The 72089-nt window shown below is 34.0% G+C and overlaps 1 protein-coding gene and 3 non-coding genes across 4 annotated transcripts; 1 reads left to right on the top strand and 3 right to left on the bottom strand.

Annotated features, from left to right (window-relative positions):
- Nucleotides 1-22635: 22635 nt before the first annotated feature.
- LOC115724226 (small nucleolar RNA R71) lies at nucleotides 22636-22742 on the bottom strand. The gene has a single exon (XR_004013028.1). It is a non-coding gene; the product is annotated as a small nucleolar RNA R71 (small nucleolar RNA).
- A 7254-nt stretch (nucleotides 22743-29996) lies between these two features.
- LOC115724290 (small nucleolar RNA R71) lies at nucleotides 29997-30103 on the bottom strand. The gene has a single exon (XR_004013088.2). It is a non-coding gene; the product is annotated as a small nucleolar RNA R71 (small nucleolar RNA).
- Nucleotides 30104-33264: 3161 nt separating this feature from the next.
- Nucleotides 33265-37071, top strand: LOC115722717 (expansin-B3). The gene is made up of 4 exons (XM_030652002.2): nucleotides 33265-33679; nucleotides 34159-34465; nucleotides 35481-35610; nucleotides 36450-37071. Exons 1-4 carry the CDS (start codon nucleotides 33508-33510, stop codon nucleotides 36642-36644), a joined length of 804 nt encoding a protein of 267 aa, XP_030507862.2. The 5' UTR covers nucleotides 33265-33507; the 3' UTR covers nucleotides 36645-37071.
- A 546-nt stretch (nucleotides 37072-37617) lies between these two features.
- On the bottom strand, nucleotides 37618-37690 carry TRNAK-UUU (transfer RNA lysine (anticodon UUU)). The gene has a single exon. It is a non-coding gene; the product is annotated as a tRNA-Lys (tRNA).
- Nucleotides 37691-72089: the final 34399 nt, after the last annotated feature.

Here is a 72089-nt window from a genome sequence, read left to right as displayed (position 1 = left end):
CATATATTGTCCATCTTGAGGGGGAGTGTTAAGTTGTTAGATTCATTGTAGGAATTGAGAGTTAGTTATAACAGATGTAACTAACATCTGCTACTATTAGTAGCAAGATTGTATCTGTATTCACTTCTTGAGCATTGAATAACAAATTCAGTTTTCTCCTCTGTTTCTTATTCTTTCTTAGTTATGGATTTGTGATAATAATCAATATATTTGATATAATAGAATCAAAATTTAGTGCTTTGTGATATATTTTTTTTCCTTTAGAAAAAGATTATATATAGTGATGTATATATGAGTCTTAGATGTGTGTAAGTTTATTTGATAATATATTTTTTTCATATTGGAGGCCAAATTTGATTATATGGTTGAGAGATTACAATCATTCATAAAAATTCTAGAAAGACTCCAAATGTAAAATATTCGCAATAAGCAATTATTAAAATTGTTATTGAAGCGAATAGAAATGAAAAAACTAAAAGTAGATGCGAATAATATTGAAGCAAAGAAATCTTAAGGAGATAAATCAAATATCAAGAAATTAAATCTATGCATACTGAATAATATGGTTTTTAAAATTTTAAATTCACTAAATCTTTCACGAGCTCTGAGAAAAGTTTTTTGAAATTTATCTTTGCCAAATATGAAGAACTTAATTAAACTTTATTGTATTTTTTTATTTTTTATTTTAATATGTATTTATTATTATTGTTATTATTATAAGTGAATTTGAGTTTATATATATTTCATAAAGATAAAATATTTAATAGTCATCATATACTTTTAAAGCGTTTGAATATGTGGTTCTTAGCTTTGAAAAGAAAGCTTGAAACTAGAATTTTAGAAACTGTTTCCAGCATATAGATCAAATGGTAGTTTAAAATATTGTAAGAGAACGAATACAAAATAAAGATTATTTAAAGCTATCCACTATAGTAACATTTTAATGGGGTTTGCTACAAGAAATTTATAATTTTTTTAATAATCAATATGGATAATAGAGAGATTATGGATGAGTTTATGTAAGTGCATAGATTAAAAAATTTTGACATGTGGAATAACACATCATAGGATATTGTATTGTTTATTAGTGCTGCTTTACAAAAATTGGGTCCTAATAAAAATTTAAAAAATTTGAGCAATTATTCTAGGGATTTTTACACTATAAGTCAAATTTGGTATCTTTTTTACATTTTTATTTATGTTTGGTTTTTTAAACTTTTTTATAAATTTTATTTTTCAATTTTACTTTTCAAAAAGTTCTTTAATTACAAAAATACCTTTATTGCTTATATTTAGTTTCTTTTACATGTTAACTCCCTTTCTCTTCTTTTTGTTTTTCATTTTCTTTTTTTTTTCTCTTCATTTTTCTCTCTCTTTAAATTAAAAAAATCAATTGTAATATTAATTAAATAAGAGATATTTACCCAATTCAACAAAAAATCACATATTATTACTTTCTTATTAGTGAGGAGCATTTTGAATAAGTTTAACATTGATTTTTTAATACATTTTTAAAAGTTTAAAAATTTAAAAATTACTGCTTACACATTAATGTTGATATAATGTATTTTTTCAATTTTTATATGTTAGACATGATTTTCTCCCTCTCTCTCGTCACTCAAATACTCATTTTTTTTTGTTCTACCCTTTTATATTCATCACATTTCTCTCTCTCATTTTTTTTTAAATAGAACTTCTCCAGTACACATGTTTTCCCATTCCACTCATTTTTTAGTTGTGAAACTATTTTTTTTAATTCATAAATTCATAATTTACTATGGTCTTTTTTTAAAAAAAAAAAAAACAGAAAGAGAGAGTAACAAGACTATGGCTATTTCTAAAGCTTCTTCATCCTTTCTTCTAATTCTAGATCTTAAAAATGTTACTAAATAATCATAAAAACCCAAAATACAAACTAAAATGGGTAAACGCTATTGCAATGGAGGATGACTCTATTTCTCAACCTATTCCAGAAGCATCAACTTCAAAGAAAAGGCCATTGCCATATAAGGTTGAAAATGAAAAAGTAAAAAAAAAAAAAAAGTGAAAATAATCAAATGCTAGTGTAAGTAATGTCATGTATAAATACCCTATTTTTATGTTTTATTTATAATTTTACGGCCTAAAATTTTTATTTACAAAAATACGGTTTTAAAATTACAAAAATACTCTTTTCTCAACAAAAAGTAAGAAAATAACTAAAAAAACAACGTGAAATTAACATCATGACAACTATGAAACAATCATAAAAAACTACAAAACAACCAAAAATATCCAAAATAAATAACATTGTGGCAGCTACAATACAAGTTTAAATAAACTATAAAACAACAAAAAAAATAATTTATTATTTTTACTGAAGTACGTATTTTTGTAAATAAAAAATTTCAAAGCGTAAAAATAAAAAAGCATTAGTGTTAATGTATTTTTGTAATTTTTTTTTTAATTTTTGGTCTATTATGCGAAAAATTCTTTTGTTTATGTTTTGCATTGTTGTTTTCCTTTCTTTTTTATAGTTGTAAAAGAATTCTTGTATGTCTTTGTGGTTATAGAATGTTGATCCTCATTTCGTTCATATTTTCATTTTGTTTCTACTTAGCCATTTATCATTTTTTGTTGTTGTTCAGTTTTATTTTATCACTAAGCAAATGTATTTTTTGAGGTGTTTTTTCGTTGTTTTTCAGTTTTTAATGTTCTGTTCTAAGTATGATATCTTGAGTTTCTTTGGTTGGGTTTTAGAGTTTCTGTAAGGTTTTTCAACATTATGATGGCCAATTTCATCATGTTTGATTTATAGGGGTTTTTTCCTGTAACATTTGTGTATTAGAAAAGGTGTTAATGTTTGATTAAGGATTTTAGTAGTAATTTTTTAGATGCTATATAGTTATTTTCAGTTGTTCTTATCTATATACTAGTGTCATTTTACATTTGATTTTTGGTTGTTACAAAATGTTTATTTAGGTTTAGTTGTTTTATGGTTTTGAATCACATTTTTCGTTATATTTGTGTTATTTTTGCATTTCTTTGTATAATTTTTCTTTCAAACTCATGGACAACAACGTAAAACAAACATGACAACAACGTAAAAACAACATATTGTTTATATTAAAATTCTAATACATTATATTCATTATAGTACCCAAAAATTCACTTGAGTTGTTTTTATTCTAATTTTTCGAAAATTATCAGAATGCACTAAAATTATATAAAAAAAATCTACTGGCTAATATATGTGAATCAAGAAAAACAACTATAATGAATGAAGAAAATAATTACAGTAAACACACTAAACAACTTAAAAACAACTATACAAAAATATAAAAACAACCTTGGTTATTCCAATATCAGTAATTAGACATCATCATGTTATTAGATCCTAAATTTATAAATTGAACATAAAATTCATATTTATAATGTAGCTGCTGATCTAACATTTTTAATTTTATTGATCATATTCAGAATCTCTTCCTATCAACATAATGTTTATTGTCATCCTATTTCTCCAAATCATGTATCAAGATTGGTATAAGTTTTATTCCTTAGAATTAAGGGATGATATGTGTTTTTGTTTTGAATCGTAAAACTCTATATTTTTTACATATTGAAAAAACAGAGTGTAAACAACTCGTAATAAACTATACAACAACATAGAAATTAATAATTTTATTTTACCAAATATTTTATAGTTGAATATAAATTGTTACAAAAACAACATAAAAGAAACTTAATTAATAACAACATGAAAATAACTTTTTATTTTTCTTAAAAAAAATTGTGATTTATGTTTAGTTATTTTTAAACTTTTTTCAATTATTCGTTAAATAATAACAAAATGTATACAATATTAATAAATATGATAATGGACCTTCATACTAGCTACCTATCTATTGAGTCCATATGATGAATGATGGTCACTGATTTCTACGTTATATTATGTATAGAAATAGGTGGCAGTGGAGTTTATATATGTTAGTAGTAAGTGGGGTCATTTAGAGGTAGTGAGCAACGTGTATATGCGGATTATTTAGTCAGTCCGTATTTTTGAAAAAAAAAAGTTTTGTATTTTCTTTTTTGTTTAATTATCTTAATAAAATAAAAATGTAAAATTTAGACCTAAAATGCCTATTATAGAAAAAGTCCCTAAATAAAAAAGTGCTGGTTATATATTGCTATTCTATTTTTTTTTTTCTTTATTTCTTGTGATTAACACCTCTTGATTAAGAGGATGTTCGTATATTTGAAAAAAAAGAATCTCCTTTTGTATAAAAGTTTAAATATGCGTGTATCCCTATAAATGTAAATATGAGGTCTTTTTTGTATATTTGAGAAAAAATCCCATTATTCTAATAAACTAATTTTGATTTCCTTCTTTGGAGTATTTTAAACAAATTTTGAGGTTAAGATAGAGTGGCTCTTAATTAAACTATATTTGCATCGGACCATACGATTGCAAACTTAGTTTAAATAACCATGCATCGACTATTCAATAACTTGCGCGAAGTTGGTGCTAAAACAAATTAAAAGGGGTATACAATTATGAGGAGTGTTGGTATGGTTGCGTTCTCACTAATGTCAATTCATTATGATTTAATTAGACTATAACAAATTAACAATACTATTTAGTTTGGAAAAATGGAAACGTTCACCAGACCAATGTGAAATGCTAATAACTTTGGTTTGAAATATGCATCCTTCCTCACATGGGCTACCTATCATTTCATATAAATAAAAGAAGTAGAATGATGACAACATACATAACTCCCAAGAATATTAATATTGAAGTCAAAAATAAAATCGCAAGAATGATAGGGTTGTGCTATTATTGTATATATGTTTCCAATTTCATGAATAATAATAAAGTTTAATTGAAAATGTACTTGAGGAGATTGCGGGGTCTCTAAAGATATGAATTATTGGCATGTACATGTATATGCGTGGTGGGCCACATTTTGTCTACGCTTATCTTTCCACTACAGTGGACCAGCGGCAAGGTAGACCCTAGACCACCCAACACTTTCATCTATAAATATATTATTATTATAAATCCACAAACTGGCTACATATTCAGATTTTAGGATAGCTTTTTCCACAGAAGATTTTATTGGCTATTATCCCACTAACTTACAATTTAGTTGATTTATACCAATTACAGTTTCGTTCATGAACTGGAATTAATGTAAATTTATTTCTTGTTACAGTTCGTTTGTTTCCATGGAAAGTGATGCTGTGGAATGGATTCAGTGGGAGTGATCCAATGAACACAACACACCAATTTCAGGGGAGAGGGAAACAAAAAGATGCTGCTAATTACATAATTATAGGCGAAGGACATCCTTACCAGTTTTTCCAAAGTTTTGTTGTCTCCACCATATATTTAACTTATTTAACATGTCCTTCCCCAAAAAAACAAACCGTATTGAACATGTGATTTAATAGTATGTTTTAACTATTTTTTTATTAAAATATTGAAATTAAATTTTATTTCCAACCAAAAAGGTTTATTTGGTGTTGTACTAACACTAAATATATAATTAATTTATAATAATTTTAATTAAATATATTTATAAATTTAGATAATTGTCTTTTAAATATTAATAAATATTACATAATGAGTATGTATTATCAATAATAATCAACTACTTATCATGTTCATATTATTTTTTGATAGTTTTGATGCTTTTTACGGTTTTTGTGCATTTTATGATTTTTGTGTCATTTATTATGGTTTGTCCCTATTTATTCAGGGTAATTTTATGTAAGGTCATTGGGTAAGAGAATTAATCTATTATATGCTCATAATTTCTACTTCAACCAATTTTTTTTTTTTACTTTTAACAGATAAGTATTTCAAATCTTTTTAAGTCCTTTTCTTTAATATTGATTGATTTACCATCATTTTTCACTTTATATTTGTTTTTCATTATATTGTGTTGTAATTGAGTTTTATTTTATTATTTTGTAGGTTGTTTTGTGGAGGGCCTACAATTACATAAAATTTACCGATAAGTTTAAGTTTAAGTTTAATTTAATTGTTTTTATTTTCAGCAGTTTCAAATAGGGTGCTAGTAGGTTGTTATTAGCCAAAGGATAATACCTTTGGCTAGTTACACTTTGAAATTTTGCTGATTTTTTAGTTTTTTAGTAATTTTGAGTTAGTGTTATGGGTTGTGGGTCACATTCTAAGTTTGTATATTAATTTTTATATTATAAATTATCATTCTAATATAATTCTATTTTTTGGTTTGGTGTTGTGATATTTTTTCAGTTTCGCTAGCTTTGGTGATAACTATTATTAATTGGAAGGTGTTTTTCAAGAGATGCATGGGGGACTAGCTATTTGAAGACGTTATAGCTTTATTGTCTAAATTTTCGGGGGCAGTTTTGTCACATGTGGCTTGCGATATGTTTTCTGCAGCTCATGATTTGGCAAAACATGCCCTTCGGTTAGACAATAAACTACCCTGGTTCGAAGAGGTTCCACCGCCAATCGTAGTTAATCATATGTGACTCAGTTCACCACGTCAAAAAAAATATATATGTATAATTTAACTATTATAATTAATATATCAACCAAATACCAAATGTAACACAAAAAATATATATTATTATTATTATATTTTTTAACTAAATAAAATGTTTTTTTAGAAACTTAAATAACATAGGATATTTGAGGAGTAAATTTCATAAAAGTTCATTAAATTTTCTATCTATTTTTGGTATTAAAAAAATTAGTCTATTTTTTTTATAATCACGTACACTATAACTATTTAGGATCATTAGTAAATTTTTAGAAAATCTACATAGTTCACAGTACCAAAAATTAAACTTAAACAGTTACTTACCACGTGTATAAAAAAAATAGTCGTGTGAGCAATAATATATGTAAATTTAATTTTCGATATTGTAAATTACTAGAAATTTTTTAAAAATTTACAACTGGTCCTAAATAACTATAACGTACACGATTATAAAAAAAAAAATTACTAAAAAATTCTATTATATACTGAAATATATAGTGGATTTATCGAAACATCTCTTTAAAAAGTATACTAATTAACATATATGTAAGATTATAAAATATTAAAATAATATATTTTTTTAACAAAAAATGCCATAGTGTAACCGTGCATAGTGCACATGACAATATGTTGTGCACACGGGAAAAGTGCAGAATATATAGTGCACAACAATAACATTTATATTATCTCACACTCCATAGAAATTATCCCATAATAGGTGTGCTTTCTTCATCCTTGTTTCTTGTAAAAAAATTACCCAAATTTCATCTTACCTTCCAGTCTATTTGGGGAACAATGGCGGCGACTGATGTTCAAGCGAATAATGTTTAAGCGGTGGAAGAATTGATAAATGAGACTGAAAATTTCTGTATGGATGACTTCTCTATCCAGGTGACCTTGATCTTGTCTCTACTAAGAATACTTTGAAAATAACTCTAGTTGGGAGGATTATCTCCAAGAAGGTGGTATCAAATGGCACCATGAGGAAGGCGCTTAATGGTATGTGGAAGTTGCATCTTGGGTGAAGACTCCAGGTCCCAGCACCTAAATCGTGTATCTTTTGTAAAGACTGCTTAACTTTAATTTGGAAATTAGCATATAAGTAGGGTTTATTTATGAAACTTGCATGTTATTTATGAATTATTATTTTACGGAGATTTATTTGAATTCAGAATGCATTTTATATGTTATATATGGAATTTCATATTTTTGCATGTTTTATGCCCAGCAACATAGGAACGTGGTGTTTGACTATTAGAATCACATCTTAGTATCTTTAGTATAGCGAGGCAATATAATTAGACATTGAGAATGTCGGGGATAGTCGGGATTCTAGAATTGACTAAAATACCCCTATGTGTTTTATGACTTTTAGTGCGGGCAAGGGCATTTTGGTCTTTTTGCCCTAAGTTGGTTTTGTCTTCTAGTGAGATTATAGTTAGGTTTAATAATCTGAATTTTTATTTTATTAGGTTGATATTAATTAATAAAAACCATTTATTCATTTCATTTTACATAAAAAAAAATTAGAAAAAGAAAGAAAACTCTCTCTCTTTCACTCTTTCTCTCTCGAAACCCTTAGAACAGCTAGGGTTTGGTGTTCTTCAGCAATTCTAAGTAGTTTGCAGCAGATCATAGTGGCTTCAAGTTCAAGGTGAGTTCCTAGTACTTCCCTTGTTGGTTTCTTGAGTTTTAAGTTAAGGAATTGTGCATGTTTTGTGAGTTTTGCTACTGTAGTTGCTGTTGATGTTTGAATTGTGTTTTCGAAGTTAAATTAAGGTTAGATATGTTGTTTTGAGTTGGTTTTGGTGGCTATGGTGTTGATTGAGCAAGCTTTGAGTTTTAGAACTCAAGCTTGGCTCTTTAATGGTGATTTTTGTTATTGAGCATAATATGTTGTTCTGTTCCTTGGGAAATGTCTATTGGGGTATAATATGCCGGTCTGGAAGGCTTGGTAAGCTTTGGAGTTGATTTGGTTAGGGTTTCGAATTTTTTGGGGTTTTCTGGTGTAAACTGGTTAACCGGATCAGCTACTGGGTTTCCTGAAATTTTTCGTGTTGTCGATTCGTGTTAGTTTCAGAGCTTTGGTTGGTTAATTCCCTGTTAGTTTAAAGTATTTCCATGTTAACTTTCAGTGGGTAGATTTTTGGTTAAAACCTAAGTCCCCGGTTGTGATTTAGCGTGTCACTTATCCATGTTATGAACGATGTGATTTAGGGGCCTGTAATTCGCCCAGCAGTTGTTCCACTCAGGTTGGTCGGCACACCTGAATTCGGAAACAAGGTAAAATTAGTGTAATGTTATGCATATATATTTACATGTTTAACATACATGTCGTTTATGCCTGTTAGAGTACATTGATAGCAGTAATAGTATACATAGGGCCCGTTTGGTACGCAAGACTGGATTGGATTAGACAGGCTAATTTGTCCAATCCAGTGTTTGGGCATGTTACAAGTCTGGATAACTAATCCAGTTAACCTCATCTGTCTGGGATTATTTATCCCATCCAGCAGGGTGGGATAAATAATCCCATGCAGGTGAGATTTTTTTTTTTATTGTTTTTTTAATTTAAATTTTATTAATATATTTTAAATTTAATAAGAATTTAAAGGAAATAATTATCACACATTTATTTATACATTTTTTTATCAAAAACTTATTCATTAAAATTAGTGAAAAATGTATAATTTTGAATTATTATACATAAGTTTTTAAAATTTATAATATTATTAATTAAATAATAGTTACTTAAATTGATTCTAAGAAAAAAATATGACAATAAAATTATATATTATTTTTAAATTACTAAAAAATTTATATAAATATTTTAAAAAATTAATATTTATATTAAATTAGTGTTTAAGATAAACAATTTTATATTATTCAAGTATTTTTATTTTACTATTTTAATTATTTATTAAATAAAAAATATGACAAAATATTTTATTATATATTTATGATATATTATTTTTTTTGCTACGAATTATTTATTTATATTTATATATTTTAATTTTAATTTATTATTATATATTTTTATTTAATTTAAGTTTTTTTTTTTCTAAAAGGAAATAAATAAAATAGTCCAGTCCATTCTAAAACCAAACACAGGATTACTTTCAGCATAATCCAATCTTGTCCAGTCCAGTCCAATCCTTTTCAGTCCAATCCAGTCCAATCCTGCGTTCCAAACGGGCCCATAGAGTTATACTATTTACTGATAAATGTATGTTGGCTGAAGTATTGATCGATGATGTCACATCAATATGGCTAGAGTATGACTGACGTATTGAGTATAGGCTGACATTATGGTCGATAGTATTGTCGTATGAACGTTCTAGACCAGTACCGTGTGGGACACGGGGATAGGGTTATGGTTGGATGTATGGGCGCCCGATTATAACCCGGGATGTTATTATATTTTATGTTATGCTTTTCTTACTGAGTCTGTTGACTCACAATTGCTATTTCCATGTGTAGGTAAGGGAAAGGCTAAGGCTGAGCAGCCGTGAGAGCGAGCAGATGGAGATTGTACATGTCGGGGCGGTTAGGCCTGGAGCGTACGATCTTTGGGACATCAGGGCTTTATTGTATAGTCGCTAGGCGACAGACTTTTGTATATGTATAGTTAAACTTTTGTAAATATTTTTGTAAACGGGATCCCGGAATTTTATATGTAGGCTATTTTATGTTTTTAATTAAATAAGAAAATTTTTAATTAATCACGATTTTTTATAACCTCGTTGATTAGCAACGAGCTACACAGTAAGTTAAAAATCACGCTAACATGCCTTAAATAGTTAGGGTGTTACATCTTTCGTCTGAACAACTCCAAAGAGGTGAAGTTTGTCCTTAGAAATAGACCTTGGAATCCTTGTGGCGGAGTTATGATGGTGGCTCCTCTCTCGGAGGATGGGAAATGGGAATCAACTGATCTTATGACGATTGATATTTGGGTTGAGACTATGGGAATGCCTCCCCCTTTTCTAACAAAGAAGTGCATCGAGCAAATGGCAAAGCGTATGGGTACCCTCATTCAGGCTAATGAGGTTAGGAAGAATGGAGTGGTTGTGAATCACTATCTACATTTTCATGTGAGATTGAAACTGGTTGTTCCCCTCCTAGCTAGAGTCTCTTTGCTATATTATTAGCAAAGGAAGGTTTGGAGCTATTTCAAATACAAATGCCTCCCTATTTTTTGTTTCAAGTGTGGTGTTATCAGGCATATGGAACAGGACTATTCTGGACGGAAGAGAGTGGTCTCGACTCATGATGGGAGGTCTATTGGGAATATTTACTAGGATCTAGATTTATTAACAAGTATGTTGATTAACATCCTAAATATGAATTCTCCAAAATAATGAAAATAAACACATAAGGGTTTAAGAAAACCTTACATTGATTGCAGCGGAATATAATGACTCCTTCTTTTCAAGATCTATAGTCGTTGATTCGTTTCTGTAGCAGAGCATTATCAAGATCTGAACCTAGATCTCTTTCTCTCCTTCGGGTTTGGTTACCACCGTCTTACTCACTATGATTGAGTACTTGACTTGCTATGTGTGGGCACGACACTCATTCACTATAGGTTCGAATATGGAAGAACAATAAAGGAGGCTTGTTAGGTTATTTTTAGTATTAAATTTAGGTTAATTTTAGCACATTTTTCTGTTTAGTTTAAATTATGTTTGGAGCATTTTTACGCTTTTATCTTTTAATTTTATAGATTTAAAATAGATAAAGAGTTGGAAAATATCAGCAGAAAAAGGATAAAATATCACATGAAAATATCCCGGTGGAAAATATCAGAATCAAATTTGGAAAAAGGATACAAACGTATGGAATTGAGAGCAGAGGAAGACATAGGCCGCGACATGGTATTAGCATACCACGGCCCGCCTACCTGAAGAAGTCAACGGAAACACCCCACATGGCCACACAAGCCGCGACATGGGTTTAGGATGCCGCGGCCCGCCTCTTTGTCAACAGAGTAAAAATCTGGCGTGAGGCTTCCCGAAAATTCAAATCCGAATGGAATTTAAACATGTGCGGTTTTCCACCTTTTTAGGGACCTAGAGGCCTATATAAAGAGGAGAAGAGAGTTGATTTTAGCAAGCAATTTCAGAGAGAAAAAAAGTGAGAGTTCAGATACAGAGTAGAGAGATCAACTGCAATACTGGAGACATACTGCTCAGGGTTTTCAGCATTCTTCTTTTCTTCTCTTCTCTATTTTTCATCTCTTTTCTATCAGTTAATATGTGTATTTGTGCTTCAATGAACAAGAGTAACTAAACATTTTATTAGGGTTAGATGGATATTGTTTAACATTGTTTTATGGTATTAATATGATTTCTTTTCCCCCTAATTTCTATGTATTCTATTTTATTTGTGCTTAATTACTTTTAATTGTCTGGCCACCAATTAACTGTTTATGATTTTGATGCGAGATCTCAGAAGTGAGTGTCAAATATGCTATAGTAGAGTAGAACTGAATTTCGATATAGGACGAGAGTACCTATATGGTTTAGATAGTGTAACACCCTAACTAACTCAGGCGTATTACGTGATTTTTAAACGTACTGTGCAGCTCGTTGCTAATCAACGAGGTTTATGGAAAAACGTGATTAATTAAAATTTTGCTTTTTAATTAAACTTATAAACCATATTACAAAAGTCTCGGGATCCCGATTTATAAAACCATTTACAAAAGTTTTAACTGTTTAACTATTACATAAAATTAAAAGTCGTCTAACGACCAGTTACAAAAATTCAGCCTTGCTGTCCCGAGGATCGTACGCTCCAGGCCTAACCGCCCCGACATGTACAATCTCATAAGCTCGCTCACGGTCCATCAGCTACAGCCTTGCCTTTACCTACACATGAACATAAACTGTGAGTCGACAGACTCAGTAAGAAAAGCATAATAATATCATACATAATACTAACTGCCGTGTCCAACACGATACTGAGTCCCGCTACTGCCATGTCCAACATGGTACTGAGCCACTACTGCCATGTCCAACATGGTACTGAGTTTTGAACGTTCATAGGGACGGTACTATTGACAAGTATCCTCCTGATCGGTCGAACCGGTCATACTCCGGCTGCTGGTCATACTCCAGCCTGTACCGACGGGATAGGTCAATAGCACTGAACCACCAACCAAATGTCAGCCTGATCGGTCGAACCGGTCATACTCCGGCTGCTGGTCATACTCCAGCCTGTACCGACGTGACAGGGTTGGATGGTTCGAAGCCTATATACATAACTAATGTAATCTAGCAGGCTTCCTACATGCACGCTAAACATGTAATCTACATATGCATACTGTTATACTAATATTACCTGGATTCCGATTTCAGGTGTGCTCGTCAACCCGACCGGAACCGAAGCCGAGCGGCGGACATCGGCTCCTAAACCATAAAAATCACAACGCTATAAGTGACACGCTAAATCACTTCCCGGGGACTAAAACTAAGAACTAAAAGTTTCCCTATCGATAAAAAGCATGGCAATACCCCCTAAAACATAAAAACGAGGAAAACTAGGGTCCCTGAATTTTCCCCAACCGGTAGACCGGTTGCCCAACCAGAATTCCGGTTCTGGAAAATTCAGAACCCTCATCCGGAATTCCGGATGTGCAACCGGAATTCCGGTTCCTCGCAGGCAGCCAACTAAAATTTTCATAACTCGACCAATTCAACCCCAATTGGTACCAAACTTTCCAGACCTGCTCTATATGCCCCAAATAACCATTTAAAGGCAACCAATTCACCCAGAACTCACAGAGACAAAATTCACCATTAAAGACCAAGCTTTGAGTTCCAAAACTCAAACTTGGTTAAATCCACTAACATGCATCCAAACCTAGTTAATTCTACTCAAATAAGCTTGAAATAGCTTCTGAAAACACACAAGAACATCCAGCAACTTCACAGAAACAAAATGAACCATTTCACTCAAAAATTCATAACTTTTTCACATAAACATTTAACCAACTAGAACAAGGATTCAAGCATGCAATTCCATCACATTAAACCTACTGAATTCAACACTTTAATCACAGAAACAACAACAATAATATCCAGCAGCAACAACACCAAAACACCATGCATGCATCACCATTTTTCATCATTTTTTTCAAGAAAACAAAGTAAGAAACTAAAGCCAAGAAATACCTCAATGAAAATCACTTTGATCTTGCTAAAATAACTTGAATTCAACAATGAAATCCAGCCCTAGCTGCTCCCCAAGCTTGGCCGAAAATGAGAGGAAAAGAGAGAGAGTTTTCTTTTGAAATTTCTATTTTTTCTAACTTAGCATATTTTTGTGAAAAATGAAAATGAGATAATTAACCAAGCATTATTCATTTCAGCCAAAATAAACAATTAAAATAAACATTTAATCCATTTAATAAATCACATAAGACAAAATACTAATGGGGCAAAAAGACCCTTTTGCCCCTCCACCTTAAAACCACACAAATCATACTAAAGGGGTATTTTTGGGAAATCTAAATTCCCGGCCATTCCCGACATTCCCAATGTCTAAAACCCGTCCCCAAACTACTAACATACTAAGTTGTGATTTCTACTGAGCCAAACGCCGAGTTCCAAAATACCGGGCACCGGAAATGCAAAATATAAAAAAAACTACTGATAACATAATCATGCATTTCTGAATTCCATAAATAACAGCAATAAATTATTTAAATAGCTATAAATAATTTCATAATTAACATAAACAACTGCTAATTTCCAAATTAACTAAGCGGGCTTTACAACTATTCCCCCCTTAAAAGGATTTCGTCCCCGAAATCTAACCTGAATAACTCTGGATATTGAACTCTCATATCTGACTCTAGCTCCCAGGTGGCTTCTTCCACCTTACTGTTTCTCCAGAGAACCTTGACCAATGCTATGGTCTTATTCCGAAGGACTTTATCCTTTCTATCCAGGATCTGCACTGGTTGTTCCTCATAAGTCATATCTGGCTGAAGCTGAAGACTCTCATAACTGAGTATATGAGAGGGGTCTGAAACGTATTTTCTCAACATTGAGACATGGAATACGTTGTGCACTGCTGATAAGGTTGGAGGCAATGCTAACCGATATGCCACTTGACCTATCTTCTCGAGAATCTCGAAAGGTCCTGTAAATCTAGGGCATAACTTGCCTCTTTTCCCGAAACGTTTGATCCCCTTCATCGGAGATACCCGTAAAAATACATGTTCCCCTACTCGGAACTCAACATCTCTGCGTTTCGGATCTGCGTAACTCTTCTGTCTGCTCTGTGAGGCAAGCATTCTAGCTTTTATCTTTTCTATTGCCTCATTGGTCCGCTGAACTGACTCTGGACCTAGGTATTTCCTCTCCCCTGTCTCATCCCAGTGGATAGGGGATCTACATTTCCTACCGTACAACAGTTCATAGGGAGCCATCCCTATCGTACTCTGATAACTGTTGTTGTACGAAAATTCTATCAACGGTAGATACTTACTCCATGAGCCTTCAAAGTCCATAACACAGGCTCTCAACATATCCTCCAATATCTGAATTGTCCTTTCGGACTGACCATCTGTCTGAGGATGAAATGCTGTACTGAATTTCAGCTTCGTACCCATTGCCCGTTGCAAACTTTGCAAAAATTTGGAGGTGAACTTCGGATCCCTGTCCGAAACTATAGACTTCGGTACCCCGTGAAGTCTCACTATCTCTCTGACGTACAGTTCTGCCAACTGATCCACTGAAAATGTTGTTCTAACCGGCAGAAAATGAGCAGATTTCGTAAATCGATCCACCACTACCCAGATGGAATCATACAAACCCGTGGTCCTAGGTAACCCGACCACAAAATCCATCGTAATATCCTCCCATTTCCATTCCGGTAGGGTTAGAGGCCGCAACAACCCTGTGGTCTCCGATGTTCGGCCTTAATCTGGCGACAAGTGAGGCATCTCGATACGAATTCTACCAAATTCTTCTTCATACCGCTCCACCAGAAGTACGGTTTCAAATCTTGGTACATTTTGGTGGTGCCGGGATGCAGAGAATATGGAGTAGAATGAGCCTCCTCAAAGATCTCATTTCTAAGTTCCACACTGTTCGGAACACAAACCCTGGCTTTATACAAAAGCATCCCACTGTCTGACACTGAAAAGTCTTTGGCTTGACCAGCCAATACCTCATCTCGGATCTTCACTAACTCCGGATCTGTCATCTGAGCGACTTTTATTCTTTCTAACAGATCAGATTGCAGCGTCAAGTTGTGAAGCTGACCTACCACAAACTCAATGCTGGATCTAACCATATCCTCAGCTAGCTGAGGTGAGATCTGAACCATGCTAGCTACTTGCCCGGGACCCTTTCTACTCAGGGCATCAGCCACTACATTGGCTTTTCCGGGATGATAGAGGATCTCACAATCGTAATCCTTCACTAATTCCAACCAACGCCTTTGTCTCATGTTCAAATCTTTCTGAGTAAAGAAATACTTGAGACTTTTATGGTCGGTATAGATCTCGCACTTCTCCCCATAAAGGTAATGCCGCCAAATCTTCAGTGCAAAAACCACTGCGGCCAATTCTAAATCATGAGTCGGGTATCGCTGTTCATAATCCTTTAACTGACGTGAGGCATAAGCGATAACCCGATCGGCTTGCATCAATACGCACCCCAAACCCTGTTTGGATGCGTCACAGTAGACTACGAACTTCTCCTTGTCCGAAGGCAAAGCTAGCACCGGAGCAGTAATCAATCTCTGCTTTAGCTCCTGAAAGCTAGCTTCGCACTTATCTGACCAAATAAACCTCTGATTTTTCTTTGTAAGCTCGGTTAGGGGCATTGAAATTTTGGAGAACCCCTCCACGAACCTACGGTAGTACCCAGCTAAACCCAAGAAGCTTCTGATCTCTGTCACTGTCTTCGGTCTCGGCCAATCTCTGACGGATTCAATCTTCCCGGGATCCACCTTGATCCCATCTTTACTCACAATGTGCCCTAGGAAGGACACCTGAGACAACCAGAACTCACATTTCTTGAACTTGGCATAGAGCTTATGTTCTCGAAGTCGTTGCAGTACCATCTGAAGATGTAACTCATGCTCCTCTTCTGATTGAGAGTACACGAGGATGTCGTCGATAAACACAATCACACAGATATCGAGGAAATCCTTGAATACTCTATTCATCAGGTCCATGAATGCTGCAGGAGCATTGGTTAGTCCGAATGACATAACCAGAAACTCGTAATGTCCATACCTAGTGCGGAAAGCCGTCTTTGGAATGTCCTCCTCTCGGATTCTCAACTGATGATAACCCGAACAGAGATCAATCTTAGAAAAGACCGTCTTCCCCTGAAGCTGATCGAACAAGTCATCGATCCTAGGTAATGGATATTTATTCTTCACCGTCAGCTTGTTCAATTCCCTGTAGTCGATGCACATCCTCATAGATCCATCCTTCTTCTTGACGAACAAAACCGGGCTCCCCAGGGTGACACACTGGGCCGAATGAACCCTATGTCAAGCAACCCTTGGAGCTGAATCTTTAATTCCTTAAGTTCAGCTGGAGCCATTCTATATGGGGCTTTGGAAACCGGATCCACCCCTGGTGCCAAGTCAATCACGAAATCAATCTCCCGCTGAGGTGGTAACCCTGGAAGTTCTTCGGGAAAAACGTCCAAAAATTCCCGAACCACTCTGATGTCCTCTGGCCGAATGGTATCTGGCCGAGTGGTGTCCACCACCACGGCCAGAAACCCTAAGCACCCGCCGTGCAACAATTCTCTCGCTGACATAGCCGAGATCACCGGGATCCGAGATCCCTGAACTGAACCCACAAATACAAACGGTTCTTCACTTTCCGGTTGAAAGACCACCATCTTCCTTTTACAATCAATGCTCGCCGAATATTTAGATAGGAAATCCATTCCTAAAATAATATCAAATTCGACTAAGCTCATCTCTATCAGATCAGCGCTTAACTCTCTACCATCTATCCTGATCGGCATAGACCTAATCCACCTATTGGAGATAACCAATTCTCCGCTGTGTAACGGGGTTCCAAACCCTGATTCATATCTATCAAAGGGTCTACCCAATTTACTAAAGACTCTGGCTGCCACATAAGAATGTGTAGCCCCAGAATCAAACAAAGACCGAATAAAGCGAGTTGTTAATAAAAAGCTGACCTGTGACAACTGATGGGCTGGCATCTGCATCAGCCTGCGTGATAGCGAACACCCTGGCTGGAGTGGGTATCGCTGGAGCTCGCGGTGCCTCTGGTCGAAGCTGGGGACATTCCCTCTTGAAGTGTCCGGGCATGCCACAATGAAAGCATCCCTGACCTTTGCACTCGCCCCGATGGTGCCTCTTGCAGCTAGGGCACTCGGGATAGGAGAATCGGGTCTCAGTACCACCAGGACGACTCCCTCTGTTCTGGTTCCCCCGGAACCTCTTGTTCTGACTCGAGCCACCGGAAGCAGTGGGTGCCCTCTTCCTCTGATCAATGGCCGAACCACTACTCCCCCTGCTATAGCCTGATGCAGGAGGGGTAGGAGCCCGCCCACTAACCGGAGTACTCGCTGATTCTGACATGCACCCCACTGCGCCCTCAGCTCGCAGTGCCTTCTCCACCATCTGAGCATAGGTGGTGCTGTCGTCGGTGGTGATCATCAGGTCATGCCTGATCTTGGGATTCAACCCGTCTAGATACTTCTCCTTCTTACTGAAGTCGGTCGGCACAATTCCCGAGGCTAACCTCGCCAACCGATCAAACTGAGTAGTATACTCAGTGACGCTCATGTTCTCCCGCTGGGTCAGGTGAACGAACTCTTTCCTCTTGGCGCTTCTGACCGCCTCATTGTAGTATTTCGCATTAAAGAGTTCCTGGAACCTTTCCCAGGTCATGGTGGTGACGTCATGGATCTGAGACACCATGTCCCACCATACCAGGGCGTCCTCCTGGAACTGAAACGTGGCGCACACCACTCTGTCGTTACCGGTGACACCCATGAAATTCAGGATTCTGGTAATCACCGTCAGCCACTGCTCGGCTTTCATTACATCCGGACCTCCCAGGAATACCGGAGGTGCTTGCTTCCGGAACCGCTCATACAGAGGTTCCAATCTATGGGCCGCCACCACTATCTCGGCCTGGGCAGCAGGGGCAGGTGCCACTGGAACTATGGGCACAGGAACTGCAGGAGCACCCTGCTGTCTCAACCTCTGAATCTCGAGGTCTTGTTCTTCGATCCGGGCTTGCATCTCCGCAAACCGTAACTCCCAGTTCGGGGCTCCCTGATCGGCTGGGGGAGCCTGGGCAGCCTGTGGCGGGTTCTCATCACCCCGGCCACGAGCCCTGCCTCGGGGACCTCTACCTCGGCCCCTGGCAGGTGGGGGAAACTGGGCTCCCTGTCCTTGATTCGACCCTACGGAGTTGCCCTGACTCCTGGTAGTCCGCCTGGCGTCCATCTAGTTAGAACCGCCTGCGAAACCAAGAGTTGGCATATCAGGTCGTATTCAAGGCGAGCTTACTAATGCCGCTTAATTTGGAAATTAGAAACGAAACATGCGCCTATTCTACTATCAGGCTACTAACATGCTTCCTAACAGGCTTTTCTTTTTCATAACTGAATAAAATAAACTACTAAAGCAATAAAGGCTTACTGAACCGTGAACCGAGCTAACTGCTGATGATGATTGTACATGTCGTGACGATCTTCGGAAGACAACCTGGCGGCTCTGATACCAAATTGTAACACCCTAACTAACTCAAACGTATTACGTGATTTTTAAACGTACTGTGCAGCTCGTTGCTAATCAACGAGGTTTATGGAAAAACGTGATTAATTAAAATTTTGCTTTTTAATTAAACTCATAAACCATATTACAAAAGTCTCGGGATCCCGATTTATAAAACCATTTACAAAAGTTTTAACTGTTTAACTATTACATAAAATTAAAAGTCGTCTAACGACCAGCTACAAAAATTCAGCCTTGCTGTCCCGAGGATCGTACGCTCCAGGCCTAACCGCCCCGACATGTACAATCTCATAAGCTCGCTCACGGTCCATCAGCTACAGCCTTGCCTTTACCTACACATGAACATAAACTGTGAGTCGACAGACTCAGTAAGAAAAGCATAATAATATCATACATAATACTAACTGTCGTGTCCAACACGATACTGAGTCCCGCTACTGCCATGTCCAACATGGTACTGAGCCACTACTGCCATGTCCAACATGGTACTGAGTTTTGAACGTTCATAGGGACGGTACTATTGACAAGTATCCTCCTGATCGGTCGAACCGGTCATACTCCGCCGCTGGTCATACTCCACTGTACCGACGGATAGGTCAATAGCACCGAACCACCAACCAAATGTCGGCTGATCGGTCGAACCGGTCATACTCCGCCGCCGGTCATACTCCAGCCTGTACCGACGTGACAGGGTTGGATGGTTCGAAGCCTATATACATAACTAATGTAATCTAGCAGGCTTCCTACATGCACGCTAAACATGTAATCTACATATGCATACTGTTATACTAATCTTACCTGGATTCCGATTTCAGGTGTGCCGGTCAACCTGACTGGAACTGAAGCTGAGCGGCGGATTACTGGCTCCTAAACCATAAAAATCACAACGCTATAAGTGACACGCTAAATCACTTCCCGGGGACTAAAACTAAGAACTAAAAGTTTCCCTATCGATAAAAAGCATGGCAATACCCCCTAAAACATAAAAACGAGGAAAACTAGGGTCCCTGAATTTTCCCCAACCGGTAGACCGGTTGCCCAACCAGAATTCCGGTTCTGGAAAATTCAGAACCCTCATCCGAAATTCCGGATGTGCAACCGGAATTCCGGTTCCTCGCAGGCAGCCAACTAAAATTTTCATAACTCGACCAATTCAACCCCAATTGGTACCAAACTTTCCAGACCTGCTCTATATGCCCCAAATAACCATTTAAAGGCAATCAATTCACCCAGAACTCACAGAGACAAAATTCACCATTAAAGACCAAGCTTTGAGTTCCAAAACTCAAACTTGGTTAAATCCACTAACATGCATCCAAACCTAGTTAATTCTACTCAAATAAGCTTGAAATAGCTTCTGAAAACACACAAGAACATCCAGCAACTTCACAGAAACAAAATGAACCATTTCACTCAAAAATTCATAACTTTTTCACATAAACATTTAACCAACTAGAACAAGGATTCAAGCATGCAATTCCATCACATTAAACCTACTGAATTCAACACTTTAATCACAGAAACAACAACAATAATATCCAGCAGCAACAACACCAAAACACCATGCATGCATCACCATTTTTCATCATTTTTTCAAGAAAACAAAGTAAGAAACTAAAGCCAAGAAATACCTCAATGAAAATCACTTTGATCTTGCTAAAATAACTTGAATTCAACAATGAAATCCAGCCCTAGCTGCTCCCCAAGCTTGGCCGAAAATGAGAGGAAAAGAGAGAGAGTTTTCTTTTGAAATTTCTATTTTTTCTAACTTAGCATATTTTTGTGAAAAATGAAAATGAGATAATTAACCAAGCATTATTCATTTCAGCCAAAATAAACAATTAAAATAAACATTTAATCCATTTAATAAATCACATAAGACAAAATACTAATGGGGCAAAAAGACCCTTTTGCCCCTCCACCTTAAAACCACACAAATCATACTAAAGGGGTATTTTTGGGAAATCTAAATTCCCGGCCATTCCCGACATTCCCAATGTCTAAAACCCGTCCCCAAACTACTAACATACTAAGTTGTGATTTCTACTGAGCCAAACGCCGAGTTCCAAAATACCGGGCACCGGAAATGCAAAATATAAAAAAAACTACTGATAACATAATCATGCATTTCTGAATTCCATAAATAACAGCAATAAATTATTTAAATAGCTATAAATAATTTCATAATTAACATAAACAACTGCTAATTTCCAAATTAACTAAGCGGGCTTTACAGATAGCTTATAGGGTTTCTGTGTTTAATGCTTGTTGCATGTTCAATTTATCACGAGAGTAGAAAGTTTACATGTAATTGAGGTTTATATATCTGATAAGACTATAAATTACCTTAGTAAACCTGCTATTGCATAGGAATTAATATTAGGAAAATAATCATATTTGACCATATTCAATAAAAACAATTGAAATCGACACCCTAGTTTATTAACTATCAATTTTCTCGAATCGTTGCTTCCAACTATTTTTCTTATACTTCATTGTTTTTCCTATCTTTTATTTAATCCAGTAGAAATAAAAGTTTAATTTTAACGTGCTTAACTACACTCCTTGTGGGATCGACCTCACTCCTAGTGAGTCTACAACTTGAAACGATACGTACACTTGCGTGTGCTAAATTATCGCAACAAATTTTTGGCGCCATTGCCGGGGAGTGATAGTTAATATTATTAAAAATTAAATTTTGTTCTAATTTAATTTTTCTTTCTAATTTAAGTACTAACTCTGTTGTCTCAAGATCTTATTCTGCTTTCAGGTTCAATAGTTTATGAGAAGTCAAGGTCCAATTGCCAGATTACCTGTTGACCCTGAGATAGAAAAGACTTGTAGAAGAAACAGAAGGAGGAGGAAATTGGAAAGAGCGGCACTAGAGATTGAACAAGAAGAATTCATGGCTGAAAACGCCAATAATGGCAACAATGGACACAATGGAGGAGGTATAGAAGACCAGGCTTATGGAGATAACAACAATGACCGTAGCCTGAGGGACTACTTACTTCCTAACTTGACAGGGGCCCGATCCTGCATAAGGCCACCTGCTGTTGACGCCAACACTTTTGAAATTAAGCCAGCCATACTGCAGATGGTCCAATCTTCGGTCCAGTTTGGGGGACTGCCGTCAGAAGACCCAAACATGCACCTCGCCAACTTCGAAGAACTGTGCCAGACATTCAAGATGAACGGAGTTAGCGATGACGCCATCAGACTAAGGTTGTTCCCATTCTCACTGAGGGAACGAGCCAAAAGTTGGTTTATCTCTTTACCAACTCATTCTATCAACACTTGGGAGGAATTGGCCCTCAAATTCCTATCCAAGTTCTTCCCTCTTGTGAAGATTGCCAAGTTGAGAGCTGATATCAACAACTTCACCCAGCAGGACAGTGAATCTCTTTATGAAGCATGGGAGAGATTCAAGGATTTACTGAGAAAGTGCCCTAATCATGGGATTGAGAAGTGGCTGCAAGTGCACAACTTTTACAATGGCCTGATGAATGAAACTCGAACACTCATAGATGCCGCTGCTGGTGGAGCTTTCATGAGGAAAAGTGCTAATGAGGCCTTTGAATTACTTGAAGAGATGGCCATGACTAACCAACAATGGTCAACAGAAAGAGGTCCATCTAAAAAAGTTGCAGGTATGCATAAAGTGGTTCAATTGTTAGTTAATTGCATTCTATGGTTTCATGAGCTAAATGAAAATAAATTGAAATCTGTTAAGGGTGTAAGTGAACTGAAATTCTGGATTATATGCATAAGTGAATTTTTTTCATCATCATGTTATTGAAGCTACTTGAAAATTACTCATGTTTTGGAGAGTGACTTACTTAATGTTTAGTTAGTACTTTACTCGAGGACGAGTAAAAGCTTAGTTTGGGGGAATTTGTTAGGTTATTTTTAGTATTAAATTTAGGTTAATTTTAGCACATTTTTCTGTTTAGTTTAAATTATGTTTGGAGCATTTTTATGCTTTTATCTTTTAATTTTACAGATTTAAAATAGATGAAGAGTTGGAAAATATCAGCAGAAAAATGATAAAATATCACATGAAAATATCCCGGTGGAAAATATCAGAATCAAATTCGGAAAAAGGATAAAAACGTGTGGAATTGAGAGCAGAGGAAGACACGGGCCGCGGCATGGTATTAGCATCCCACGGCCCGCCTACCTGAAGAAGTCAACGGAAACACCCCACATGGCCACACGGGCCGCGGCATGGGTTTAGCATGCTGCGGCCCGCCTCTTTGTCAACAGAAAAAAATTCTGGCGTGAGGTTTCCCGAAAATTCAAATCTGAATAGAATTTAAACATGTGCGGTTTTCCACCTTTTTAGGGACGTGGAGGCCAATATAAAGAGGAGAAGAGAGTTGATTTCAGCAAGCAATTTCAGAGAGAAAAAAAGTGAGAGTTCAGATACAGAGTAGAGAGATCAACTGCAATACTGGAGACATACTGCTCAGGGTTTTCAGCATTCTTCTTTTCTTCTCTTCTCTATTTTTCATCTCTTTTCTATCAGTTAATATGTGTATTTGTGCTTCAATGAACATGAGTAACTAAACACTTTATTAGGGTTAGATGGATATTGTTTAACATTGTTTTATGGTTTTAATATGATTTATTTTCCTCCTAATTTCTATGTATTCTATTTTATTTGTGCTTAATTACTTTTAATTGTCTGGCCACCAATTAACTGTTTATGATTTTGATGCGAGATCTGAGAAGTGAGTGTCAAATATGCTATAGTAGAATAGAACTGAATTTCGATATAGGACGAGAGTACCTATATGGTTTAGATAGCTTATAGGGTTTCTGTGTTTAATGCCTGTTGCATGTTAAATTTATCACGAGAGTAGAAAGTTTACATGTAATTGAGGTTTATATATCTGAGAAGACTATAAATTACCTTAGTAAACCTGCTATTGCATAGGAATTAATATTAGGAAAATAATCATATTTGGCCATATTCAATAAAAACAATTGAAATCGACACCCTAGTTTATTAACTATCGATTTTCTCGAATCGTTGCTTCCAACTATTTTTCTTATACTTCATTATTTTTCCTATCTTTTATTTAATCAAATAGAAGTAAAAGTTTAATTTTAACGTGCTTAACTACACTCCCTGTGGGATCGACCTCACTCCTAGTGAGTCTACAACTTGAAACGTTACGTACACTTGCGTGTGCTAAATTATCGCAACAAGGCTGAAATCACTAAGGAGGGAACTCTCTCATCAAGGTTGATTGAATAGTCAAGATGACATTCGTTGGATGAGTGAGAGTATAATGTTCCTTTTATAGTGTTTCTGTTGGTATTATCTTACCAGGATCTTAGATTTACTAACAAGTATGTTGTTTAACATCCTATATATGAACTTCTAAAACGATATTAAATAAACACATATAAAGTATGAGAAACCTTACAGTGGTTGCAGCGGAATATAATGTCTCCTTCCACTTAGATCTCTAACCCTTGTATCCTTTCTGTCGCAGAGTATCACCAAGATCTGAGCCCGAATGTCCTTCTCTTGAATCTGGATTCTTCACAATCTTCCACACTATGATTGAGGTACCACTTCATGTGTGTAGGAACTCACTCTATCACTCAAGGGTTCGGTTTCTATGGTGAAGAAGAGAGAGAGAGGGAGTGGCGGCTAGGTTAAGGATAGAAGGCACTAAGTTTTCTCTGAAGGAATAAGATGCATCATCTTTTTTTTTGAAGCCATCACTACCTATTTATAGTCAACCACCTAGGGTTAGGTTAGATTTATTTGGCATTAAAATAATGAAAAAATAAATGATAAATACCTACATAAGTGGCTGACCTAGGCTTAGGATATTGGGCCCCACTTTTGCAATTTTTCTGTTTTATCATTTCTACATCTTATTTTCTCAAAAATGCCAATTTTCAAATTTAACCATTTAAATGTCAATTCCAACTATTTAATAACTAAAATTAATTATTAAATAACAAAGTCATTTAATATATTTATTAATTAGACTAACCAAAGTCTCTTAATTAACAAATAAGCCCTAGAAACTCTTTCTTCACAATTTAGCCTTTGCTTAGTGAAAAATTCACAAACTAGACATAGTCTAATTTTAGAATTATAATTGATTTATCAAAATCAATTAACTGACTCTTACAAGTAGTATTGTCTCAACTAGTATGGGGACCATGGGCCTATATATCTGAGCTTCCAATAAGCAGACCAAGAACTTACTAAGTAAATTTACTGACTTATTAATTCCTTGTTGCATCCACGCATAGAACTTAGAATTGCACTCTCAGCTATATAGAACACTCTATATGTTCCACCATATAGATACGCTATCAATTATCCATTGTTATAATCCCAATAATCAATGATCCTCTATGGATGATCTACATAGTATAGGGATTAAATTACCGTTACACCCTTCAATGTATTTTATCCTTAAAACAATTAGCCTCGTATAAATAATATTTCAGCGAACTGAAATGAGTACTCAACCATTTATCTCTGTTTAGCCAAGCTCAAAGGAAATCATCATTTCACTTATATCTGCTAGATAGAAGCTATAGATTCCATATCTATGTTTAGCGCTCCCACTCAATTGTACTACCATGTTCCCAAAATGTACGTATCACCCTGACCCAAAAGTAGGCTTAACTAACAAATCAAAGAACATGTATAATACTCCTGAGATCGAACCTAACCATATCAGGATTAAGATCATTTGATCTAGGATCAACTAGGTGATATTGAATTGAATAGATATTACGGTAAGTTTAATATATCTGATTCAAAGTTCAATATCGGTCCCTTCCGATGCATACTCTATGCACCCGACCCAAGCTTTACTTTAACCAATGCTCTGGAAAGAACATAGCACTTATCCAAGGTGTAAGTAAACTATGTTGTAGATTGTCGTATCAATTAAACCTAGTGTACTGATAAATCTAGGAATATATCTTTAATCACATAATCTTGATTACTTTCCACTGTGCTGACGACACAATAAACAAGAACATAAATGTGATAAGGGTTTTGGATGAATTTATAAATCAAATAAACAAGTAAATGATAACATGAACCAAATGACACACAAATGAGTAAAAAATACTTATGTTTCTTTATTGATATTGAATAATAGAGATTACATTGAAATGGAGTTTTATTTAGGGCATAAAACCCAACAGTTTCAACTAGGGCTTAGGGTTGAATTACATGGATTAAAAAATAATAAAATATTGGGTAAAAATCCACTTATGACCGCCGCTCACTAAAGTGAACCACTTTCTAGTTAGATTTTTGTCACTTTATTTCAACCACTTATTGTCCTTTATAATAATACCATATATTCCAATTCAATCCTATAAATGCCAAAATTATTTATTTAATAATTATAATTAATTACTAAATAAAATTATCATTTATGTTATTTATTAATTAGACCATACAAGTCTCTTAATTAACAAATTGACCCCAAAACTTCTTTTCTTCACAATTAAGCCCTTGCTTAGTGAAAATTCATAAATAAGATCAACCATTGATATTGACTCAGAAAGATATAACTATAAGTTTATGATATCTTATCCAAGATCAATATCAGTCCCTTCCAATGTATACTCCATACAGTCGATATTGGTAAACTTTACCAATGCCCTGGAAAGGACATAACACTTATCCAAGGTGTAAGTATACCTTATCGCCGATTATCATGTCAGTCTAAATCTAGTGAACTGACAAATCATGGGAATTAAACTTTTGAACATATAATCATGATTATATTCTATTGTGCTGACGACACTATAATCATGAACAAATATATATATTTACATATGTTCTGGACGTTATAGAATTTATACATTAAAAATAATCATGGAATAAATCATATGAACCATGCAACATAAAATGATTTTTGATCTTTATTAATTAGTAAATCTAATTATATTGAAATGGGTTTTATTTCGGGCACAAAACCCAACAAGGTCCATTCCCCTGTTTGGGCCTTGGCTCAAAGATGATTCTGTTGAAATTTTAAGCCCTAAATAAAACCTATTTTAATGTAATCTTATTTTCTATCAATAGAAGCACTACTACAAAAATAATTTTTCTCAATATTTTTAAACAGTCGTTTAAAGTATTCCTGTCAGTTTCTAAAACTATCGCCTATAGTATAGGGCACGATTTTAAATCCTCGCCTATACCCTATTATAGACGACGGTTTTAAACCGTGCCTTATAGTACTTGTTACGTTTTTTAATTATAAAAAAATTTTTAGCGGCATTTTTTTTTAGTCGTTACATTAGAAAACTAGTAAAAAAATAGATTTTTTGCAATTTTTTCTCCTACATTAATTTTTAAATTTTTACAAATCTGTATAGTCACAATAATTAAACTAATGCTATTATCATCTAAATATATTTAAAATTTTGTATAGTCACAATAATTAAACTAACGATAATATTGTCTAAATATATTTAAAAATATATAATTAAGTTAACACTAATTATAATCATCTAAATATATTTAAAGATCTATATAGTAACAATAAATCGAGATATATGCACACTGATTAACACGCCAACTGTTGTCGCTTCGCTTTTGCTTTCACGTAATGAATTCACAGATCACGCATAACATTTATCTCATCATTTGTGTACACAGTGGAGAACTTATCATGTTAGGTCAACACTTGTATTCGATGTTCTACGGTCATGAAACTGTAAGGTTGTTTTTACTATTATTTTTAGGTTAATTTTTAGTGTGTTTTTAATTTAGTTCTACTCTTGTTTGGAGTAATTTTACGTTTTTTATCTTTTCTTTTTGCAGATTTAAAATAGAAGAAGATTAGAAAATATCAATGGAATAAGATGGAAAAAAGATCTCACAAAAAGATAAACTATAAAATAGAAAAAATGATCTGATTAGATATTGGAAAAAATCAAAACATTAAATTCTAGATTTCTTTTCTGGAGCATCTTGAATCGTCCAATTTCGAGAGAGTTATGGCCAAAATACGATCAGTCGACACAGTAGAAAACTTACTGCCTAAATAAAGGGGGGACCGCGCCTAGGCATAGAAATCCCATGCCACGGCCCGCCCCTTCTAATCCCAAGCAAAATATGTTTTTTTTTTTAGTGTTTTGCATCTTTTTTTTATCTTTTTTTTTGGCTATAAAAGAAGGGGCTTCAATAGTTTTCGACAAGCAATGAAGGAGGACAAAAATTGGAGATAAAAATCAATCACAAAGGCTTTTTCAACAGGGTTTTTAGCATTCTTTTCTTCTCTATTCTCTTCTCTTTTCTAAATTAATATGTATGAATTTTCTACAATGAACATGAGTAGCTAAACAGTTAATTACGGTCTAGATGGAGATTGTTTGATTTGATTTATGCTTCTAATATGATTTTATTTTCCTTCAATTTTTACGTATTTTATTTTATTCGTACTTAATTACTTTAATTGCCTGGCCATCAATTAATTGTTTTATAATTTCAATGCGAGATCGGAGAAGTGAGTGTCGATTATGCTATAATGAAATAGAATTGAATTTCGAAATAAGACGAGAGTACCTATATAGTTTAGATAGCTTATAGGGTTTCAGTGTTTAATGCATGTTACATGTTTAAATTATCACGAGAGTAGAAAATTTGCATGTAATTGAAATTTATATATCTGATAAGACTATAAATTACCTTAGTAAACCTGCTATTGCATAGAATTTGGTGATATGTAGATAATCATATTAGGTCATAGTCAATAGATACAATTAAAATCGAAAGCCTTAACTTTTATTCATTGCCTATTAATTTACTTGCTTCCTGAATTTTATTATTCTTATTGTTTTATAGTTTAATTTTATCTCAAATTTTATTCAGCCGAATAGAAGTAGGAGTTTAATTTTAACGTACTTAACTACAATCCTCGTGGAATCGACCTCACTCTTTGTGAGTAATACTTGTTCAAACGATACGTATACTTACGTGTTGCAATTACCACGACAAGTTTTTGGCGCCGTTGCCGAGGATTGTTAGTTAATATTATTAAAAATTAAATTTTGTTATAATTTTGTGTTTTTTTTCAATTTTAGTACTAATTTTGTTGGTTTCAAATTCTTATCTTTTTTTTTTTTTTTCAGGCTCACTAGTTTACGAGACATCAAGGTGCAACTGCCACATTGCCTGTTGATCTTGAAATAGAGAAGACTTGCAGAGAGAACAGAAGAAGGAAAAGATTAGAAAAGGCTGCAATAGAGATTGAGCACAACGTAGTCATGGCTGACAACGCCAATAATGGCAACAATGAAGGAGCTGTAGAATACCATGCTAATGGTCGCAACAACAATAACCATAGCCTGAGGGACTATTTGCTACCAAATTTGACAGGGGCCAGATCCTGTATAAGGCCACCTTCCGTTGACACCAATAATTTTGAGATCAAGCTGACCATACTTTAGATGGTCCAATCTTCAGTCCAGTTTGGGGGGCTGCTAACAGATGACCCAAATATGCATCTCGCTAACTTCAAAGAGCTTTGTCAGACATTTAAGGTGAATGGAGTTAGTGACGATGTCATCAAGCTCAGGCTGTTCCCGTTCTCATTAAGGGAGCGAGCCAAGACTTGGTTGGTATCTTTGCCACCCAATTCTATCAACACTTCAGAGGAATTGACCCTAAAATTCCTTATTAAGTTCTTTCATCCGACAAAGATTGCCAAATTAAGAGCTGAAATCAACAACTTCATTCAACATGACAACGAATCTCTTTATGAAGCCTGGGAGTGGTTCAAGGACTTATTGAGAAAATGCCCTAACCATGGGATTTTGAAAAGTGGCTGCAAGTGCACAACTTGTACAATGGATTGGTTAGCAACACCCAAACACTCATAGATGCCGCAGCTGGTGGGGCTTTTATGAGGAAAAGTGCGAATGAGGCCTTTGAACTACTTGAAGAGATGGCCATGACTAACCAACAATGGTCAACAGAGAGAGGCCAATCTCAAATATTTGTGGGTATGCATGAAGTTGATGCTATAACAAAGTTGACAGCTCAGGTGGAGGGCTTGACTAAGTTGATGATTGCTCAAGCAAAGCAAGCTCAAGTTATTTGTGAGCTATGTGGGGGACCTCACACTTATGATACTTGTCCAGTGGATGTGAACAGTTTGCCAATGGAGCAAGCACAAGCCACTGGAAACTATCAAAATAATAATTATGGTTTCATCCAAGGGGGTTGTAAGCAAAACTTCCAACAACAGTTTCCCAACCAACAGCAACAGGGATTCTGTTAACAGAGTCAACAACAGAATCAACAACAACAAGACTCTAGTGGAGGGTCTGATCTTTAGACAGATATGTTACCTCATTTCATGATAGAGATTAAATCTTCCATTAAGGTCTTACAAACTCACATGGGACAGTTGGCTACTCAAATGGCCAACCAAAATCAAGGTAACTTGCCAAGCACTACAGAGAGTAATTCAAAAGAGCAATGTTAAGCAATTTCCTTAAGGAGTGGAAAAAAATATAAGAGGCCAAGGGCTGAGCAACAAGTGGATGAAAAGAAGTCAGATGATGAAGACCAGGATCAACAGGCACCAGCACCAACTCAAGACAAGAAAAAGACTACTGAATGTCTGCAACAAAAAAAAACCCCACTTCGAGCCAGCATTGATCGTCATATCAAGATCCTTACCCTCAAAGATTTCGCTTGATAAATTGGTGAGTTGTTATTAGAATTGTAGTATCTTAGATGACTTGTTCATTTGTATTATGGACTCATTGTCCTTCAAGCTTACAATTTCATATGTTGGTAGAAAGATAGGCTTAGGATTAGATGATGAGGTAGTTTGGAATTGTTGTTTACTTTCCTTTTTAATCTTGCAAGTTTTGTATTTCTTATTTTATCTAACAAAGCTTCAGATTTGTAAAAATAAAAAAAATAAATAAATGAAATTTCACTTTTTTTTTTATATAAAAAATTAATAATACTATTTATTGATTGATTAGTATATATTCTCTAAGTACCGCTAACATTAATTATTTCAAGTTAAAACATGAATATATTATTATTATTATTTAATTTCACAATGAAAGGAAAAAAAATGAAGATTCTTTCGTGTATCGATAAGCAACTTAGAATTTAGAAGTATCATATGCATGTGGTTCTTCTTCAAACTGAGAATAATTAATGTTATGGAAATTGTAAAGTTAACTAAGGCTTAAATGTAATTGATTATCGAGAGAGTAGTGCAAGCAAACCTATGGTAACTGTTTTCCCGTAAGAGTTATCAAAAGAAACAAAAGCCGCAACTTAATTTGCTCATAAAAAGATGACATAATATATATGATTAATTATTCAACTCTACACTCATTAATTCACTATATTGTATCACATGTTAATTAATTATCTTATAAAACAAAAGAAATGTTCACCAGGAAAAAGAAAATGTGAATGAGACGAATGACGCAAATCCCTAGCACAATATAAAAACAAAAACTATACATAAAATATTATTTATTTATATATGGCATTGTCCTTTTCCACATCACACATATTACTATTAACTATTAAGTCAGCTAAAAGTAGAATCTTCTGACCTTAACATTAGGAATTTTTTCTTGTCAATACGAATTTAAGAATTTCTACCGTTTTAACAAAAATGTTGTTACTCTATATTCTTAATCACCAAAAAAAAAAAAAAAAAAAAAAAATACAAAACAAAACAAAAAAACAAAAAACGAAGCCTCTCTATATTGTGTACTTTATTTCAGAAAGATAATTAAGGATTAAAATTAGTATTACAACAAAGAAACAAATAATCAAACAAATGAAATTCAAGTCTTGTACCTAAATTGCAAACCAATTCTAATATTCAGTAGTATCATTACTATTTGCACAAAACATCTACTCTTTCACCAAAGCCAATACAGATATATTTTATTTTAGTATATGTATGATGTGTTTAAGGGTCAAACTTTACTCAATATATAGCATGTAGTAAATGATAAATATTTCACAGGATCTATTTTAAGGGTCTATTACTTTTAGTTTTTTCATTTTTGCTAGCTTATTAGTCTTTTAGTTAAAAAGTGATGTTAGGATTTTTTTTCTTCTTGTTTTTGTAAATGGCACGGTTTGCATATATTTGTTTATTCATTTTTTTAGCAATATATCATCATATAATTAACTACTGGTTTGATTTACCTATTATTAGAATTTTTTATTTTTTTCAAAAATAAAAAACATAAATAAATAAATAAATAATAACAAGATGTAACTAGAATAAATATATTAATTGAACAACAAAACAATTTGTATTTAAAACTGTATATGTCCACACCATGTGTCAATTCCATTTAAAATATAAATATCTAAGATTCTAAGAGTGGTAGTGCTGCTATCGTATGAAACCAAAAGATAACAAGTCAATGAAACCCACCATTAAACTGCTCACACTATTCCCGAAGCAAATGTTTTCTTCGATTGAGCTGCACTGCCTTAGACCAAAACGACGTCAATTGAGTCTTCTAACAAAAAAAAAATAAGCCTGTAGTAAACAGTCGAAGAGAAAATGAAGTTGTTATTTTACTCATCTGTAAGAAAATAAATAAATAAATAAACTGGTACTAAAAACGGCATCGTTCGTATGGATCTCAAATATGCCATTGCCAAAATATGCCAATGGATAATAATAATTTCCGTTGCACGATCACCTCTTTCAGCTCCCACGTGGCCTATAAGAAACAAATTTAACGGTAGAATGGTCCAAATCCTGAAATGACGAAAACACCCTCCCGTCTTCAATGCCCTCCAAACTTCCAACTGACAAAATGCCATACATAGTCACGCGGAATTAACGCCTCAACTGCCGGTGGGACCCATTATAGAATGGCAGTTTCTGTAAATAAAATCAAACACCGAGGCTCAAATCGACAAACCGTATTTTCTCAACAGTTATTTATTTTTATATTATTAGTTAAGCTCCGCTATACATTATATATACTAATACTGGCACACTCGCACCCAGACCAAGAAAAGAAAAGAACAACTCAAAAAGCTTCTTAGATTAAGGGGCTCACTCCAGTCTATAAACACTATTAGACCTTTTGCCTATTGACTCTAAATAACTGTCGGCAAGCCATTCTTTCTGACTGTTCACCCTTATAGTATAAGGAGTCAGAAATTGGTGGTAGCGCGGCCTAGATTAACCGGAGACAAACGACAATGCAGTTGGTACGGTCAGTTTGTTTTGGTGCACTAACACTCCTCTTGGTCTTCAAGTATAGTTTGTTGGTCGATGCGGCTAAGCCTCAGTCCCACAGTCACCTCACCGACACTCGTTGGAAACCCGCCACCGCCACCTGGTACGGAAGCCCTGAAGGCGACGGCAGTGACGGTAAGAGTCCCATTACATTGCTCAAAAAATGTCCAAGCCAAACTCATTTTTTTGACAATTTGTTCACCCTTATTTATTCTCATACGCCAAAAATATGTTTTTTTTAACTGCTTCTCTTCTCTCCGTCTCTTTCTTTTTTTCACTATAAGAGAAAAAAAGGGGTTCAATTTGGCTTTTCAGTGAAAATGCCAGGAAAACTAGCCGGCTCAACTCTGTTTTGACTCATTTTGCAATGCTTCTTTAATTTTAGTGGCCATTGGCTCTTTTTCTACTTACGGCAAACAAAAGCAAAGTTTCCCGAGTTGGGTTTGTTTTCTTTTTCTTTTTTTACTCTTTTTTTCTCAGTGAAAATTTCTATAAAAAAAAAAATCATCCTGGTCAACTCTGGTTTGACCGACTTTTTACTACCTTGGTCTGGTCCAATTTTGGTGACACGTTATCTTGTTAAAAAAAGTGATGAATATTTTGTCAATTTCCAGGTGGAGCTTGTGGGTATGGATCAATGGTGGACGTAAAGCCGTTTCGGGCTCGAGTGGGGGCAGTGAGCCCTGTGCTGTTCAAGAACGGGGAAGGATGTGGAGCTTGCTATAAGGTGAAGTGCCTCGACCACAGCATCTGCTCTCGGCGGGCAGTGACCATAATCGTGACTGACGAGTGTCCCGGTGGGTACTGCTCCAATGGCCGAACCCACTTTGACCTTAGCGGCGCCGCTTTTGGCCGCATGGCCGTGACCGGTGACGGTGGTCAGCTCAGGAACCGGGGCGAAATCTCGGTTGTTTACCGAAGGTATGTTTGGGCTTTTCATTTGTACCATGTTGGTCGGATCTCCTTCATTCCCTCTATCGAGATTATAGTTTTATTTTTATTTTATTCAACTGTCACTTTTTTTGTCACTTCCAAATTTCGTTTCCTTCCTTTCCTTTTAGTTTCTCTTTCTCTTTTTGTTTTTTTTTACTAAACTCTAGGTATTGGTATTGTATTTGCAACCAAAAAAGTTACATAAGCATTAGGCACTCTACTATTAAAAAAACATTAACTTAAACTAATTTTTAAAATTTGTTCTGAATTTTTTTTAACAAAAAAAAAAAAGATTTGGTGTATTTTTTATTTTAATTTATTTTGTCTTAGTGCTTAATTTTTTTTTTTTACTTTAATTATGTTTTTTTTAAAAAAAATATATAAGAAAAAAGAAAAAATGAGTATAAATTTAAAAATATATTTACGACAAAATAAAAATAATGTAGTGTTTTTCTATAAGATCTTAGGGTACAAATAAGCCTAATGACTATATTTCTATACCTTTTAACAATTTTAGGTACAGAGATATATAGGAATACCTACGGTGAAAATCTTAGCTACACAAAATATTAAATAGGGATGGTCCAATTTGTGTTAAAATTAAGTAACTAAAAATTTATGTTTTTTTTAATTAACAAACCTAAATTATTATGGTTTTTTTGAATGAATGAATGAAATTTCGCATTAGGTCTACGAGCATAAAAATTTCGGTATTAATTTCTTGCTAAATAAATAATTGAAGTATTTAAATATAATATGATTGTAATTTAAATATTTTTACTGCTAAAAAAGTAAATTTACTTAAATACTACTAGGTGAGGAGTGAGGACTATAATTTCCATTTTGTACCCATATGATGCAATGATAAATGTGATATCATATGGCCACATAAAAAGTGTAACACTGTGAAATGAATCAGATCAATTGATATATAAATATTATATTTAATTAATACACGTTGTTATCTTCTCATCATCTGTACATATTGTATTGTATTGTACAGGACACAATGTAAGTATCCTGGTAAAAACGTGGCCTTCCATGTGAATGAAGGTTCAACAAATTATTGGCTATCACTTTTGGTCGAGTTTGAGGATGGAGATGGAGATGTTGGGTCAATGCATATAAAACAAGTAAGTAAACATTTTCTTTTTCTTTGTACTCATTTTTTATTCTTTTTTACTTTCCGACTAATTTAAAGCCCATGTTAACTTGAAAAGAGAAAGTAAAACTTTAGTACATTTAAGTTAAGATGATATTAGTGTTATGCATGCCTGCCTAGTCAACAATAGCATAAAAAAGAAAATTGTTATTGGAATATTGCGCTTTTCTTTTTCTTTTCTTATCTTGTAGTCAAAAGTGAATCAAATCTACATTTTCTTTTTATTATTTTAGCACCAAATAAAATAAAATAAAGAACTAAAAAGCCTAAACGTGCCCACAAAGATCACAAAAGTTATTATAGGGAGTTAGTTTTAAAGGAAAGAAAGTACAGTCTTATTAATTATGAATTGAGTTTGTATATGAGGATTGTCGAGTCTAAATGCAATTCCTAATATTCTGGATGTGTCTCTCTAGTTAGACTCTGTCGATATAAATAGCCCAAAATTAATTGCTGTCTATATGTTAAAAATACCTTTTTTTAATTGGCGCCCAGTTTTCTTTATATGTTTTTTTTTTTGTTTTTGTTTTTTTTTTTCACTTTAATTTTTTTTAATTAATATTCATTTGCTAATGGAGTGGAGCCAATGTGTTACTCCTCCCCCAGAAAGCACTTTTAGTAATTGCTTATAACATTTGGTGCATGTGATAGAATAGGCCCCACTATTAAAAGTAGTCTAATTCAGAACATGTGCAGTAGAATACTATATATTCTTTTGCTTTTAATTAATTTCTTCTATTCTTACTCTACTGAATTATTTACTTTTAGTCTTACAAAATTAAAAATGATGAGAGATGTTATTATTTACAGGCAAACTCTAATGAATGGCTACAAATGAGCCATCTATGGGGAGCTAATTGGTGTTTCGTCGGAGGACCTTTAAGAGGACCTTTTTCAGTGAAGTTAACGACATTGTCAACTGGGAAAGCTCTCTCTGCCAGAGACGTCATTCCAACCAATTGGTCTCCTAAGGCAACTTACACTTCCCGCTTAAACTTCTTCTAATACTAACCCTAAAACCGTAATTAACGACTATACAAATAGAGAAGGAGAATAAAACAATTAATCTCTTCTTCATCTATGCCAGAAAAGGCTCTATTGGTTTCCCACGACTCGAAAGTAGCCGTTGTCGGGTTTGGTTTGTTTTTGAGGGAAAAAGTAGCCGTTGGAGAGTGCCCAATTGCTCTTTCCTTTCTATCCTTTTTGTTGTTTGGTTTTTTTTTGATCTAATTATGCCTTTTGTGGGGGTTAGTTTTCTTATATTATTTTTAGGGAGGAAAACTGAATGTAGAATATGTAGCCCTCTCCAAAGGAGAGAGAGCTGTTGTGTAATGTTTTGTTTTATGTTTGACCTTTGCTTGTTTTTGTACTTTTGTGGGACCAATGGGTTTGTTTATTAATGAAACGAGAAAAATATTGTTGGTGTATTAAACTGAAGTTTTTATATTTTAACAACCAATGGCAATGAGCCCTCACTTTTCTTTTCTAATCAATTAATTATTGAAAAATGCTAAAAGTTTGCTATTAGTGCAATTAAGTTTGCTGCGGTAAATGCTTTGGAAGGTAGCTGTAGTACCGGTGTATTAGAGAATATCAAGGTGAGGTGGTGTGTTCCAAAGCTGATTTCATTAGGAAACCTTTCTCGTCTCTTGTTAGGGGGTAATTGATGTGAAGAGTAGGGGATTGGGTATTTTTTGAGAGAAGAACACTAGAATTTTTATTTAGTAGGCGAGTTAGACTTGGTGGTGGCTGCCATTGGGGAGGAAGCTAGTGCTACTGGGATTTTGGATTTTGTGTTTCAGACTACAACTACGAATTGGGGAGAGCATTATGTAGCAAGGTAAATATGGTTAACCAATCCAATAGTAATGCTATTAATTATTAGTTTGTCAACTAGATTTCTCTTATTATTGTTTTTCTGAAAAAATAAGGAAATTTAACCAAATCAATTCATAAAAGAATATTTAAGCAGTAGCAACGCCGTCTGTGGGAATCGAACCCACGACCACATGGTTAAAAGCCATGCGCTCTACCAGCTGAGCTAAGACGGCTGTATGCTTAAAACTGGCAGAAAGCATTTTCTGTTAACAGTGCCAACTATTATTTATTTATTTTGTGTTATCCAAAAATATAGAGCATGTATTCAATTCGATATTAATATGACTTATGAGTTTTTCCAGTTTATATTTCAAAATATATTTCTAGTTTTTCTAGTTTTTTTTTTCCTTCCATCAATATCTACATTTTTTTAACATGAATAATTTTACAACAAATATGGAGGGAGTCGTTGTTTATTATTTGCAAGACATTATCACAGTCACTAATAGAGATATATGTGAACGCATTTTGTTCTATACTTAGCTAAGCTTCTCAAATTTAGAAAAACGAAAAAAAGATTAAATCATGTTATTCATATAGTGGGAGTATGAAAATGACACTGAACACTAGCAATACTCACATGTAACAAACCAAATAATAATTGAAATTTATATATATAAGATAAGTTTATAATTTATGTGAATGCGTGGATCACATGATTGGAATCACAATTCACAACATTTTTCTTGTAAGAATCCTATGGAATCCTTGTAGGCCCAGAAATCTATTGAAAATTTAAGAGAATTCGTCCTTTTAGGGTCCCATAGCTTTTACACATCTTCTACTGTGAGTTGTGTTTCTTATCGTCACCCACATGCAATTGCCTTTGAAAAGCTCTTCACTATTTGTTTATGTGACTGGTGGGGGATCACCACGCACGTGCAAGTGGGTACCACTCATCTTTCGGATGATGAGCACGTGACTTCTCTCATTACATCTTGTTGGTGTTGGACATGTTGGTATGCCATATGAGAAATTATTTCATATATTAATTTTTTTTTTAAAATTTATAATTTATGTTGGTATGTTATATAAAATTTAGTTGCCATTTCAATTGTCCGATTGATTACTATCTAAAATTTATATAAAAAAAAAAACTACTTTAAAGTATAAAAATAAAAAAAATAAAAAATTCATTAAAAGTAAAATGTCATAAAAGATACACTAAACCTTTCAATGTGAAAGAAGGAGCGAAGACAGGTAGATAACATATATCTATCTACTTCACTATCAATGCTCAACTTGTCAATAGAATGTTGCCAACTACATATAAATGGATTTGAAAGTAAGGTTTCATTTGGATTGAAATTCAATTCAATGTGTGCAAACATAAGAGAGTGATAAGAGAGTTAAGTTGAGTAATTTGACTCTCATAAAAAATACTCATTTTTTTTTTGATAAGTAAGATCTTTATTGAAGAGAAAAAAACTTAACTAGCAGTCACAAGGGGAACTGCCTCCCTAACAAACAAAAGAGAACGCACAGTGTTCACTCTAGCCAAATAGGCAAGCCTATCAGCAACAGATTTATCCGCCCTAGACACGGACTTAAAAGAAATCACAGAAAATAGCTTAAACATCTCCACACACTGACGAAAGACTGGGAAGGAACCCCAAGCATGAGGCAGTTCCCGAACCTTCAAGGCTTGTATAGCAATAGCATTGTCAGAGAGAATTTGGATCTTGGAAAACTTTTTAACCGAAGCTGCTTTCAAGGCCAAAAGAATGGCCTCCAACTCTGCATGAAGAACGCTGATCACATGACAATGGTCTTGGCCAAAGAACGATTCAGCAGCATCCCCAATTTGAATGAAAGCCAACCCTGCCCATTGATCCACAACTGAAGCATCAGTCATGAAAATAGCATCAAAATTCGAAAGACACTCCTCAGAAACCAGAGTATCACTGGTACTTTCACAGTCCTTCACTTGATAGAATTCAGAGAAACGCCTCATGATACGGTGATGTGAAACATTTGGATCAGGGGAGGAGTTGTGGAAAATCATGTCATTTCGGCTTAACCAAATTTCTTCCAACACACACGCTAAAAGGAATAGCAGATTATGGTCATCAAAGCTCCCAAGCCAAATAAATAGCTGCTCAAAATTGTCGAACTGGAGTGCAGCAGTGTGAAAACTCCAAGGACTTTGGAACCATAAGGCTCAGGCAAAGCTGCACTCCCAAAACAAGTGAACTTCCGTGTAGTTAAGTTGGGCATACGTGTATTGCCTTGTCGGATCAATAGGATCGAGTAATTGCTATGGCATGTCCTCGTCCTCATTCTTTCTTGGCCATCAATGTGCCTATTTTCATGTGGTTGGGCCTCAAGTGGAGGTTGCCCATAGGCATGTGGGTTCTTGAGCCTATTTACCATGCCCACATCCATCTTCCTTTGTGGTATCACTTTATTGTCATAAGAAAGTTGCTTCACGCCATATGTTCTACAAAGGTCGGTGATGACTCCAGCCAACCCAATTCTATCTCACGTGGCTCCTTGAACCATCAAGTCAAAACTTTTGCGAATAATCTCGCCCACATTCAGATGATACTCTTTCATGATGCCAAGAATGGTCTCCCATGGATAATGGGCACATTGCTATCTTCTTCCATGTCCAGAACAATAAAATTTGCTAGGAAAATAGACTTATCTACCTTGACAAGAACATCTTCGATGACCCATCTTGGATGGGCCAACAAACGATCAGCTAGTTGCAAGTTCACGATTGTAGGCTTTGCTTCTCCCAATTACAATCTTCTAAGATAAGAATGCACCCATCTGACCAAGAATACATAAGCTTCTGAACAGACATTGGTCTATACTATTATAGAGTTATGCCATTTGGTCTCAAGAATGTTGGTGCTACCTACCAAAGGTTAGTCAACAAGTTTTTCAAAATATAGATCAGACGAAATATGGTAATATATGTGGATGACATGCCCATCAAATCTAGGAAGGCTGGGGGCACATAGAGGATATGGATAAATGCTTTAAAATCCTTAGAAAATACAACATGAAACTCAATCCCTTTAAGTGTTCCTTCGGGGTCAGCTTGAGTAAGTTTCTTGGATTCATCGTTGATGCCCGAGGAATAAAAGCCAATCAAGAGAAGATTTAAGCTCTCCTAGATATGAAGTCACCAACAAAATTGAAGGAAGGACAGAGCCTAATTGGTTGGATAGCCATACTTAGCGAATTTGTTTCAAAATCAATAGACAAGTGTGCTCCCTTCTTCAACATCCTTCAAGGTAACAAGAAGTATAAATGGATAGAGGAATGTGAGATTGCTTTCTAAGAATTAAAGAAGCAACTCACCAGCCTCCCATACTCTCAAAACCTTTGGACGGAGAAGAATTAGGGATGTACCTAGGAGTCACTGAATACACAAGTGGCGTGGTGATAAGAGAAGAGAATAATGTTCAACATCCAATTTATTACATCACTAAAAGACTAGTTGAAGCAGTGGGTCGGTACCCCCTAATTAATAAAATCACTTACTGTCTGATCTTAGCCACAAGAAAATTAAGACCCTATTTCCAAGCACTGTTCGGGTGTACACTGACAAACCTTTACGCCAAGTTTTGCAAAAGCCTGATGCTTTTGGACAACTACTTGTTACGAATTTTATGTTTATTACGCAAGTGTACGCAATCAAGTAGTATCTCACGCAAGTGAGGTCGAACCACAGGGAATTGGATTAAGTACTACTAAACTATACTTATGATTCTATTTGGTAAAATAATAAGTTTGCAATTTGAAAGTAAATTACTCAGAAAATTAAAGAGAAAATAAACGAAGATTAATCAAGATGAGAGATTAGGGAGGTGAATCCTGTTGATAAGCTACCAATGTTAATACCTAATTGCTATCCTTATCTCAATGTGAATGACAGATTATAAATTAACCTAACTCTTTTCAGATCTTTTAGGTTCTAAATAATATGTTCTCTAATTAACTTCTTAATTAAATCAACACAAAATCAGCATTAAGCAATAATCTTTTCGTCACTGAGGCTATGTAAATACTTTCGTTTCACATCAAAACCTAGACTATCCAAATTTTAGCATTCTCAATTCTCACGTTTTCAGATTTCGAATTGAGATCATTAAACATGTAAAAGGTGATCAAGCTTGCACATGGAATTAAACACAAATATAGATAGTATTCACACATAAGATGGAGGAATGTCAATTATTTATTAACTAGGCATAAACTTAAACAACATTCATCATCCTCCCTTATTGGGAAATTTAGTTCAACATAACTCTGAAAACATCCATGATTAATTTAGAAACAAAAACAAACATAAAGAAGAAATTAAGGGTAAAAGAAAGAAACTAGAAGCTGATATCGCTCCGGGTCTTCAAGATAGCTTCCTCTCCACTTGCATCCACTATTTAGGTCTATTTCTACTTGCTTTGACCTTCAGTGTCGTATTCCTTATATAGAGATGAGAAGTGTGCCTCCAATTGAGAGAAAAATCAAAATTAGGTCAAATCTGTGATTTCCGTACCAAGTCGCGACTACAGGCAAAACTCGAAAAACCGAGTTTCTGCCAATTCTCGAAGTCGCGACCAGGGTCGCGACCAGGAAAAAGGGTTGCGACCTGGCTCTCTGGAGGTCGCGACTACTGATGCGTCTGGAGCCGAATTTTCTAATTTTTTTCCAAGTTTGTCCCAGTTTTTCGCCATTTGTCTGAATTCGAACTTTAACACCCCGGGAACCTGAAATAATGAAAATCAAGTGTAAAACTACTCCAAAAGACACCAATAGACGAGATAATGCTAACTTTAAAAACCCGAAACATAGGCTAATTATAACCTAACACTACTCAAATGGGCTATAGAGTTGGGTAAGTACGAGATAATTTACCAACCCCACAGAGCAGTAAAAGGGCAAGCTTTGGTAAATTTTATTGTTGAATGCACGGACAAAGAATCAGACAATCCCAAGCCAAACAAAAGGCCAGAATAGGCATCCCCACAAGAAGAAAATGAAAAAGACAAACTCACCTGGAAGTTGCATGTGGACGAATTAGCCACTGATCAACTTTCTAGTGCAGGAATCACCCTCATCACACATGGGGGCAACCTTTGCACAGAGAATTAAATTTAAGCACTCATCGCTGGGCTAAAGCTCTCGTGAGAGTTATGTCCTGAGTATATTAAGGTCTATAGTGACTCACAGTTGGTGGTGAATCATGTCTTAGGGGAATACATGGCTCGTGGAGAAAGATGGTGGCTTATCTCAGTAAGATCCATGATCTGCTTGCACAATTGAAGGGTTATACTCTCAAGAAAATTCCAAGAGAAGAAAATGTAATTGTTGGTTCCCTAGCACGGCTTGCGAGCAACATGGTGACTGATAAGTCCAACCTAATACCAATTCAATTTCAGAAAGAACCTAGTATTACCTGCATGGAGGAAATCGAGATTATAAACATCACACCAAACTAGATGACTCCCATAGTAGCCTATCTCAACTATGGAGAACTTCTAAGAAATAGGAATGAGGCTCCAAAATGATGAAAAAGGCTTCATAGTACATTATAGTAGAAGGTGTAATGTATAGAAGAGGTTTCTCCATGCCACTGTTAAGGTGTGTAACAAATGAAGAAACTGCACAGCTCATATCCGAAGCTCACAAAGGATTTTGTGGTAATCATGCTGGGGGCAAAGTCTATCTAAGAAAATACTAAGGCAAGGTTACTTCTGGCCAACAATGATTGAAGATTCAAGGCCCATGTGAAAAAGTGTGACAAATTCCAGAGATTTTCCATGATCCCTTGAGCACCACCAAATAAGCTAATACAATTTCAAAGTCCATGACCCTTTGCCATATGGGGGATAGACTTGATCGGACAGTTGCCTAAAGGCAAAGGTGGAGTACAATACGCAGTGGTAATAGTGGATTACTTCACAAAATGGACAGAAGCTGAGCCACTGGAAATAATAACATCCAAGAAAGTTTTGGATTTTGTAGTGAAAAACATCATATGCCGGTACAGACTTCCACAAAAAATTATTTCAAACATTGGGAAAAATTCGATAGCTCGATGTTCACAAATTTCTGTACGACACATGGGATCATCAAAAGTTTCTCAGTAGTGGCACATCCCCAAATAAATGGGCAAGTTAAAGCAGTCAATAAGATATTAAAGGAAACAATTAAAAAACAACTTGAGGAAGCCAAGGGGAACTAGCCGAAACAGTTACCAGAAGTATTGTGGTTGTACAAAACAACTGAAAGAACTTCAACCAGGCAGATACCTTATGCCATGGCCTATGGATATGAGGCAATGCTGTCCATGGAATTAGAAACCCCATCTCACAAAAGATTAACTTACGACCAGAAGACTAACCATGCCCTCCTGGAAAAATCACTTGATGAAATTGAAGAGAAAAGAGCTTCAACAAAACTATAGCTACTGGCTCATCAGCAAAAGGTAGCTCGGTACTTCAACGAACAAGTGAGGGCAGGAAATTTTTTTTGGGTGATATGGTTCTCAGAAGAGTGTTCCTAAACTAAAAAGACAGTTTAGCTTGTGTGCTCAGACCTAATTGGGAAGGACCATATCAAGTAACTAAAGTTACAAACTTTGGAGCATACAAACTTGGTTGGTATGATGAAAACATGGAACTCGTTCAAGTACTAAGATACTGGTAAGGTGAACACCCAAGAAAATACTACCAATAAGTGTACAAGGTTAAATGACCCCACAAAGTGCACAATGCTCGAATACTTACTCTTAAGTAGGTGGCCTTTTGAGGGAGCCTCGCTCAAGGGAGTGGAAAACAACTGGTAGTCAGGCCGGATGACCACCTTCAAAGTACAGTATGATCAAGAATCATTGCTCTTGAGTAATGTCTTTTGGGTGGAATATACCGTTCATTTTTTATGTTTTAATTAAGCTAATAGATCATGTAATAGCTTTTATAATGCAATAAATGTACATTACCACGGTACAACACATATCGACCAATAAATAAATAGCGATATTAATTATCATTCTAATTGCATCCATTTTATCTTTTTTGGTATAGCAAGTTATGTAATTACCAACAAAAATATGTACAAAGGGTTTGACTGAACCTAGTAGCCAAACAGACAAATTGAACATTTGAAATACAAGTGACCAAGAGTCATAAGTCTGCTCGGTCACTTGGGGGGCAACTATACACCCGTACAAAGCATGGGTAAATAACAAGCTCGAAATATATATATATGAAATCATTTGGAATTAAGAGAAAATATTTATTTTTAAAGATACAAAGCATGATAACTCCAGGATTAAAAGTTGTCCAGCCAGCTAGTTGTCTTAAACTAAAATGAAAATATTTTCTAAGTTTAAAAGGCACTTGGTCGGCCATATTATACTTAAAAATAGGCCTGTAGGCCGAACTAGTGAAAATTTTTTTAAAACATCAAATTGCTGGAGTTCTAAGTTCCTTATATTGGTCGAATGAGTCTTCAACAACATGGTTCACAGTCTCTTACTCGGTTGAAATGTTGTCATTAGATGCTTTAGCATCTTCTTTGGCTTTTTGGGCCTCGCAAAAACAAAGATAAGCCTCCTTGTTCTCATTGAGGTAATCAAAGTTAGCCTCTTGATTAGCCTTCCAAAATTTATAGAAGATTTCCAAAGCAGCTGACTCCAAACTGTCCAGCTCCTTTTAAAGAACCTCCCGTTCAGCACTAGAAGATATCCGCTCAGAATTAAGGGTCTTCTGCAAGCCCCACTTCTCCTTAGTCAAATCATTGACCTTAGTCTCTAGAATTCTGAGAAGAGTGTGGAGGTTTTCCCTCTCATCCTTGAGAGATTCACATCTTTTGCCAGAGCCTCATTATTTGCCTCAAGCTGAGCTGTGGATGGCATGCCAATGTTCTCCTTCTTCAAGTCTTCAATAAGCTTGTTAGCAGCAATGAGTTGCTTATTAACTTCACCTAATTGAAGACTCTTTAGCTCAATTTTCTTCTTGGTCTCCTCCACCTCATTCTTAAAATTGTTGATGATGGTTGTAACTTTCAAGACTCCAGACTTGGCACGTGAGTAGGTGGATGTCATCTTCAGATTGAGTTACACAGTGAAATAAGATTAAAGCGTGTATGGTGCGAGCAAACAAGAAATTTTAATGGACTAAGGAATGTGAAGAGGCCTTCCAAAAACTGAAGGAGCACTTGATCAAAGCTCCTATCTTATCAAAGCTGGTGGAAGGTGAGGATTTGTACCTTTATTTGACAGTGTCAGATCATGCCATAATTGTCGTATTAGTCCAAAAAGAAGGAAGGGTCTACCTACCGGTGTACTACATCAAAAAAAGACTACTGTGTGAAGAATCCAAGTATCCCTTGATTGAAAAATTGACCTTTCCCTCACTAGTCGCCTCCAGGAAGCTTAGACCCAACTTTCAAGCCCACGCCATCAAGGTACTAACGAATCATCTGTTGGGTTTTATGCCCTAAATAAAACTCATTTCATATAATCAGATTTACTTATTAATAAAGATCAGAAATAACATTTTATGTTGCATGGTTCACATGATTTATTTCATGATTATATGTATATAATGTATGAATTCTTTTTAAGTCCAGAACATATGAGTTGGTTAAAGATTATGGTGTTGTCAGCACAGTGGAATATAATCTTTATTATATGTTCAAAAGTTTATTCCCTGATTTGTCAGAACACTGGATTTAGACTAACATGGTATAATCAGCGATATGTATTCTTACACCTTGGAAAAGTGTTATGTCCTTTCCAGGACATTGGCAAAGTTTACCAGTATCGGATGTATGGAGTATACATCGGAAGGGACCGATATTGAACTTTGATTAGATATGTTGAAATTTACCGTAATATCTCTTCAATTCAATATCACCTGTTGATCCTAGATCACATGATCGAAATCCTGATATGGTTAGGCTCAATCTCAAGAGTGTTATTCGTGTTCTTTTATTTGTTAGTTAAGCCTTCTTCTGGGTCAAGGTAATACGTACATTTTGGGAACACGGTAGTGCAATTGAGTGGGAGCGCTAACATAAATATGGAATCTATAGCTTCTATTTGGCAAATAGAAGTAAAGGATGATTTCCTTCGAGCTTAACCAAACAAAAATAAATGGTGGAGATCTCATTTCACTTAGGTGAAATATCATTTATACAGGGTTAAGTGTTTTAAGGATAAAATACATTGTAGGGTGTTACGGTAATTAAATCCCTGTACAGTGTAAATCATCTATATAGAGGATCATTGATCACATTATGGTTATAACAATGGATAACTAATGACGTGTCTATATCGTGGAACATATAAAGCGTTTCTATATGACTGAGAGTGCAATTCCAAGTTCTAAGTGTGGATTCAATGAGGAATTAATAAGTTAGGGAATTTACTTGGTAAATTCGGTTCGACTTATTGGAAGCTCGGTTATATAGACCCATGGTCCCCATACTAGTTGAGACCATACTGCTTGTAAGTCTCAGTTAATTGATTTTAATTAATCAATTATAATTCTAAAAGTTAGACTATGTCTACTTTATGAATTCTCACAGTTTAAGGATGAAATCGTAAAGAAAAGGGTTTCTAGATTTAATTATTAATTAAGAGACTTTGTATGTCTAATTAATAATTATTTTAAATGACAATATTATTTAATAATCTATTTTAGTTATTAAATAATTAGTTTTGGCATTTAAATGATTAGAATTGGAAAAATGGCATTTTTAGAGAAATTGAAATAAAATTGAGAAAACTGCAAAATCCAAGTGAGGCCCATATCACCCTGTGGCCGGCACCTCTTTGCTTGTTTCCCAATTATTATTTTCAATTTTAATTGCCATGTAATTTCTAATCAAAGCCTAGCTATAATAGGAAAGTGGTGGATCACACTAAATAAGGCAGTTAATTGATTACACAGTAATTAAGAAAACTGTTTTATTTGGAAAGTTGTGCTCTCCCTTCTCCCTATATATAGCAGCCCTTGTTCTCTTCTCTTACACATCATTATATGAAGCCAATAAGCCACGAAATTGAGAGAGAAAAAGAGAGAGAAAAATTCGAAATCCTTGTGAGATGAGTAGTGCCCACACACATCAAGTGGTATCTCAATCATAGTATGGAAGACTATGGAATTTCTGCATCAAAGAAGGAGAAAAGAAGATCCAGGTTCAGATCTTGGTGATGCTCTACTAGAGAAAGGAATCAAGGGCTAGAGATCTGAACGGAAGGAGTCATATTATTTCGCTGCACCCACTGTAAGGTTTTCTAACTTTATATGTGTTTATTTTCATTGTTTTAGAATTCATATTAGGTTGTTAATCCAACATACTTGTTAGTAAATCTAGATCCTGGTAAAATAATTTCCAACAACTGGCACTAGAGCCATGGTAATGATTTACTTTCATGTAATATGAATTAAAACGATGATTGCATGTTTCTGTGTTGATTTGGATGGTTTCATGTTGGTTTATGTGTTGTTTGATGAATGTTGATGTTGTACAGTTTCGTTTTCCATGAAAAATATTTTTTCAATTTTTGAAAATATTTTATTTGGATTCCTTGTGAAAAATTGAGCAAATTTTGTTTTTACGGAACTCGATTCCGATAAAAATTGAGAAAGATACGATTTTTGGAAAATCAGGAATGATGTCTGTGTAAGCTAGGTGCACACGTGCACCAGGTGCTTCGGACAACCGCCCATCCGCGCGCGTACCTCGGTCAATCACCCAGGAGCACGCCCGTGCGTCTCGCCTGGGAATCCTGCAGCCCAGTGTATTGAAGTGCACAGTGACTCCCATTTAGTGGTAAATCAACTATTAGTGGAATATTAGACCAAAAGGTGAAAGGATGGCTACCTATGTTTTATCCTATTTTTGCACTATGACATGGCATTTAGTTAGATGACACGTGTCTTGCATTTTCCACCTTGGGCGGATGGTTCTACCCCTAGCAGTCCACAAGGATTAATATGAATGTCCAAATTGTACATACATGGCAGGATGTTCAGACAGAGTCATCAAAGGTCATTTGACCAGTTTGATCATGTTATCAACTTGCATGCACCGGTCAGGAAATGTGAGGTGGAAATTTCAACAGTGATCGACGATATCTCCAAGCTTGCATGACACGAAGCAATCCTTATTTTTATGGGATTGATTCGTACCTTCAGAGAATAAAGGCAATTAGCCTAGACTTGCCCAATTCATCTATTGTAATTATGGAAATATATTAATGCCTTATTTTATTTCCTATATATTAAGGGAAACCATTCCTACGTAATGAGCCCTTATAAAATGGTGGCCTCAACTCACCATTGGGGGATGTGAATAAAATCAAAGAGAACACTTAAGAGACAAATAGTGATCTAAGAGAGAATTACTCAGAGATCCACTGTAAGAGCTTTAGAGAGAGAATAATTTATTTTTTGTCTCATAAGTCAATACAACCTAAAGGAGAGTAGGCTATTACCACTATCACATGGCCGAACCTGTAGAAATTCTAGTGTTTTCTTTACTTACAGTTCTCTACTTTTTATCATTTATTTTATCTAATTTCTTTAATTAAGACTCACTGTCTTTGGCTAGAAGCGAGGTCAACACTATGTGATGATGTCTCAGGAGCTACTGTAACGGTTTAAAAGTTACAACATCTGTCAGGAACCCCAAGATGAAAAATTCATTCATTGACATGCTTGCAAAAGTCGCCATAGGCCTAGAGATCATTCAATATGAAGTGGTGCCTGTGACCTATTAGGAAGCTTCATGTATTGAAACACAGGGGTAAATGCTATTATTTGTCATTCAAATTCCTAGATATGGCCCATTTACTAGTTCCTTAATTTAGGGGAGCTTCTGGCAAACATAGCTACTTCTTGGATGGTCCAAAACCAGGCTCCTTAATATGTGATGCTAGATGGGAAGCTTTATTGTAGGGGGTTATATGTGCAAAACCTGAGGTGCATATTCAGGATCGAGATAAGTTCTATCATACACGAGCTTTACAGAGGTTTTTGTGGAGACCATACTTCTGACCAAGGCTATCCAAAAATATCCTCTGTTAGGGTTACTTTGAGCCCACAATGAAGAAGGATTGTATAGAGTACATTTAGAAGTGCGAACAGTGTCAAAGATACACCAAGGTTCCGCGAGTGCCACCAGCGGAGATCATCTTGATGAGTAGTCCATGGCCCTTTGTTGTTTGGGTAATTAACTTAGTAGGATCCCTTCCCACTAAAAAAGGAGGAGTCCAATACGCCATAGGTGTTGTTGACTACTTCACCCAAAGGGTAGAGGTAGAGCCCATGAATACAGTCGCATGCAAGAAGGCCTTGGACTTTTCAATCAAAAAAATCATGTGCCACTTCAAACTTCCACATAATATTGTTTGAGATAATGGGAGGCAATTTGACAGTGATCACTTCACCAACTTCTGTAACCAACACGGAATCGTGAAGAGCTTCTCATTTGTTGCCAAACCACATGAAAATGGACAAGTCGAAGCTGTGTATAAGATCTTGAAGACAACGTTGAAGAAGAAACTCCAAGCTTGTAAAACTTATTGCCTAGAGGGAGCTTTTGCGAGTATTCCGAGCATACAGAGCCATGAAGAGAACTTCAACAGGGCACACACTGTATTCGATGACTTATGGGCATGAAGAAGTCATCCCTGTAGAAACCACAATTCCCTCTCACAGACAAGAAACTTATGACCCAACTCGGAATCACTCTCTACTTCAAGAATTCTTGGATTTGATTGAAGAGCTCCACGAAAAGTCACGAGTTCAAATCAAGATGTACCAAGGAAAGATCACAAGGTACTTAAATTCTAAAGTCAAGATTCGTACATTTGACATTGGAGATCTTGTCTTGAGAAGAGTTTTCCCAGCTTTACAAGAAACGAGAGTGGGGGTCTTAGGACCTAATTGGGAAGGTGTTGGAATTTATTTTACCAGGATCTTAGATCTACTCACAAGTATGTTGTTTAACACCCTAAATATGAACTTTCTAAAACGATAATTAAACACATATAAAGTTAAGAAAACCTTACATTGGTTGCAGCGGAATAATGTCTCCTTCCACTCAGATCTCTAACCCTTGTATCCTTTCTGTCGTAGAGTATTATCAAGATCTGAGCCCAAATGTCCTTCTCTTTGTGTGTGATCCTTCACGGTCTTCCAATCTATGATTGAGGTACCACTTGCTGTGTGTGGGCACTACTCTATCACTGAGGGTTCAAAATTGAGAAGAGGAAAAAGATAGAGGTATAGGGTCGGCTATAGAGAGAGAAGTGGAAGGCTCAGTTTTTCTGAAAAAAGGCAATCTTTGATTTTCTGAGAAAAAGGTTGAAAAACTTGTTAATTGACTGAGCCATCACTTTCTATTTATAGGCAACTACTAGGTTTAGGTTAGTAATTATTTGGCATTAAAATAATGAAAATATAAATTGGAAAAACTATCCCAAGTGGCCGGCCATAGGTGTTAATGGGCCTTACTTGGATTTTGCAGTTTTCACAATTTTTATTTCTATTTTCTCAAAAATGCCAATTTTCCAATTCTAACATTTTAAATGCCAAAACTAATTATTTAATAACTAAAATAGATTATTAAATAATATAGTCATTTAATTTAATTATTAATTAGACATATAGAGTCTCTTAATTAATAAATAAACCTAGAATCTCTTTTCTTTACAATTTCACCCCTGCTTAGTGAAAATTCATAAATTAGACATAGTCTAACTTTAAAATTATAATTGATTAATCACAAATCAATTATTGAGTCTTACAAGCAGTATAGTCTCAACTAGAATGGGGACCATGGATCTATATGCTAAGCTTCCAATAAGTGAACCGAATTTACTAAGTAAATCTCTACTTATTAATTCCTCGTTGAATCCACTCTTAGAACTTATAATTGCACTCTCAGACTTATATAGAGCATATTATATGTTCCACGATATAGATATTCTATCTCAATTAACCATTGTTATAATCTTATTGTGATCAAAGATCCTCTATATAGATAATTTACATCGAGATGGGATAATTTTACCGTTTTCAGCCCTCAACGTATTTTGCCCCTTAAAACACTTAGCTACCTGTAAATGATGTCTAGTGATCTAAGAATTAGTCACTTAAATAAGAGCTCATCTATTTACTTCTATTTAGCTAAGCTCGAAGGGAATCATCACTTGACTTCTATACACCATTAGAAGCTATAGATTCCATATTTATGTTCAGCACTCCCACTCAATCATACTATCATGTTCCCAAAATATACGTATCACCCTGACCCAAAAGTAGGCTTAACTTATAAATCAAAGAACATGAATAGCACTCCTGAGTTGAGCCTAAGCATATCAGGATTTAGATTCTTTTAATCTTAAGATCAACTACTGATATTGACTTGGAAAGATCCAACGGTAAGTTTATAATATCTTAACTAAGTTCAATATCGGTGCAGTCCACTGTATACTCCATACATTCGAAACTAGTATACTTTACCAATGTCCTGGAAAGAACATAACACTTACTCCAAGTGTAAGTACACATCATCGCTGATTATCACATTAGTGTAAATCCAAAATACTGATGAAACAGGGACTTAGTCTTTTGATTCATATAATCACAATCACATTCCACTGTGTTGACAATACTGTAATTGTGAATAAACATATGATTGTTGGAAATTATTTTACCAGTATCTTAGATCTACTCACAAGTATGTTGATTAACACCCTAAATATGAACTTCTAAAACGATTATGAAATAAACACATATAAAGTATTAGAAACCTTACATTGGGTGCAGCGGAATAATATGACTCCTTCCGTTCAGATCTCTAACCCTTGTATCCTTTCTGTCACAGAGTATTATCAAGATCTGAACCTGGATCTCTTTCTCTCCTTCTTTAGTGTTGAAACTCCTTCTTGTTGAAAGTCTTTCTTCACGATCTTCCTCACTATGATTGAGGTATCACTTGCTGTGTGTGGGCACTACTCTAATCACTAAGTATTTTGAAATTTCAAGGAAGAAAAGAGAGAGAGAAGTGGCAGCTAGGTATAGAGAGAGAAGGCTCAGGTTTTTCTCTGAAGGAAAAGTAGAAAGTTAAGTGTAAATTTCCTGAAGCCTTCACTATCTATTTATAGCATTCCACTAGGGTTAGGTTTGAATTATTTGGCATTAAAATAATGAAAATATCAGATGATAAATTCTATAAAAGTGGCCGGCCCTAGGCAATATGGAATTGGGCCTCACTTTTTGCAATTTTGCAGTTTTATCATTTCTGCATCTCATTTTCTCAAAAGCGCCATTTTTAAATTCAACCATTTAAATGCCAATTCTAACTATTTAATAACTATAAATAATTATTAAATAATATTGTCATTTATCATATTTATTAATTGAACCATACAAAGTATCATAATTAACAAATATGCCCCTAAAACTCTTTCTTTACAATTTCACCCTTACTTAGTGGAAAATTCACAAATAGACATAGTCTAATTTGAGAATTATAATTGATTAATCAAAACCAATTATATGAGTCTTACAAGCAATATTATCTCAACTAGTGGGGGGACCATGGGTCTATATAACCGAGCTTCCAATAAGCAGATCAAGAATTTATAACCTAAATTCACTGACTTATTAATTCTTCGTTGAATCCATGCATAGAACTTAGAATTGCACTCTCAGTATATAGAATGTTGTATATGTTCCACCATATAGACACATCATTAGTTATCCATTGTTATAATCCTAATTTCATCAATGATCCTCTATATGAATGATCTACACTGTAAAGGGATTAGATTACCGTTACACTCTACTATGTATTTTATCCTTAAAACACTTAACCCCGTATAAATGATATTTCAGCTTATGTGAAATGAGTACTCCACCATTTATTTTCGTTTGGTCAAGCTCGAAGGAGATCATCCTTTACTTACTATTCGCCAGATAGAAGCTATAGATTCCATGTTTATGTTAGCGCTCCCACTCAATTGCACTACCGTGTTTCCAAAATGTACGTATCACCCTGACCTAAAAGTAGGCTTAACTAACAAATCAAAGAACACGAATAGCCTCTTGAGATTGAGCCTAATCATAACAGGATTAAGATCATTTGATCTAGGATCAACTAGGCGATATTGACTTGAATAGATATTACGTTAAGTTTAATAAATCTAAGTCAAAGTTCAATATCGGTCCCTCCCGATGCATACTCCATGCATCCAACCTGAGCTTTACTTTAACCAATGCTCTGGAAAGAACATAGCATTTCTCCAAATGCAAGTAAACTCTATTGTAGATTATCATATCAGTAAAACCCTGTGTCTGATAAATCTAGGAAACTTTATTCACACAGTCATGTTTACTTTCCAAAGTGTTGACAACACAATAAACAGGATCAAGTATGTGAAAAGGGTTTCAGATGAATTTATAAATCAAATAGACAAGCAATTGATAAGGTGAACCAAAACGTACACAAATAAATGAAAAATACTTCTGTTTCTTTATTGATGTCGAATAAAATGGATTACATTGAAATGGAGTTTTATTTAGGGCATAAAACCCAACAAACTCCCACTTGCACTAATATAAAACTAATCAATACATATCAATTAATCCTAAATTCTGACGGTGCTTTTCAAGTGCAGTCACGACCAAGACTTTGGTGAATAGATCAGCTAGGTTGTCTTCTGTGTCCACTTTCTCAACTAGTACATCCTCTCTTGCCACATATTCTCTGATGATGTGATACTTCCTTTCTATGTTTTTGCTTCTCTTGTGGCTTCGAGGTTCCTTACTGTTGGCTATCGCTCCATTATTATCATAAAGTAGGACCAGAGGCTTTTCCATTCCAGGCACGACACCGATACTGGTGAAGAATTTTCTTAGCCAAACAAGCTCTTTAGCAGCTTCTTCTGCAGCTATGTATTCAGCTTCCATCGTCGAGTCCGATATCGCGATTTTTTTTGCACTTCTCCAAACCACTGCTCCACCCCCAAGAGTAAACACCATCCCAGATGTAGATATCCTGTATTCAAGACATGCCTGGAAATCTGAATCAGTATAGCCTATGGGATTTAAAGCACCACCCTTGTAGACTAACACAAGATTCCTTGTACTCTTTAAGTATTTCAGAATATACTTAACTGCATTCTAATGTTTCTGTCCTGGATTAGACTGATACCTGCTCACGATTCCAACTGCATAGAAGATGTCAGGTCTAGTGCATAACATTGCATACATTAGACTTCCAACTGTAGAAGCATAAGGAATTTTCGCCATGTCCTCTATCTCTTGAGGATCAGTAGGAGACTGTTCCTTAGATAGACGAACACCATATCTAGAAGGCATGTTTGCCCCATTGGAGTTGTTCATGGAGAATCTCTCTAAAACTTTATCAATGTAGGTTGTTTGAGAGAGAGCAAGAGATCTGTTCTTCCAGTTTCTGATAATCTGAATACCAAGAACATAGGCTGCTTCACCCAAATCTTTCATATCGAATTTAGTGTTAAGCCATTCCTTGATGTGAGTCATTTTCTTGATATTGTTTCCAATAATCAAAATGTCTTCAACATAAAGGACCAGGAATACTACTACTTGGTCTTCCTTGAGTTGGTAAACACAAGGTTCATCTTCATTCTGAAGAAAGCCGTAGGTCTTGATGATTTCATCAAACTTTTTGTTCCATGAGCGAGAAGCTTGCTTTAGTCCATAGATAGACCTATTTAGTTTGCAAACTTTCTTTTCCTGCCCTGGAAGAACATAGCCTTCTGGTTGCTCCATATAGATGGTTTCTTCAAGTACCCCATTAAGGAAGGCAGTCTTGACATCCATTTGCCAGATTTCATAATCGAAAGCAGCAACTATGGAGAGAAGAATTCGGATGGATTTGAGCATGGCAACAGGTTTAAAAGTTTCCTCATAGTCCACGCCTTCTCTTTGGGTATAACCCTTGGATACAAGTCTAGCTTTAAAAGTTTCGACTTCACCTCCAACTCCTCTTTTCTTCTTGTAAACCCACTTGCATCCTATCGGATGATAGTCATCAGGTTCGTCTACATATTCACAGACTTTGTTCTTTTTCATGGAATCCATTTCTGAATCCATGCTAGCCGACCATCGTTTTCGTTGTGGACTAGCCATTGCCTGTTTATAAGTTAATGGATCGTCTTCAATACCGTCACCAACGACCATATTGATTTCACCATCCAAGCCATAGCGAGCTGGTTTTGTTGAAACCCTCCCACTACGACGAGGAGCGGTGATCTTCTGAACAGGAACTTTGGTAGTAGTTTTCTCAGTTGGTTCGACTGAGGGAGTGGGATTGTCCTCTTCTTGAGTGGAAGAGGATGGAATATTGGAAGGAGTTATATCTGAAAGTATTTCCTCTAGAACAACTTTACTTTTCGGTTTGTTGTCTTTAATATAGTTCTCTTCAAGAAAAGTAGCATTTGTAGAAACAAACACTTTGTTATCCTTGTGACTATAAAATAGTCCACCCCTAGTCTCTTTAGAATTTCCGACAAACATGCATACTTCGATACGTGATTCAAGTTTGCCTTCTTTCTTTCTCAAGACATGAGCAGGGCACCCCCAAATTCTGTAGTGGCGTAAACTAGGTGTACGACCATTCCAAAGTTCGACAGGTGTCTTAGGGACTGCTTTAGATGGAACAACATTTAAAATGTCATTAGCCATCTATATAGCATATCCCCAGAAGGACGTAGACAAAGTTGAATAACTCAGCATTGACCTAACCATTTCCAAAAGAGTGCGATTTCTTCTTTCTTTAACTCTATTTTGTTGTGGAGGGCCTGGGGCAGTGTATTGGGATTCAATTCCAAGTTCAATTAAATGATCTTTGAACTGCATATCCATATATTCTCCACCCCTATCAGCTCACAAGATCTTTAATGATTTACCTAATTGGTTTTGAGCCAAAGCATGAAACTCCTAAAACTTTTCAAACGTTTCAGATTTCTTTTGCATTAGGTAAAGAAAACTATATCTAGAGTAATCGTCAATGAAAGTGACAAAATACTCATAACCACCTCGGGCTTTTACATTCAAAGGTCCGCAGACATCAGAATGCACTAACCCTAGGGGGTATTTGGCACGCTCTCCCTTTGCAGAGAAAGAATGTTTAGTCATTTTTCCTTCCAGGCAGGACTCGCATACTGGCAATTCACCTAAGACGACATTTTTTCAATGGACCGCCTTTGGTTAGCCTATTGAGTCTATCAAAGCCTATATGACCTAAACGTAAATGCCATAGATAAGTTTGATCATCATTATCAATCTCTTTTCTTTTGAGGTTTCTAGGTTTAGCTACATTGAAAAGTTCACTGTTTAGTGAGATTTGTGTATTTGGTCTTAAAACATAAAGCCCTTGTTCCATGGTAGCAACACATATTTGAAATCAATTACGAGAAATTGAACAATTAGAACTCGAAAAATTCAATATATAAGATTGTGTTTGCAAACATGAGACACTAATCAAGTTTCTACTAAAGTTTGGAATAAATAAAACATTTTCTAAAATTAAAAATCTTTGTTGAAACTTGATGCGGGTTTTTCCTCTAGCTTTGACCGACACTAACTCGCCATTACCAACTTTAAGCTTTAACTATCCTGGAAGCAGATTTTCCCAAGTTTCAAGCAGCTGCAGTGAAGAACATACATGGTTAGTAGACCCAGAATCAACAATCCAAACGGATTTGTCGTTCTCTAAAACACATGATTCAAAAACAAAAGCATTACCTCTGTTTGAATTGTTTAGAAGCAGGGGACATCGTTCTTCTTGATGTCCCTTTTCATTACAATTCGAACATAGAAGATTATGTCTTATAATTGTACTTGAAGTAGCAGCTTTGCTAGAGCCTTCATGCCTAATCCTTTTCCTCAGATTAAGATTTGCAAACCCAGGTGGTCCCATTGTAATCAGATTCCGTTCATGGGCTCGTAATTCTGCTTCGAGCTTGTCCATGTCGGAGGAGTTGAAATTGTTGATCATGTAAGAAACAACAAATTCATTATACTCCGGAGGAAGACTATTAAGAATTAATTGGACCCATTGTTCTCTTGATAAATCAATCCCTAGTAGATTTGCCTTTTGGAACTTCAAATTCATCATCAACAGGTGCGAGTTTATGCAACTACCAGGATGCATTTTCACACTATAGAGTTCTTTTGCTAAGATATTAACTAGGAGAGGATCGGGGTGAGAGTTATTCATATTGGCACTACAACACATCAATAAAACAGAAGTAAGGGTTTGGTTCATAAATTCATACACATGTTCAGAAAATAACAAATAATCAAATATGTTATAAAAATACTAAATCTAACATAGTTTATTTTCCAAGGTTTTTCAACAAACTGATACAGTGTCCCATTTAGGCGAGAGTCAAAGCATCATCCATTGAATAAAGTTGTCAACTCATCTAAAATGATAATCATTCTAGCAACCTTTTATTCGATCAAGATTTGAATTCAGTGTTGTCCCGTTTAGGCGAGAATCAAGACAATTCTATCTTATGAGCTTCCACCATTGTTTCATATTTTGCAAGTCAAATATGGTCGCCACCATTAGGGTGATCCATACCATATAAAACACTTACAAACTACTTATCTTTCGAGATTAAACGGTGCGAACTTGCTAATGAACGTTCCTCCATTAGGCAGGAGTACTCACTAAAACAAACGCTATGTAAAACCAACAATGGAGATCGAATGTCTCTTGATTAAAGCTCATTATTTTAAAATATGTATTTAGTATAATCTTTTATTCCATATTATAATAATGAAAAATTACAAATTAAAGTTGGTTTAAGTAAAAAATCAACTTTAATTAAATTTCAATTATTATTTAAATTCGAAAAATAAATTCGAATAAAAATGGAACAAATTTGAAAATATCTTGTTTAAGTTGTTTTAGAAGAATCTAAAAATCAACTTAAATATCTTTCAAATTAGACTTAATTAAATTAAAATTAAGTTGTAACCACTTAATTTGAAAATATTCAATTTTAAGTTAATATTTCAAAAAAAATATCAACTTAAAAAATATCTAAAGAATCTTAATAACCAATTCCTAAAATTCCTCAACTTAATTTTGAAATTTTAAATCCAAAAGATATTCAGATTTAAGTTGATTAGTTAGAGATAACTAAATATCAACTTTAATAGGAATATTTAATGAAAAATTTAAATTAAGCTTTAGAAAGAATCTAGATGGTTATAATTCTATATTTAATTAAATACAAGAAAATACATACAGTTTAGCTTAGAATAAAAAATTCTTTAAACTATGGTTTTCCTAAATTAATTTCAAAATAAATGAAATTAATTATGTTGCTAATAAATTTTATTAGGTTAAACTAATTTAATTAACCTAGTACAATTATTCAAATCAGGCAAATGGGCCTCCACAATTGGGGTGGTTCATGTGAGCGGGTGCTGGGTTCAGTATGTCGTTCCCACTTCTATGGCTCCCAACTCTCACACAAGGCCCAAAAGAGAGGAATTTAACCTTAAAATGAACAACTGTTATTAATTTAATAGGCCCAAAAACTAAATTGGCCTAAATAAAATCTACCAAAAACTATGATATTTTATTTAGCAACAACGACCTATATGCATCTATAATAAAATTAAACATAAGGGCTCACACAGGCACACAATTTGGATGGATCCTATCATGTTGCTAGGTCATACACAGATGAAAGAAGATTGTGAAAATTACCTGTTACAAATTATTTACTTGACCAAGGGAGCTATGAGTTAAAATCAGATCATTGGATCTGTCAACAAGTTAACCATGGCTATTTGCAATCAAGCAATAATAGGTTTTAAAAACTTACAAACATGCTAAAACACATACTCCTACAACAAGGTTAGCTAGATAGTTGGATGTAAGATTTATTTAATTTTAAATAATTAAATTTTGAAAATAAAATAATTAAATAAAAAAATTTATTTTCGAAAAAAAAATAATAAATAAAATAAAATTTATATATTTTTGAAAATTATAAAATAATATTTAAAATTAAACCTACAATTTTGAAAAATTAGGTTTCAACTAACCTAAATATAATTTCAAAATTTGCTAACTACTTTTAAATATTTAATGTTATTTTATAAATTAAATATTCAATAAAAATAAAAAGATAAATAAATATCTTTTCAGATTTTATGATTTAATTTAAATAAATAAAATAACAAAATTTAAAAGGTTAGCAAAATATCTTGCTTTTATTTAAAATATCATGATTATAGTTATCTTATTTTAAATTTAAATAAGGTAAAATTATTTAAAAAAAATATTTAATTTAAAAAATTTATAGTCTGACCTTAAAATTTAAAATAAGATAAGATATAATCAAATTTAAAAATAAGATAGATAATTAAGCAAAAAGATAGATATTTACTATTTTCAAATTCAAATTACACTAATATCATGAATTAAATTAAAAAAATATTAATTAATTTAATTATGATATTTAGAATTGAAATAGGAATAATAAATGTCTAAATACAAAACTACACAAAAAATCGGAAGTTAAATCCATGAAATAGCATGAAAAATCGAAGAAAAACGAAAAAAATGCGAGCTGTAGCATACTGTCCGCGCGCGGTCTAAGGGTTGCACTGCCGAGAAACCTCGGCACAGGGGAGGGTTGCATGATTTCCGCCCGCGGATGGGCGGTTCAGACAGGCGCTCGGCCGAGCAGCTTGTCTGAACGCATGCTGTCCTCGCGCGTAGCCCTGTTGCACGACCCTGATTTTTTCCGAAACTTCAAAAAATCATAACTAATTCAAATTAAATCAAAATTGAGTTCTGTAAAAGAGTAAATTGCTTAATTTTTTCCATACTATCCAATAAAAATAATTCCAGAAACAGATATTCAATTTTTTTTCACGCAAAATTCACAAACATCAATCAATCATCAAACAACACTCAAAACAACATGATACCATCCAAAACATCAAACAAATCGTTTTAAGTCCAAGTTTCTTGCAAGAAAATCAATTACCATGGCTGTGAGGCCAATTTTTGGAAATTATTTTACGAAGATCTTAGATCTACTCACAAGTATGTTGATTAACACCCTAAATATGAACTTCTAAAACGATTATGAAATAAACACATATAAAGTATTAGAAACCTTACATTGGGTGCAGCAGAATAATATGACTCCTTCCATTCAGATCTCTAACCCTTGTATCCTTTCTATCGCAGAGTATTATCAAGATCTGAACCTGGATCTCTTTCTCTCCTTCTTTAGTGTTGAAACTCCTTCTTGTTGAAAGTCTTTCTTCACGATCTTCCTCACTGTGATTGAGGTATCACTTGTTGTGTGTGGGCACTATTCTAATCACTAAGTATTTTGAAATTTCAAGGAAGAAAAGAGAGAGAGAAGTGGCGGCTAGGTATAGAGAGAGAAGGCTCAAGTTTTTCTCTGAAGGAAAAGTAGAAAGTTTAGTGTAAATTTCATGAAGCCTTCACTATCTATTTATAGCATTCCACTAGGGTTAGGTTTGAATTATTTGGCATAAAAATAATGAAAATATCATATTATAAATGCTATAAAAGTGGCCGATCCTAGGCAATATGGAATTGGGCCTCACTTTTTGCAATTTTGCAGTTTTATCATTTCTGCATCTCATTTTCTCAAAAACGCCAATTTTTAAATTCAACCATTTAAATGCCAATTCTAACTATTTAATAACTATAAATAATTATTAAATAATATTTTCATTTATCATATTTATTAATTGAATCATACAAAGTATCATAATTAACAAATATGCCCCTAAAACTCTTTCTTTACAATTTCGCCCTTACTTAGTGAAAAATTCACAAGTAGGCATCGTCTAATTTGAGAATTATAATTGATTAATCAAAACCAATTATATGAGTCTTACAAGCAATATTATCTCAACTAGTGGGGGGACCATGGGTCTATATAACTGAGCTTCCAATAAGCTGATCAAGAATTTATAACCTAAATTCACTGTAAAGGGATTAGATTACCGTTACACCCTACTATGTATTTTATCCTTAAAACACTTAACCCCGTATAAATGATATTTCAGCTTATGTGAAATGAGTACTCCACCATTTATTTTCGTTTGGTCAAGCTCGAAGGAGATAATCCTTTACTTACTATTCACCAGATAGAAGCTATAGATTCCATGTTTATGTTAGCGCTCCCACTCAATTGCACTACCGTGTTCCCAAAATGTACGTATTACCCTGACCTAAAAGTAGGCTTAACTAACAAATCAAAGAACACGAATAGCCTCTTGAGATTGAGCCTAATCATAACAGGATTAAGATCATTTGATCTAGGATCAACTAGGTGATATTGACTTGAATAGATATTACGGTAAGTTTAATAAATCTAAGTCAAAGTTCAATATCGGTCCCTTCCGATGCATACTCCATGCATCCAACTTGAGCTTTACTTTAACCAATGCTCTGAAAAGAACATAGCATTTCTCCAAATGCAAGTAAACTCTGTTGTAGATTATCATATCAGTAAAACCCTGTGTCTGATAAATCTAGGAAACTTTATTTAAATAGTCATGTTTACTTTCCAAAGTGTTGACAACACAATAAACAGGATCAAGTATGTGAAAAGGGTTTCAGATGAATTTATAAATCAAATAGACAAGCAATTGATAAAGTGAACCAAAACATACACAAATGAATGAAAAATACTTCTGTTTCTTTATTGATGTCGAATAAAATGGATTACATTGAAATGGATTTTTATTTAGGGCATAAAACCCAACAATCATCTGGACTTACCAGATTTTGTGTGTAAATGTAATAAACATATTAAACCATTAGCATGTAAAATTCATGCAAACATAAATCACTTCAAATTTCTTATATTGATAACATATCAGATTGTAAAGGGTTTTATTTAGGGCATAAAACCCAACAAACTCCCACTTGCACTAACATAAAACAAACTGTGCAAATAAGTAAATCTGTTGTCTTGATCTTCAGATCAAGTGTAGTATATTTGAATCCACCCAAACTTCTGGAAACTAGTTCATTAAATCAATATGAAACATCCTTTACTATATGCATTACTCATCATGGGATACTGAAATCCTTACTGTTTTAAAGTACATATGATAAACAGAAGACATATCTCTCATATTTAAAAATATGGAATTGAGATAATACAGCGTAGACTTTTCTTCAGTAAAATAACTTTCTGGTAATTTTGAATTTACAAAGTTACAAATTTTCTCTGGTAGAGCTTGAATTATTATAGAATAACTCCTCCACCCCCAGAGTAACCACCTTCTCAAAGTTTTGAATGAGTTGGGGTAGATACAAGGATAACTGATATACAGTTCCTTAATATCTAACATATAGATCACTTTCATAAATCTTTCTTGAATATCTTCTAACGTTCCTTATTTGATTACATCTCAGATAGCTCCCACTCAATAGCAAATGTCTGGTTAAATAATACTTTTAACCTCTTATTGTTTGGAGAGTTATCTAGTTGTGACTTATTGTATTAGTCTGAAACTTTAAGTTTCTTTTAAGACTAAATCATCAACATGGCAGACTAGTATTTGAAGTGAAAAATACTTGCCAGAGATTAAGTAATCAAAATTAAGATACCATAAAATGTTATGAGGATTAAGAAAACTTGGCTCAAGTCATTCGAATAGACTGAACTAGAATTCTTTTATCTTATTCTCATATTTCTGATAAGTTATATCTATCCACATGAATGGTTAGATTTGCTTTTCAGTGGTGTTCTTAAGGTCCTATCACAAGTGTCAACCAAATGATGATGGGTAAAGAATTTTAAAATTCTCCAACTCAATTAAGGTAGTGTGATACATTATCAAAGAACTTTTATAGGTATCATTATTTACTACTACAGTAAAACTAAATTGATACATACAATCAAGATCAAGGATTTATACTGATAATAGCTAATTCATTATATTACTTCCATGTTTAAAGAAAATATGTGTTACATAGGGTATTGTGGATAAATTCCACCCCTAAGTATATAGAGATTATGATCCACCCCTAAAGGTTATAAAGATCATGATTCTCTAAGTGTTATAGAGATTTTGTGGAGTTGAATACAATCCAGAGTTCATTAGATATAAAAGATCGTTGAACTGCATAGTTTTCTTAACTTTTCTCCACCCCTATCAGATCAAAAGATCCTTTTATTAAACAAATTGTCAATAATTGTATTAGAATTAACAATTATTAATAAACATAGAAATAATTTCTAGTGTTTATTTAATATAACTCTATGAAGAGTTGTAAATATTATAGAATTTGTATCAATAATAAAAACACTAACACATACAAACATATAAATATAATGTCGTAATTGTGGTTTAAGATAAAGTAAATGAAGCTCAATCTCATAAATTGCAATTTGGTTGAATAGAAAATAAAATATTATTAATAATAAAAAAAATGTATTGCAACAATATGAGAAAACATGGATAAAAATCCCTAACTAAAATTCGAAATCCAAATTGTCTTTAAACTAAAACAGTTAATTCAAAAATAGATAAATGAGCTTCATCTTCATCTTGGACGGTCTTCACCCTTTTGTCCATCTTTCCGATCCAATTCACTAAGATAGCATCTGAGTTCAAGTAGCTTGGCCTATAAGAAGAAGAAACAAATAAAGAAAGTTAGTCTAGAATCAATAATCCAATTGGATAATAATTCACTAAAACTCTTGAAGTTTATAGAAAGAAATACCTTGTTTCTTTGCAAGAAGTTTAGGACATTGGGGTTTCCAATGACCTTTGTCATTGCAGTAGAAACACTTTCCTTTTAGTGCATCACCAGAAGCAGCAACCTTTTTGTTTTTCATGGCTTTGGCACGCTTCTTGGTGTTTCTCCACTTCTTCTTAAATTTGGGTTTAGAAGTAGAGGCAACGTTTGCCTCAGGTTTGACCGTCCCATTACCATTGCCAGAATTTTGAGGTTTACCCCCTTTCTTCTTGGGGCCTCCAATCAAATTTTCATATGTTTGAAGGTCATTGACTAACTCATGAAAGTCTATGTCCTTTTTATTCATGACATAATTTGATGTATAGGGCAGAATGTTGGAATTTATTTTACCAGGATCTATTTACTATCATGTATGTTGGATTATCAACCTAATATAAATTCTAAAACAATGAAAATAAACACATATAAAGTTAGAAAACCTTACAGTGGGTGCAGCGGAATAATATGACTCCTTCCGTTCAGATCTCTAGCCCTTGATTCCTTTCTGTAGCAGAGCATCACCAAGATCTGAACCTGGATCTTCTTTTCTCCTTCTTTGGTGCAGAATTTCCATAGTCTTACATACTATGATTGAGATACCACTTGATGTGTGTGGGCACTACTCATTCACTCAAAGTTTCAAAATTTAGAGAGAAGAAAAGAGAGAGACGCGTGTGAGGCATTTTCTGAGGGAAACAAAGTGAACAAAAATGTGTGTGTGTTTCTTCAAGCCAACACTTTCTATTTATAGAAAACCCTCTAGGTTTAGGTTAGAATTGTATGGCATTAAAATAATGGAAACTACAAATGGAATTTCCTATGCATAGGGTCGGCCTTACAAAGGGATTGGGCCTCACTTTGCAACTTTCCCATTTTGTTATTTTCCATTCCCATTTTCTCAAGAATGCCAATTTTCCAATTTAACCTTTTTAAATGCCAATTCTAATTATTTAATAACTTGGAAATAATTATTAAATAATATTGTCATTTAAAATAATTATTAATTAGACATACAAAGTCTCTTAATTAATAATTAAACCTAGAAACCCTTTTATTTACGATTTCATCCTTACTTAGTGAGAATTCATAAAGTAGACATAGTCTAACTTTTAGAATTATAATTGATTAATCAAAATCAATTAACTGAGTCTTACAAGCAGTATGGTCTCAAATAGTATGGGGACCATGGGTCTATATAACCGAGCTTCCAATAAGTCGAACCGAATTTACCAAGTAAATTCCCTAACTTATTAATTCCTCATTGAATCCACACTTAGAACTTGGAATTGCACTCTCAGTCATATAGAACGCTCTATATGTTCGATGATATAGACACGTCATTAGTTATCCATTGTTATAACCCTAATGTGATCAATGCTCCTCTATATAGATGATTTACACTGTAAATGGATTAAATTACCGTAACACCCTACAATGTATTTTATCCTTAAAACACTTAACCCTGTATAAATGATATTTCAGCTAAGTGAAATGAGATCTCCACCATTTATCTTCGTTTGGTTAAGCTTGAAGGAAATCATCCTTTACTTTCTATTTGCCAAATAGAAGCTATAGATTCCATATTTATGTTAGCGCTCCCACTCAATTGCACTACCGTGTTCCCAAAATGTATGTATCACCCTGACCCAAAAGTAGGATTAACTAACAAATCAAAGAACACGAGTAACACTCTTGAGATTGAACCTAACCATATCAGGATTAAGATCATTTGATCTAGGATCAATAGGTGATATTGAATTGAATAGATATTACGGTAAGTTTTAATATATCTAATCAAAGTTCAATATTGGTCCCTTCCGATGTATACTCCATACATCCGATACTGGTAAACTTTGCCAATGTCCTGGAAAGGACATAACACTTTTCTAAGGTGTAAGAATACTTATCGCTGATTATACCATGTCAGTCTAAATCCAGTGTTCTGACAAATCAGGGAATAAACTTTTGAACATATAATTAAGATTATATTCCACTGTGCTGACAACACTATAATCTTAACAAATTCATATGTTTTGGACTTAAAAAAGAATTCATACATTATATACATATAATCATGAAATAAATCATGTGAACCATGCAACATAAAATGTTATTTCTGATCTTTATTAATAAGTAAATCTGATTATAAGAAATGAGTTTTATTTAGGGCATAAAACCCAACACAGAAATGATGGAGTCAGACTATTCAAGATAACGCTTACTTGAGTAGTGTGATCCATTTCAACACCATGATCCTGGGCCTCTTGGAAATAACTTGCCATTAGGAGAACATGAACACACACATTTTGATGGGGTTCCATCCGTGCATTGATGTATTTCTTAGTCGCGTCAAAGCGAGACTGAAGATTAGCCCTACCGAATAGTTCAGTTAACTTCGTCATAACTTCAGCAGCCTTTTCGGTTTTGGGGTGTCAACCATGCTGGAAAGCATGAAGTATAGAGCTTTGTTGTTAGCATTCTGCCAACGCTCATACTTCTCTTTAATAGCTTTGGTTGCATTGTCCCCCGGCACTTCAGGAGACGGCTCAGTTAACACAAACAAGGCACTTTCTCCTATGAGAGCAATGTTAATGTTCTCATTCCATTTTGGAAAGCTAGATCCATTTAGCTTATTTTCGGTCAAGATTGATAACATGGGATTCATCATGGTTATAAAGGATACTACAAAATAATAAATAGAAATCAATAATGGTTTAACACAAAATCCAATTCAGAAATTATAAGCACATAGCATGTAGGAATGATAAGAGAAAATACCAACAAAAAAAAAACAATCCTAAATAATTTCCAAGGTTTTCAACAAACTGATATCAGTGTCCCGTTTAGGCGAGAGTCAAAGCTACCATCCATTGAATAGAGTTGTCAGCTCATTTAAAAGGTTAAACATTCTAGCAACCTTTTATTCGATCAAGATTGCAATCCAGCGTTGTCCCGTTTAGGCGAGAGTCAAGGCTATTCCATCTTATGAGCTTCTACCATTGTTTCATATTTTGTAACTCAAATACAGTCGCCACCATTAGGGTGATCCATACCATATAAAACACTTACAAAACTACTTATCTTTCGAGATTAAACGGTGCTAACTTGCTTATAAACATTCCTCCAGTAGGGAGGATTACTCACTAAAAAAAAAGCTATGTAAAACCAACAATGGAGATCGAATATCTTAATAATAATAAAGCTCATTCTTTAAAATGTATTTGCTTTATTATTTATAATAAAATATAATCATTAAATTAAGAATTTAGAATTAAAATTCTAAATTAGAATTTAATTTAATATTTATAAAATTATACTTAGATGGTGACTGAAATAAATTGAATCATTTCCATCTTAGTAGTAATTTTATATATAAAAATTAAGAAAATTATTTAAGTTGTATTAATTTAAATTAATTTCCAACTCAAATTAAATTTTCATGAGAATATATTTATTGTATTTTGAAAAAGAAAGTATAAAACTTTACTATTTTCGAAATACTTAAATAATAATTATTTAGAAAAAATACTTCAAGCAAAATATCACCTATCTAGATTTTCCTTTGACTAATTAATTCAATTTCTAATAATATACTTTAATTCATTTATTTTAAATTAATCAATAAATGAAAAAATCATTGATTTAAGTTGGTCCAAGAATTAATTAAAATAAATAATTAATTTACAACTTAATCTATTTTTCAAGATAAATTCAAAAACATCTAGCATAATTAAATGCAATTTCGAAATTGATTAACAAAATAAAGAAAATATATTTTGAAAATTATTTAAATTTAAGTTGAAAAAATAAATTTCAACTAAAAATAATTTTCTAATTAATTAAGTGTCATGAAAAAGAAATATTTAAGTATCATGATGAAAATCAACTTAGATATTTCATTTTTCAATTTAATTAAATGTATTAAATTCAAGAAATAAATAATTAAGTGTAGAGAAGGCTTAATTATTAATTTCTAGTTTAATACTAGGAAAAAATATACTTAAATTAAATTGTACCAAAATTAATTATTTAAATAATTAATTTCACAATGTATAATATTTTCCTATTTAATATTAGAAATAATAAGTAGTCTAGAAATAACTATCTAGAAAATATCGTATTTCACTAAGTATCTTTTCCACAAAAAATTTGAAAAAATATCTAATTTAAGTTGTTATAGAAAAAATCTAGAACTTAAATATTTTCAAATTTAAATTTAATTAAATATCAAAAATTAAGTTGTAACCACTTAATTTGAAAAATATTCCATTTTAAGTTTAAAACTAACTTAAAAAATATCTTAAGAATCTTTAATAACTAATGCCTAGAATTCCTCAACTTAATTTTAAATTTAAATAAAATATTCAAATTTAAGTTAGATAAGAAAAATCAGTTAATATAACTAATTTATAACTTAAATAGGAATATTTAATTAAATAAGCTTCAGAAAGAATCTAGTTAGTTAAATTTCTATATTTAATTAAATAAAAGAAAAATACAAATAGTTTGTCTAGAAATAATATCCAAAACTAAAAGTGTTTTTCTTAAAATTAACTTTAAAATATTAAAATGAAAATAAATTTAATATATTTTAAAAGTTAATTATGTTGCTAATCAATTTTATTAGGTTAAACTAATTTAATTAACCTAGCACAGTTATTCAAATAAGGCAAATGGGCCTTCACAATTGCGGTAGTTCATGTGAAGGGGAGCTGGGTTCAGTATGTCGTACCCACTTCTAATGGCCCCCAACTCTCACACAAGGCCCAAAAGAGAGGAATTTAACCTTAAAATAAATAACTATTATTAATTGAATAGGTCCAAAAACTAAATGGACCTAAATAAAATCTATCATGGTGTGACATTTTATTTAGCAACAACCTATATGCATCTATATAATAAAATTAACATATAGGCTCACACAGGCACACATTTGGATGGATCCTATCATGTTGCTACGTCATACACAAATGAAAGAAGATTGTAAAATTTACCTGTTACAAATTATTTCCTTGACCTATCGTCAATTGAACCATGGGTTAAAATCAGATCATTGGATCTGTCAACAAGTTAACCATGGCAATTTAGATCAAGCAATAATAGGTTTCATAAAACTTACACATAAGCTAAAACACATACTCCTGCAACAAGGTTAACTGGATAGTTGGATGTAGGATTTATTTAATTTTAAATTATTAAATTTTGAAAAATAATTAAATAATAAAAAATATATATTTTCGAAATTAATAAATAATAAATAAAATAATATTTAAAATTAAACCTAGAATTTTGAAAAATTAGGTTTCAACTAACCTAAATATCATTTCAAAATTTGCTAACTACTTTTTTTAAAAAATATTATTTTATAATTAAATATTCAATTAAAATTAAAAGAAGATAAATAAATATCTTTTTCAAATTTTATGATTTAATTTAAATAAATAAAATAACAAAATTTAAAAGTTAGCAAAATATCTTATTTCTATTCAAAATATCATGATTATAGTTATCTTATTTGAAATTTAAATAAGGTCAAACAAAAAAAATATTTAATTTAAAAAAAATTTAATATCTGACCTTAAATTTAAAAATAAGATAAGATATAATCAAATTTAAAAATAAGATAAAAAATCAAGCAAAAAGAGAGATTTTTACTTGTTTTCAAATTCAAATTACACTAATATCTAAGATTAATTTTAAAAAATTCAAATTAATTTATTTATGATATTAGATTTGATAATGGAAAAATAAAAATCTAAATACAAAACTACACAAAAAATCGGAAGTTAAATCCATGCAGTAGCATGAAAAATCGTAGAAAAACGAAAAAAATGCGAGCTGTACGGATAGTATGCACAGCAGGAGGGAGTGCACGACCGAGAAAACTCGGCGCAGGGGAAACTTGCAGCATGTCCCCGCGTGGAGGAGGGGTTTCAGACACCCCTGGGCATGTTACTCGTACAAAACCTTGTCCGAACACGCGCCTGACCGAGGATCACTCGGTTCCGCGCGCGTGGGTGAGTGCTTCATCCCGATATTTTTTTCGAAACTTCAAAAAATCATAACTAATTCAAATTCAATCGAAATTGAGTTCTGTAAAAAAGTAAATTGCTTAATTGTTTCCATACTGTCCAACAAAATAATTCCAGAAACAGAATTTCAATTATTTTTCACGAAAAATTCACAAACATCAATCAATCATCATATAACACACAACACAACATGAAACCATCCAAAACACAAACAATCGTTTTAAAGTTCAAATTTCTGGCAAGCAAATCAATTACCATGGCTCTGATTCCAGTTGTTGGAATTTATTTTACCAGGATCTTAGATCTACTCACAAATTTGTTATTTAACACCCTAAATATGAGCTTTCTAAAACGATAATTAAACACATATAAAGTTAAGAAAACCTTACATTGGTTGCAGTGGAATAATGTCTCCTTCCACTCAGATCTCTAACCCTTGTATCCTTCTGTCGCAGAGTATTATCAAGATCTGAGCCCGAATGTCCTTCTCTTTGTGTGTGATCCTTCACAGTCTTCCAATCTATGATTGAGGTACCACTTGCTGTGTTTGGGCACTACTCTATCACTGAGGGTTCGAAATTGAGAAGAGGAAAAAGAGAGAGGTATAGGGTCGGCTATAGAGAGAGAAGTGGAAGGCTCAGTTATTCTGAAAAAAGGCAATCTTTTATTTTCTGAGAAAAAGGTTGAAAAACTTATTAATTGACTGAGCCATCACTTTCTATTTATAGGCAAGTACTAGGTTTAGGTTAGTAATTATTTGGCATTAAAATAATGAAAATATTAATTGGAAAAACTATCCCAAGTGGCCGGCCATAGGTGTTAATGGGGCTTACTTGGATTTTGCAGTTTTCACAATTTTTATTTCTATTTTCTCAAAAATGCCAATTTTCCAATTCTAACCTTTTAAATGCCAAAACTAATTATTTAATAACTAAAATAGATTATTAAATAATATAGTCATTTAATTTAATTATTAATTAGACATATAGAGTCTCTTAATTAATAAATAAATCTAGAATCTCTTTTCTTTACAATTTCACCCCTGCTTAGTGAAAATTCATAAATTAGACATAGTCTAACTTTAAAATTATAATTGATTAATCACAAATCAATTATTGAGTCTTACAAGCAGTATAGTCTCAACTAGAATGGGGACCATGGATCTATATGCTGAGCTTCCAATAAGTGAACCGAATTTACTAAGTAAATCTCTACTTATTAATTCCTCGTTGAATCCACTCTTAGAACTTAGAATTGCCCTCTCAGACTTATATAGAGCATATTATATGTTCCACGATATAGATATTCTATCTCAATTAACCATTGTTATAATCTTATTGTGATCAAAGATCCTCTATATAGATAATTTACATCGAGATGGGATAATTTTACCGTTTTCAGCCCTCAACGTATTTTGCCCCTTAAAACACTTAGCTACCTGTAAATGATGTCTAGTGATCTAAGAATTAGTCACTTAAACAAGAGCTCATCTATTTACTTCTATTTAGCTAAGCTCGAAGGGAATCATCACTTGACTTCTATACACCATTAAAAGCTATAGATTCCATATTTATGTTCAGCACTCCCACTCAATCATACTATCATGTTCCCAAAATATACGTATCACCCTCACCCAAAAGTAGGCTTAACTAATAAATCAAAGAACATGAATAGCACTCCTGAGTTGAGCCTAAGCATATCAGGATTTAGATTCTTTTAATCTTAAGATCAACTACTGATATTG

The sequence above is a fragment of the Cannabis sativa genome, chromosome 9 (assembly GCF_029168945.1).
Source record: "Cannabis sativa cultivar Pink pepper isolate KNU-18-1 chromosome 9, ASM2916894v1, whole genome shotgun sequence".
In the NCBI taxonomy this organism is placed as follows: domain Eukaryota; kingdom Viridiplantae; phylum Streptophyta; class Magnoliopsida; order Rosales; family Cannabaceae; genus Cannabis; species Cannabis sativa.
The sequence above is the reverse complement of the archived record's forward strand: the minus strand, read 5'-3'. Positions and strand labels throughout refer to the sequence as shown.

Coding starts and splice junctions, on each gene's coding strand:
- LOC115722717 (XM_030652002.2), top strand. CDS start 33,508: ATGCAGTTGGTACGGTCAGTTTGTTTTGGTGCACTAACACTCCTCTTG. Junction 34,466..35,480: donor ATCTCGGTTGTTTACCGAAG/GTATGTTTGGGC, acceptor TGTATTGTACAG/GACACAATGTAAGTATCCTG. Junction 35,611..36,449: donor GGTCAATGCATATAAAACAA/GTAAGTAAACAT, acceptor TATTATTTACAG/GCAAACTCTAATGAATGGCT.